The 72,089-nt window shown below is 39.6% G+C and overlaps 2 protein-coding genes across 2 annotated transcripts in view; both read left to right on the forward strand.

The window, feature by feature from the left end:
* The first annotated feature begins 16,023 nt into the window (after positions 1-16,023).
* Positions 16,024-48,578, forward strand: LOC148011374 (uncharacterized). Its single transcript, XM_087670651.1, has 6 exons — positions 16,024-17,090; positions 17,194-17,249; positions 32,109-32,240; positions 32,404-32,548; positions 32,769-32,867; positions 48,356-48,578. Exons 1-6 carry the CDS (start codon positions 16,029-16,031, stop codon positions 48,485-48,487), a joined length of 1,626 nt encoding a protein of 541 aa, XP_087526777.1. The 5' UTR covers positions 16,024-16,028; the 3' UTR covers positions 48,488-48,578.
* Positions 48,579-55,665: 7,087 nt separating this feature from the next.
* The window catches only part of LOC148011375 (uncharacterized), a 37,104-nt gene continuing 20,680 nt past the window's right edge, over positions 55,666-72,089 (forward strand). The window contains exons 1-4 of the mRNA XM_087670349.1: positions 55,666-56,727; positions 56,831-56,886; positions 71,694-71,825; positions 71,989-72,089. The exon at positions 71,989-72,089 is cut by the window's right edge and continues 44 nt beyond it. Of these exons, the coding sequence (XP_087526475.1) occupies positions 55,666-56,727; positions 56,831-56,886; positions 71,694-71,825; positions 71,989-72,089 (1,351 nt within the window). The remainder of the gene's footprint in view (positions 56,728-56,830; positions 56,887-71,693; positions 71,826-71,988) is intronic.

Genomic DNA, 72,089 nt, shown 5'->3' on the forward strand with positions numbered 1-72,089 from the left:
AGGCACCAAGCCCAGCATTAGCCCTTACACATAGTAAGGCTTCAACTCTACCCTTTTAAACTCTACCCTTTGCAAGTCTACTAAAAGGGATCTAGAATCATTCTTTACTATACTGACAATTTTATACGGCCCATCCCATTTGGATTCTAGTTTATTAGAAAATAGCTCACGACGAGCATCATAGTTTAGTACCAACTGACCCTTCACAAATTTATATTTCTTAGTCTAAAGGTCGTGAAGCGCTTTCATTCTCTTCTTCCCTACCTCTTGGTGTAATAGAGCTTGCAATCGAATTTCATCAAGATGCACAAGAGAAATAAATCTTTATTGCAATGTTTTTGCCTCACCCAATGAATGATTTAGAGCAAATTGCACAGTGGGCAGCTCTATTTCTAATGGTAAGACACACTCTTCCCCATATACCATCTTGAACGGGGTGTGGCATGTAGCTCTCTTAAATGTCATATTGTAAGTCCAAACCACCACATACAATTTCTTATCCCAATCTCGCTTACTTGCAAACACTATCTTGGATAAGATCCCTACAAGATGTTTATTTGTACTCTCAACTTGACATTTGCTTGCGGATAATATGGGGTGGTTTTATTGTGTTTAATCTTCAAATCTTCTGTTAAGGCTACTATAAAGTATGTCCCTCAATTAGACACTAACTCCTTAAGTGAACCAAAATGGCAAACAATTTGCGCCATAATAAAACTTACTGTCTCCTTAGCATTATCATTCATCATTGCTCGAGCTTTATACAACTTTGAAAAGTAGTCCATCGCTACAATAATATAGCGCTTTCACATAGTTGATGAAGGGTATATTGGTCTAACAAAATTGATACGCCATTTTTTGAAGGGTAACGTAATTACAAATAGGATCCATCAATCGCTTATGATTTTTCCTAGCATCGTGTCTTTGATAGACATAACAATGCTTAACATAAATGAAAGCATCCTGGAAAATTGATGGCCACCAATATCTAGCACATAGAGCTTTCTAGGCAATACGTCATCCATCAAAATGTCCCCCACATGTTGAAACATGGCATTCCTCAAGAATAAATGGTACCTCATCAAGTACTACACATCGACGATAAATCTCATCCACACCTTTCCGATACAAGACACCCACTATAATCGAAAAGTGTAGTGCTTTGCTACTTAATCTTTTCTCTTCTTAGACTTTGATAAAGCAGCCCCAACCTCTCCTATAGATAGATAATGCATTATAGTTGCATACCAAGAAGGGATAGAAGCTATATCAATTTTGAATAAACCTTCAATGTCACTTCCTTCAACCAAAATTTCCTTTGGCTCTTTGAAATCCTCTAAGACATTCCACAATGCCATGCAACTTCGGTGGCTTACTCCTAATCTCATTATCAAACTCCTGCAAAGTGATTAACTACTTTGCTAAACCGTCAGGTAGCTACAACTTGCTCATTAATAGTCTAAGTCCTTTTGCCTTCATAAAAAATATTAACTTCTCATAGAGAATATAGTGCCTAAATTTCTTTGTTGCAAAAACCATTCCAAGGTACAATTTATCCATATAAGTATTATTAATTTTAGATATCCCTAATTTATGGCTAGCAAAGCCAATTGGATGATATCATTTCTCTTCCCAAATTTGGGCTAAATAGTAGCTAATACTATGCATTGTTGCTACTAAAAATATATAGAAGACCTCACCTTTTTTGGGTGCTTTTATTGGGATTGGTTCTTTTGCTAGTTCCTACTTCACATCCTTAAAAGATACCTGACATGCTTCACTACAATTAAACATTAAGCTAAAAGATAACATGTTTATCAATACTAGCGTTCTTTCTACTAATGCATTGATAAATCTCCGATAATTTTCCACTAACAACAAAAAGCTATGTATCTCTTTCGAAGTTCATGGCGGCCTCATAGCGGCTATGACCTTTATCTTTTCAAGGTCAATCACAATCCTACCTAAGCTAATCACATGGCCCAAGATGCACTTTCGTGGAATAAGAGCAATGCAAAACTGCCTGCAACGCTCAAAACATTTCCTTAAAATGATAAACTATCTATCCCTTATGGTGGCTACCCCCAGACCATCGATGAAAACTTTTAACTCCTCTGGGGAGATGTCACCAAAAGTCTTATCAGCTATTCATTGCCAAGAACCTGGCACATTGCATAACCCAAAGGCCATCATGTGATACACAAAGGTACTGAAGACAATGATAAATGTGGTTTTCAACTTATCTTACTCTATAATAGCCATTTGGTTGTATCCAACAAAGCAATCCATAAATGAATAGATTTCCCTACCTACTAATTGATCTAAAATATGATCAATGTGAATGGTAACGAATAGTAATCCTTAATCATTTTCTTATTAAGATCTTTGAAATCTATGCAAAGACGAATTTGATTATTCTTCTTTTTCTTTCTGATGATAACAAAACTAGTGAACACCACTCGGTGTGTTGTATTGGAAATATCAAGCCAAATTTTCATAATTTTTTCAATTTCTTAAATAGCTTGTCCCTTAGTTCTAAAGGCATACGCCTTAGTTTTTAGCCAGGCTGGGAGGAATACCTCTCAACTCATCATAACTCCAAGCAAAGATGTCACGGAATTCCTGAATCAAGGACACATAGTCTTCCTTTCTTCCAAATTGAGCATGGACCCTAATTTAATTGGCCATGAATCATTCATTGTCCAAAGCTCCAACTCAATTATTTATGCGTCTCTTATCCTATCCTGAGCCTCTATCGGTTCATTCAAAGTTATGCAATAGATATCATTTGTAGCGGACCCCTCTTTAGATTCGTCACTTGTCTTAAACTGTCATCAGCCATTCAAAGAATCATGGAGGTATATTATTGTATTTCTAACCTCTCTATCAATTCTGAACTCATGGAGGTATATTATTGTATTTCTAACCCTAACCTCTCTATCAATTCCGAACTCATAATGTTGATAGATGATCTCGTGTCCACAATAGCATGTTCTACTAATATGCCATCAACATATGATGCTACTCTTGGACAATGCTTTTCAACATACTCAAACCAATCATCTCCTACCCGTGATATGCCCAAGGGATCTACAATAGACGATTTGTAGTATGGTATCACAGCCTAGAGGTTGGGACCATAACTACGATTGATCTATTTTTTGCGGCCTTCCGAAGAGAGTTTGCCCTTGAAAGGGGAGGTCAATATTGGCTATGTGTTCTCAATGTAACACGTCAAGAACCTCACAAGAATGTTCGAGGCTATGCCAAGAATCTGAAGGAAGTATTTCGTAAATTACAAACTTATATTCCCATTCCAGTTGCCACTCAACTCCAATACTTTTTGCATGGGTTGGACTTTAATATCCATGTGCAATTGAGAAGTGTTGCTCTTGCCAACATTGACACGGCTTTATTACACGAGCACAGGAGATAGAGTCGCGATTACAAGTAGCCTATACTTCTAGAGAAAATTGGAATCCGAGTCTAGGTACTGGAAACACTTTGGCATTGACAAATGGAGGTCAAGGGATGTCCAATGAGTACTTCCAATGGGAGAGGAAGCATGATTCAAAATGTGCCCATGTTGCCAGCTTCTCCCAATGTGACCATGCTTATGGTCAATTAGATGGCTCTACCAAATGTTGGAAGCCAAACGAAAAATTCTAATGTTTTTTTAGGGAATCAACACAACATCCAATTTTCAATCAAGTGGTTAGGCCAATGGAATGACAGGTAGATGATCACGACTATGAGTCAAGTGTCTCGAATGTTCTAAGTGAAGTTAATGATATGATCAAGCACTATACTGACATGATCATTGAGCAACATAGGAAAATAACTATTGACATCAATTTCCTTAAGAAGTAGCATAATTTGATAGGGAGTCAGTGCCCTCAAAAGGGCCCCCCTCAAGGTTCAACTGTAAGTGGTGTGGCGGCCAACATTTCCCTATGAATTGTCCAAATGTTAAATATGACATATGTGGAAAGTTTGGCCACTGAACTAGTACCTATTGAAGCAAGATTAGCTCTCTCCAGTAAGGATATAAACAACTGAATCCAATAAACATAGAGTACAAGGGAATAATCTCCAGCAAGATGAGGGACTAAAACAAATATGGCAAAGAGAAGAAAAGCTACTGTAGAGGAGTTGCCTAGTGGCAGTGGAGTTAGCCTTATTGAAGCTGTGCATGTTAATGGCACTGAAGAGTCTAAACTACGGGTCATTACAAGAGGTCAAAAGGGTAAAGATGATAACAAAGACAAGGTAAAACCTATTGAGGGAAATCCTAAGCAAGATGATAAGGGAACGCAAGTTCTCTTTGTGAGGTTAAGTGGGATGTAAATCTCCTACAGTTGATCAAGTTATCCCCATTCCTAATGAACTATTCGTGGAACTAGGGTTGCTAAAACCCCTCCCTTGTTGTAGGGATATCAGACCAATCCATTGAGGAGAATGTCTTATAATAATCTCGGCCCACCATTGAGCCCTTTCAACTCTTTCTCGCTTCTAGAGCTTGTCTCGATGGTCTTTTGGATCTATTTCACTACCTTTTGGCATACACTCATAAATTAGTTCCTATCGACCAAGATTCGGACATTGCCACTTATTAGCAACTCTCAAAAAATGCACCACCTGTTGGGACCTGAAACGGGCCTGAATCTGACTCTAAGGCTCTAGCCAATCCTCTATGCTCAATCAAAACACCCCATGGCCTTACAGTCAGGAGCATTTAGAGGTTACACACTGATTGAACTAAATAAGCATTTGTATGGCTCGTAGTCTAATAGATAACCCTTCCACAACTCCTCACAGCGATCCCCTACACATATTGGCATTATACACCACACAAAACAAACACAAGGGGCACTTCTTGACTAATTGTTTCCATGGCTCACTTTAACTCTTCTACACCTCAAGGATTGGCCTCGAGATGCACCGTGAACACATGTAACACATACAACACATAGTTCTATCTTATACTCAACCATTCCAAGAGATAGAATATGATCCTCACTGCACAATCCCCAAAGAAATCGATCTCTAGCCCTACGGCTTGGGATACCTCAAATGTAATGCAATTGTGAATGATTCATAGTGCTCAACCATTTTTATTCATTTAAAATAGCATTGTGACAGTGCGAAACCATTTCTTTTCATGCTTTCATTCCAAGCGTAATTGTTGCATTGCATAGGGTTAGCACGAGTATGCTCGTGCTACTAAACCCTTTAATTCTCAAAAAACACATGTATCATATATGCAAAGTGCATCAGAACAAATCAAATTTAGCATGTAATCATAACTTATTAACCCCTCCCCTCCCTACTGCTTAAGGTTGCGCATTCGGTAGGTTTAGAGAGCATTTTGTTGTATTTTTTTTCATAAAGAGTAATAAATGATCACTTTCACATAAAGGCAGGGCTAAACTCATGCTAAACCTCATGCTTCAGCTCTACCATACGTCCATGAACACATATATATTTTTTTTTATTTTTTAAGTATGAAAAATCTATTTTTATCTATTTTTCTATTTATTTATCAATAAATATTGGTATTTTCTATATTTTTTTAAAATTTATTTAATTAAAATTTTTGAGATTTATTTTCATTCCTTGTTTCATCCCATGAGAACACCATTGACACATCAAAAACCCCCAAATCCATAATTTGCCTTAAAACCACAATTTTACAAGTTTTGCGTGTTTATGGCAAAATCAATAGACAATTGATTCTTGTTGATTTTCTTAATTTTTCTCATTAAAAATATCATTGACAATCAAGAGCAATCATTTTTAACCATTTGCAATCGAGATCTATCATAAAACGATGAAATTTATCATTTGCTCATAAAACCACACTTTATCTCACACGTATCTGGTGTTTGGAAGGCCATTGATGCTTAGTAATAGCCATTAATGCTCCTCCAAACGTGGATCTATGCTCCATCATATCTCAACATCATCTCCCAATCAAAATCTCTCAAATTAGCTCACCCCCTTCTCTCATAAATTGAACCATAGAAACATGCATCAAGAGGAGAGAGGAGAGAGAAAGACTGATTTTTGAAGTCACCATCCAAGTAGTCATTTTATGCAAGACATTAGGTGATGAAGAGCGAAAAATTCAAGAATGCCATGGCAATGATCAAAGAGATGACTTCATTGTTGCCTCTCACCATCCCTCTCCCACAAATCGTCACCATGGGGAGGGGCGTCATTTTTTTAAAGGCTACGGTTTTGAAATGCCTCCCCCCTCAATTGATAAAAATTTTTAAATTTTTCCCTTTTGCCCCCCTAAAGGCTCTTGGCCATGCCTTTCGATATCTTGGTCATTATTTGACCCATCCAATGTCCGCCGGCTCCTTGCTTCATTGTCCAACACTCAATTCGGGATTCGAAAAATCCTGCGTGTCTAGCTTGAGGTCATGAATGGACAATAAGTCATATTACTTTGGTTCAACACTCAAAAAATTTATGAAAAATCCACAACCACTGCAACAATTGAAATTTGCATTCCCATCTTTCACGGTCACTTAAATCATCGGATCTGTGTCTTCCACTTCTGTCGAGCTTTAAATTTCGCTTAAAATTTGCATCATTCTGATATTTTCCGGCATGTCTTGGACATTTAAATCCTGCTCTTAGACAACATCATCTTCTTGAACACAAAACTAATCTTTTTTATCACCAAATTGATCAACTTTCTTAATTATAACTTCATTACTTCTTCCTTCTTCAATAAAACTAATTGGAGATAAATTATGGTACTTGCAAGAGATGAAAATATGGAAGATATCTTCAAGTTACCAATTCAAGGTGTATGATGCTCCACTCTCCCATTGGTAAGATCCTTTGTTGGGTTTGAGGCACTCGAGGATCCTTGGCTACTTTGGCTCTTGTGCTCTCTCGCTCCCTTAGCCTCAATCTTTGGCAAAACCATAGGTAAAGGGTAGCAATCATCATCATCATCAATTGAACTTAAATCCAAATTTGAAACCAAAACATCTTCGTATTTCTCCTTGATCTTCTCCACTGCTCTAAGCAATCTCTCAACATGCTTCAAATTGGAGTAAGATTTAACTTTATAGCCTTCATGGTCATTATGCCACTCATAAGTATCATCAAGTACATTCTCAAAAGAACCCAAATTTTTCCATTCTCTATCTATTCTTGAACCTACAACTTTCTTTATTGCTGAAGAAAGCTTCGTGCGGCATTGAACTGCATACATAAATCAACCATGCAGAAATACTTGTAGGATTTCCCTCTTTCACAAGACTCATAAATATATATACAACATCTTGAGATATATCCATGCTCAAAGCAGATTGAGCATCTCTTTTGCTTCTTCTTAGATATACCCATGATTAAACATCCTTGCAATTTGCAATGGATCTACTTTTCTTTCACCCAACCTCCTAACTTTTGCAAAATTAATTGGTAGTAGGGTTTTAGCCTATGATATTCAAGTTATTTATGTAATTTCTATAGTTCAAGCTACTTGAAAGACTATTTCGGAAGTATTGCCTAAAAATTCCTATATTGTTCAGATTTCTCTGTGTTATATGGCTGGTCTCTAATAGATTTTTGACGATTCAAGTTACTCTTGCCATCTCTACAACTTCTAACACTTTTGCACTTCAGATCTTACCAATCAATTTCTCATTATGGCATTTTCTTGAAGTTGCTTTTGATCTCCTTCTTTGCTATTTCGTAGCACATTTCTTGTGAGTCTTCTTCATATATTTTTCCACCATCTCTTGAACATCTAAATTACATGAATCTGCCTAAATTACATGAATTTACCTAAAATGTAGGAACATGCATGAGTTGCAGGACACTGTCTAAATTGCAAGAATACACTTGAATGCATGTCTATCTTGAATTTGTTTGAATCTCTATTTGCTCTAAAATAGCCCAAATGCAAGACATTTTAAAGAAGAGATAATGTGATACCCTCCAATTATAGAAACGAATCATAATGTCTTCTTAGAAAAAAGATCACCTTTCTCTCATCATCTCCAATTTCCTTTAAAAGGCAGCACCCTCTTTTGCTACTCCTGTATCTTCCTCTACTACTACTGACATTTCAATTTGAAGAAGAAACATGGAGACTTGAAATTAGGGCTATGTCTTGAAACTTCCAAAAATGAACACTTGAAACTACTAGTTGTTACCTTAGGGAGGTCAGTCATAAATATATGCATGTATCACGTGGGTTCAACATAGGGGATTTTAAAAATACAATTTTTACACTTTTTTTACATACAAAAGGATCCCATATAAAGGGGTTACTTACAAACTGAATAGAAAAGGGTTATTTTTTATTAATGGCAAATTCACAGATAATGATATTTATAATAGTCCTTGAATGCGTGTGATATAGAGGCTATACATATAGTGAATTACCTGAGGTTGTTATAGATTAGAAATTTCAACTGGAGCCAAACTGCTTTGAACCCATGGCATTGAGAACTCTTGAATAGATTGGGATCTTCAAGCTATTAACTGAAGCATTGCAATACTATATTGTTTACATTGTATGAATCTTGAAATTAAAGCATTCGAATGGAACTTACAACAAGAACTTCAAGAAGGGAAGATGAAAGTAGAATGATCTGCCTTATAGACATTACTAAAATCTTCTTTGAATAAATTTGAATCCTTTGTTGCACCCAATCTTCAAATATTATAGTCCTCTACTTTCAGCACACGCTGCTCTTGCAAATTTCTTATTTCCATGCTTGATGCCTAAATCATGAGAATTATGCCCATGAAACCAGTAGGATCACGAAAGTGTTATGGTCTCTCAAGACCATAAGAGAAACACAAAAAATAGTAGACTACCTGAAATTACCCTATTGTTGCAGATAACTTTCTAAATCAATTTGCTGTCATTTTAAGCATTTAATATTTAGAAATGATATGTAGACATGAAATACATATTATATTCATTAATGCAAAACTATTGTCTTGAAAAATATCACATAGTTTATTATCATCACGACCATTCATGAATGAATAACTCAAAATAGACAACATTAGTTTTTCGAAAACCAACACAAATATATAGAAACACACATCATCAATGTGACCATATTGAGGCACTATCCTAAATATTTTTCTCATTCATGATCACAAAAAAATCTGAAAGGTTACAATTCCTGATACCTAGGACATGCATCTTCACTTCACGTAAAGTCACATGACATTTCCACGTCACTTTACATATGCTAATTACCAACACCTACATGCATATAAGTACAATCTTAAAATTAATAAATAGATTATGTAATTCAAGCCCTAACAATGTCCAATGCTCATATGTAGTCTAATTTTTAGTTACAACATTGTAGTGAACCTGCTTAGAGAGTGATAAAATAATCATGGACTTGCATAACTCATCTAGTTCATCCCAATCCTCCATTGCCATGTTTTTGGGTTTGGCACTCCTATTTTTGAGTGGTTTAACCTACATTTTGTGCACTACGATCTACCATATATGGGTCTTTCAATAGCTGTAATTAGTTCCATCTAGTTTCTCAATATTGAAGATAGCACCATCACGAGAACCACTAGCCATAATGAGACCAAGCAAGTGCACATAAGAGAAAAACGGGATGCTATAATATCTTGCTAATTAGCCACAAAACCACTACTAAATCAAGTCAAAAAAAAGAGGCAATGACAAAATAATGAGCTCTCTATAAACTATAGTCAAGAAACTGTTAAGTAGAGGTGACTGCCCTCAAATAGAAAGCATAAAATTGAAATGATAGGTTGCTACAATAAATTATTGCAATATGCCAACAACCAACTGTGAGCAACCAAGAGAGAAGAATCCAAGATCAATCGACACTAAAGACTGTCACAAGGGAAATGTGTCAAAAATCATACATGCAATAGGTATAGATGTCATGCACATGGTAGCTCTCAAGGGTAAATGAAGAGAAATGCGAGATGCATAATCCACTAAGTAAAAGCTCAATACATAACCCAAAAACATATAAATACTATTGGCAACATCCTGACACACATAACTATCAGGTCCAAGCCAAGAGATCAAATCAACCCATGACAAGATAATTGCATCCAATAAATATCAAGAGAGCATGTACATGTCATGATGAGTTCCATTGTCTCATTGTGATAAGCTCAAGCTCACCACGATAAACCAAATTCTTTGTAGTATATCCAAGTGTCAATGTGGCTCAATACATAAAGCCGAGTAGCTCCCACTAAAGCAAAAGTTGAATGCCAAATGAGCGAGTAAGGCTCAAAACATCATCTGAATGATATTCTAGTATCCAAGATGCATGAAGCATATGCTAAGAGCATAGAACCCAATAGATTCTTCAAGCCCATAATTGCATAATTCATTGAGTAACCAAGGCATCTAACCATAGCCAATATTAATGCAAAAGAGCTCAAATCTCGACTCAAAAGCATGCCATAGCATATTGGTAAGTATACATAACAATAGAGGTAGCGGCACATCCATTGAGTATCCTGTAAAGCATCAATGAGCATTAGGCATAAGCTTTTCATTGATAAATGCTTGTTGACCTATTATTATAGTACTAAAATGACAGTGAAATTTGATCTATTTTAAGCTTAAATCAGTCTAAAATCATAAACATACCATCCAAGCACCAAAATAGCAGCCCCGAAAGCATCAAACATGCATTATGGAAGTTATTGTTTGTTGTCCAAAACTAGAACATTTATGTTCCATGTGAAATAGAGAGAAAAAAAAGCATAGAATCAACTTTAAAAGTACCTAGATTTGTAAATCTCGTCACACTCTTTGTTTCTAGCTATAGAATGCCTAAATCGAATACCGTATGCAACAGATATGGCAAAAATATGACAATGCTGTCAAGTTGCAATAGTTATCCACAATTTCTACAACATGCTCTATATCCACTCAAAAATGGATAAAATGGTTGCTCCTTAGCTCAATAAGCACTCAATAGGGCTCAATTAAGCCTTAGAAAGCTCCTTGACAAGCGTAGAGCAAGCTAGAATAAGTCGGAAGAAGGAAAGACTCAATGCATACCTTGAGGGAAAGAAACAATGGCTACTGTGAAACCTTGAGTTGAAGCTTCAAATTTGAGCTGAAGCAAAGGATGAAGAAGCTGCTCAAATGGTTGGCTTTGATACCAATTGAAGGGAGTGAGCACGTTGTGGAAGCAGGTGAGCGAAAGCAAGAGCTATTGTGGAAGAAGCAAGAGAGAGAGAGAGAGAGAGAGAGAGAAGATGTGGGAACTCCAATAGTCACAATGTGTAACCGGCCTTCCCTTTATTCAAATGTCATTGAAAGAATAAAGAATGAAGTGACAGTGATGGGCATCCACCACCTGCAATGTTTATATAAGTTGTACAAGTTCTCTCACGGCCATATATAACACTCTCAGTACTTTCAAAGATTGGAACTCACTCTTTTGGGTTAGCAAATAATTTGCTAAGATCCCAATATTCTTAAAAACTATCTACATTGTTATTTTTCATGTTATGACTAGTGGAGTCTTTGTTTATCCTATGTTTTACAATCTCCATAGAAATATTATTAGAACCAATAGAACCATCACTGCTTTGACTCTTTGCCTTTATATCCCCCTCTATCTCTTGACTTGTAGTTGACTCCTTCTTCGAGCTACCCTTATTGGTCCCATTCATTCCCTCAAAGCTCATTGTTTGTCTCTCCTAATTGTAATTTGAAATCATCCTCTACTATAGAAGCCCCTATTTATACAAACTCAACTTCATAAGAATATCAGGTAGCTCATTATCTTCTAATCCATATGGTAAATCATCACCCAACTTTTCTACTAAGCTTAATATTTTAGCTACTTTCCTCACTCCCTTTGTGTCAAATGTTAATCACTCTAGATATTGCCACCCACGAAGATACATAGGCCCAATCTATTCTCCTAAAAGACTTGTATACTTCCTTATAAAACCAATCAAAGTGGTTTTGCATGCTAATAGTGTTAGGTTGAATTTCATCTACCAATTTAAAGTGTAATGCTAATAGAACAATCCTCCGTGGAACATCCAATTCCAAGTGTATAGTTGTTTGAAATCAATCCACAATTGGGGGCCAAAATGCTTATCCCTATCCACTAATTTGGTATTCCTAGTCTTGTTTGTGATAATGTGTTGAATATCTTGTGGCAATTTAGGAAAGCTATGTCATAATAGCTCATCAAAATCTCACTTCTTTAAACTTTGCAAGTATTATATTTAGAAACTCTTTCACCAAGTTTGGAAGTAACTAAAGTTCGATAAGTAGGTCAAATAGATGTAGGATTCTAACCATAGGCTCTATAGCTTCTTCTTATCTCTCTCAAGAGAGACTCCTCATATGTTACTCCTACCATTCTTATGGTGGTTTATTATTTGTTTCCTTTCAGGGATATTAAGCTTTGAAAGAGTTTTTGTTTAAATAATCGAAATATCTTATAGATCTCTCCTCCATTTCTATTCCTTTTTAGTGTGGCCTCTTCATCCTTAATATTTTTTTAAATTGTATTTAAGTTATTAAAATAGCATAGACCACCCCCTCTTCTCCTTAATTAACATGCTTGCCTCTCTTGGGCAAACACACAAAAAATGATGGCCCCCTAAGAGCCTCCTTGATAAACAAGCAAAATGGCTATATATAAAGCCATTATGTTAATTAAGAACTAAATGTGATCTAATGAGGTATTACTAACTCCAAATCAACTAACTAGATAAAGGATATGTTGACTCCCCACATGTAGTCCAACATTTATCTAATCCAATACTTTCATTTAGGTCACTTTAAATCCATTAAGTTTCACTATCGAGACCTCATTTTGAACTAAGACTACTACCATATTAAACCCAATTCCTTCAATATCTACATCAGAGAAAGTATTTGAATTAAAACCATTAACGCACCTTTAACTCCCATGAACACTATGACATAACCTCTAATATTTACTAATTATTATTTTAGCTCTAAACTTATTTTACAAATAAAGTACCCTTAAAGAAACTCCATTATCTATGAAATTTTATCAACACATTATGACTAGAAAATAAACTATAGTCTCTTTTTATACTTTCAACAAAATTCCTCTCTATCTTTACTTATTAATTTTATTTTAATTTGTGCAATAAAATCAAAATATCCATAACAACTACTTTGAGCCATTGAAAAATGCTCTAAACCAAAGTTTTTCCGTAACCAATATATCTCGCATGCAAAGAATCATCCATGAATGTTATCGTTTCTACGTAATATTCACTAATCACTCCCTAAAAATACTTAAAATTTTCTCATTTTTATTACTAAAAATTATGTATCTTTATAGTCAAAGCTCTATAATGGTTGAAAAATCATAAGTACGTCCCTCTAACCATGATTAAACTATTTTTTAATATATTGCCCTTAATCTTCTTATTTATCCCTAATTATGGAAAAATTAACATTCTGATTACTAAAATGCTCATATCTCTCATTATATTCATCATATCAAAGTGATTTTTTTCCCCTCAATGTGTTTTAACGATTTTTTAATTTACTTCTTATTAGTAATGCTTAGATTTTCTAATATTTTCTAGTTTGGGCCTAAAAGTATAGTTTTCAGGCTATTTTCCACCATTTTCTCATCATTTTGATCCATAGAATATAGTAATTCAACTCCATTCTACTACTTTGATACCCAAAAATCAAAAGAGCAATCCTTTCAACACCATTTTCCATTCAAACTTATCATTCCACTTTAATTTTAACTACAAAAGAAAGTGCCCATTTAATTGAAGGAATTCAAACTGTCTACTATATTTGACAATGTTGATAGTTGCTTCTCCTCTCTAGTTGTGCCCCATAATCTTGATATATTCTAATATCCTTTGCTCCATACCAATATCTTTGAATATTCCCTTAATCTTGCTATAATTTTATTCCTCTATGTGATAAAATGGTCTTCATGAATGGAATGATGAGAAAGGAGATGGAAGAGGGATAGTTTGCAACCAATATATGCTAAAAAAGATTGAGAATGGTGTACCAAATGATTAGCAATCCTCCTCCATGTTGACACCCACAATCTTGCTCTCTTTCTCTCTCTTGAACAACAACTCTTCACAAGACAACGCCTCTTCTACTTCTTAATTGCCCACTTGTTCAAAATTTTAGCTTTCATACTTGAATCGATTATCTCTTGCACCCTTCCACATCTCTCACCTATTTTTGACCCTACCCATAGTTCTTTAGCCTAAATTCTATGCATACATACTAAATTATATTCGCATTTTCTTCCATCTCAAAATGTCTACCACTTCCATAAATCTAAACATGCATTCATCTTTTACTACTTACTAATTATAATCTCTAAAAATTCTCATCTAAAATATCCTAAACTCCTCCACTTCTACTCTATAATTGCATCATCAAATATCGCTTTGTGACTTAATTTTATTAAATTTTGTAAGAAATATTGTGTAATACATAATTGGAACCATCTAGTTTGCATGAATAATCTTATAAAAATAGCTCTAAATTAGCATCTATCAACACTTTACTGATGATCATAATTTGGCAACAGGTTGTTTACCTTCCTTCACTTCTAAGCATTGGTATCGTCTAGTTTGACGTCATCCAATATGCACCACCTAGTCAGTCAATTTGCATGTCCTCCTCCTCCTCCTAAGCATTGGCATCATCTAGTTTGACACCATCTAATCCACGACACCTTGTTAGTCAAATTGAATGTTTGGTTTGATGTCATCTAATCATCGATGCTTGATTAGTCAATTTGGTCTCGTGTAGCTTCACAACATGGTTTTTTGTTATGCATTTGGATTAAAGATGCTTGCTTTCTGTACATGCGAGAGAGTATAGATATATGTGAAGTTAGACTCCTACCCTGGCCCACTCGATAATTTTGCTTCCATTGAGTCTACAACATGGGTAAGTTCTAGAAGATGTTATCGAAGCCAAGGTCTATGACTTTGAAATTACATAAATGGCTAGAAAGCACAAAGGCAGTTGGAGTTGAGTGGTGAGATAGCTACCTTTGCTTGCAAGCATACCTAATGCCACCACAGGCCATGAGCCTTGATGGCCCACATCACCTACCCCATGAACATTGGAAACCGATCATTGCCGTAACACCTTTTCTTGACAAAGCAACACCTTTTCTTTTACCTCTATCAGATATCTTGCTTTCCTCTCTCTCTCTCTCTCTCTCTCTCTCTCTCCTTTTTTCGTGAAGATAATTGAATTAGATAGTGAATATTTACATCAGACCATCAAGTCAACATTCTCTTTGTATCTCTTACTTTCTATTACATCAGACCATCAGGTCAGCATACTCTCTCTCTCAGCATGTCAATGAAGGTGAATTTTGCAATGATGCAATGCCACCCACCTCTACACTTGTGCATGTTTACCTCCTAGCCACCCACTGCTATTGGTGCAATGCTTGCTAGCCTTTTGAGAGAGGGACCTCTCTTGAGAGTGGCTTACACACACACACACACACACAAAGTTTGCTGAGAGAGAGTGCAGTCTCTCTATCTTTCCTTTTTCTTGAATTTTCTTGAATATAAACACTCTTCCTTTTCTTGAAAACCATTTACGTAAAATATAATAGATATGCACAAAGAATTGTAAGTAGGTGAAAACTCGAGCTCCAACACTTTGGTTGGGGGTTACCAAACCAAACCTTCAAATAATACATAGAATAGATTAAAGGTTAAATTTCTACAAACCTTGAATGGGCAGGCCAGCGGGGTTGTAGGTTGAGTTTATGGGGTGCTCAAACCCTCGGCTATGCGTCTCCTTTGGTATATCAAAGTATCTACTCGTGTCTAAGCCTCGAACGGGCAGGCGCCCATGATTTTTGAGTTGGACGCCCGGAAGTGCCATTCTTATATTAAAGTATCTACTCGTGTCTAGGCCATGAACGGGCGGGCGCCCATGATTTTTTGAGTCGGGCGCCCAGAAGTGCCATTCTTATTCCAACTCCCTAACAACCTGTCCATCTGTTATGAATGGAGGGGGCCACATGGAACAGCCTTCGCCTTCTTCAACGACTCGGGAAGCTTTTCCCGCTTCTTCTCCACCAAACCCCAGCCATGGCGCAACCAGCGATGGTGTTCTGGAAGTCACAGGTGAATCTGTCGCTGCCGTTCCGAAGACGAGGTTTAAGAAAACCACCTTCGCCAGATTTCGTGACAGAATTCTTAACCGTAGCAGGAAACGCAGCCAAGAAGAGGATGCATTCATCCCCATGGAAGAATCATCAGTCGAAGAAGAAATTACCACCGATGACAGGAACGAGTCTCCTTTTATTGTCATTGCTGATCCTGTTCAGGAAGATAAGAGTCAGCCGCACGATGAGGGTTATAATGAACCTTCTGAAATAGAAGAAGATGAGGAAAAAGAGGATTGGGATGCTTCTTTGTTTCACGAAACCCTGCAAGATACGGATTCACATGTGGAAATTGCAGGAGACTTGGAGGAAGTCTTTGTGGAACATCAGATAGAAGACAGGCCTCGTAACTCGTCTTGTTCAAATGACGTGTTTCCTTCTCCTACAATTCCCACTGTCGCTGAATCTGAGGTGTTAGACAATTCTCTTATGGCAGATTTACATGGCAAAGATCATGATTTAGGGATGGAAATAGAGGAACCTGCAAAAGAAACTTCACCACTTGAAGCTGGGTTAGTACATCTGCAAGAGGTCAACACCTCAAGCAATGCTCAATGGAATGTAGACATAGAGCATGCAATTATAGAGGATGACGGTTCTGTAAAGGAACAGAACCATAAGATTGTTCTCTCAGCAACATACGAGGGATTACAAGGAACGTTAAATCAAAACCATGAAGAGACATGTGAAAAAAATGGCATAAATGGAGTTGCTACTGACCTGGAGACTGTAGGATGGAAACTCTTGACTCAAGAGCCACATTCCACCTCTACTGATGCCCCTGGTTCTGACAAGACCTTGTTGGCTACTTCAAAGAGTCTAGTTGCAACAGAACCTGATATCTTTCTTTGCAGTATGAAACAGAAAAGTGAATCTAGACTTCAGAATCTAGAATTGGTAAAAGTAACACATGATGGGTTGATCTTTGCAATTCTTTTTCTCAGGTTTGCACATTGAATGTTATCTCTGCAGCATACTAAACACTTCCAACTTCTTTCAGGGTGACCTCTATTTAACTTCCAACTTCAAAGATGAAACAAAGCACTTGGCAACAGAGTATGATCTCTCTCTTTTTTTTTCTTTGATATTTACAGTTCTATTCTACTGCAAAACTTTAAAAAGCTTGGTAGAGGAGAGTTTGTTCACAAATATGAGAAGGCTGGTACCTATTGTTTCTTCTATTTGAGGGGTTGATCATGCAATTGAGCTGAACCTTGGCACTCAGCTATTCTCTTTTTTGTTTTTCGGTCAAAGAACTACACACGCACCATCCTCTTGATCTGCAAGCCAAAGCCATGTTGGAGTAGGTGTGCTTATCCTATCCAGAACCTCATGGTTAAAGATAGGAATGATTGATTAAAGACAAGAAAGACCTGACTGTAATCAACTATGCAGCTGTTACTAAATCTAGTTGAGTGCAGTTAATGCATTTTATTGCTTTTTCTGCAGCCATTTACTGATACCTTTTGCCTTTATTTCCAAGCTTTAGAAGACCCAAAGCACACACGTAAAATGGAAATACTCTCAACCCTCTGTAAAACCGTAAAAGCAAGTTGAATCAAACTCTCAACCCAAGGCTCGCATACCAATAGCATCAGCATTACAGTCCTCTACAACTCCAAAGCTAGTGCATAAGTAGAAGTTATTGGGCAATCCTTCAGGGAGACTAAGATTGAAATCTTGCAACCCACAAGGACAACTTCCATCCATGAGCCGTCTCCACACCTCTACAAACACGCTTGACATTGCTGGGCCTTTGACAGCAGCACACATGTTGCCTCTTCACCACCACCTTGTCAAACACAAATGCTACTTCCTCTTTCACTAACACCACTTCAGCCTTAGCTTCCCGAGCTCCACCAACTCAGCCTCGCCACCTCCATATTTGCAAAAGAACAGTCCTTGCACACCTTGGCTAGTTCATATGTCATTGTCCCATCCTTAGACATGTTTACACCCTTAGGAAAAAGCCTCACAGCATGAGTCTCCATTCATTGTCCTCTAAGACTTGAGCCTACATGAGGGAACTCCAAAGCCCAGCCAAAGTACTTAACATGGTGAATTTGTTATGTGTTGAACAAGAGCAAACATTGAACCTTCTTAATGTCTCACACAATGAGATCTTCCAAACCTTGATTGACATGCAGTGGGTTTAAAATGTGCCTGCTAGGGATTGTCAACCCATAACCGGAGGGAACAATTATTCTCAGAGATAAAAATGCCAAAAGCACAACTTCTTTCCATTTTGCTTCATGTCCCATATCATCATATTGCATGTTACTCGTTCTACATCCTTGTTTTGTGGTCCGTGTGGGCCCAAAGCACAATGCAGGAGCCACCCTCTGTGATGAATGCCCTAAAGCTCCTGAAGTGTTGCACCTGAAGCTTCCGTAAGGACAATGAATGATCTTCTAGGCTTCTTTCTAAACTAACAATGTTTCATCAAGTACAAACGACTGTGCTTTGGTTCTCCTAGCACTAGTTGGGACATCTTTGACATGAAGAGCTGGGCCATTTTGAATGATCGTAAGAGGTTAGGAAATAGATGATGATGATGAAGCATTGTCCTTCAAGCAAACAGGGCCTCCATTGAAGGAGTGGCTTCATAAAGCATTAGAGGATCCCAAGATGGAGTGGTATGAGCCATCATAAGTCAATATGTGATGTATAGTGTGGTCAAGAACAAAACTAAGCACTCCAAGGTACTCTTCTGAAGTGCACCGGCTATGATACCATGTGGAAATATGGTAGGTTTTCCAAAAGAAAATGCAAAGTGTATGACCATGATTGAAACACAGTGAACACAAACACTAATGCAAAACTAAAAAATGAAGATAAATTGAATCAATGGAAACTGCTGAATAATGAATGAATGTGTATACAATGCTCAAGGGCAGAGTTGTCCAACAGCCGATGACTCACACGGAAGCAAGCTGAGGGCGATGTCAGAGTCTGTCATCCACCTAAGAGAAATCCTAAGTCTAGAAAGCACCAATCAAGGGATATAAGTGACCTAGCACACTTGCTATTTGTAGAGATGGAACCAACCAAAAGTGGGGGAGTTTGCTTATGGGACACTAAAGTGTACTAAGTGCATTTGAGTTTTGGGGCTGTTTATGACCTAATGAAGGTTTAATGTGTAATGCACCTTTTTTAGCTTAAGCAGCTCCACACAGCCACCAACAGTAACAAGGCATTCCCGAAGGACTACATAGGTAGGGAGCAGCTGATCGGAACACATCTGTTGCACATGGTAGCAACAACTAGGGTAGAGGCAACAAGGCGGTAGCTCATGATGAAGGACAACACCTTGTAGTTTGTGGAAAATAACTTGAAGAAGGAGACATGTTGGAGGGAACTTGGCACTAATGAGGGTAAAGATGAAAGAGGAGGAATGAAAGGGAGAAAGCGTTAGTGCAATTGAGTGACCCTTTTTATAGAACATTTTGAGCTAGTTGGCCTATTAAAAGGTATTTCATGTCATCTAAATTGAATAATTGTGCCTTGGGGCTGATTTAAGAGCCAGAAAAATGCCAACAAAACATGCCAATTTAAGTGAAAAGTAAAAAACCAAAAGACAAAACAAAGATTCTACTAATAAATCCCCTTGGAACAAAGTATTTAAAGGTAAAATCCAAAATAGCCTTACAAGAGTGAGAATGAGAGATGCAACGGAAGCAATAGAGATTAAGTGTTGAACATTGAATAGAATGAACAAGAGTAGCAAGTTGTCGGGAATAAAGGCCCGGTAACATCCTTGTATAGTACACACACATTGTACATGTGAATGCACCTTTTGCATGCCCTAAGTATAAATACATTTTATTCTTTGTGTACCAACACATTGTTGGTACACTCTAATGGGCTCGTACTTTCACTCTGCTCACACTCTCTTCAACTGTCACACTCTCACGCTCACTCCAGCTCGACCTCCCTCTCTCTCTCTCTCTTTGCTGTGCCCCCTCTTGGTCCAACAACTGGTATCAGAGCTGTAGGTTCTGTGCACGCTTCTCAACGTCTTACCAGTCGAACATGACCAGCAGGAGAGCGACTGAGTATTCGTGTCGTGAACCAACAGGTACGTGACTGAGCATTCGTGTCGTGGACCGGCAGGTGACTTTCTGTAAGCGGGTGATAGGCAGGCAACCTTCAATAAGCAGGCGACAAGCAACGACCTCTGTGGGTAGCAGGCGACGTGCAGTGCGGGGACCTAGCAAGAGTCGCGAGGACTTGCAAGGCACATGCAGGCACGACGGCAAGGACAAAGTGGGCTGAAGCGTGCAGAGCAACGACGGGCGACTGGCAGGCACGTGCGCGACAAGCGAATGACGACGTCACGCAAGAGGCAAGCGCCGCCACGCGACCCGCCTGACGGGTCAACAGACCCCTTTCCCCCTTTTTTTAAAACCTAAAATTCATTTTTCCTTAAATCCCTTTATCCTCTTCCTTGACGGAGTTCACGCGTGGAAGCACAGTTTCAAAATCTATGCAAATCGAGGTAGAGAATTTGGGGCTTTTCTCAGATTTGATCCCATCTAGGCCTGACAGTATATTCCGAGTCAAAAATTGTAGACATTGTGAGAAGTGACCCAAATTAATTTGGGGATTTTACCAAATTTGTCGGATTTCCACTCTTCTCGGCAAAATTTCCTGACATTGGATCCCAGAAATTTGAGGCTTTTTATGTATTGGCAAAGTTTTGCTCAGTTGGGTCAGATTGACTGACATTTATGCAATTTTGGACTTGAAATTTTGGGGATTTGCACATAATTTGGTAAATTTCTGCATATTTTGCCCGTTTGTTGGCTGGTTCATGTACAAGCAACAAAAATTTACTTCTAGTTGAGAAAAAATAGCAGTGCATCTTGCTGGTACAGCTTGTGCTTTTGCAGATTAGTGCATTTACTTTTGTGTTCGTAATAAAATGGCTGCAACTTCTTCCAGTTCACACATCAAGAGTTTGATGGAGATCAAACGGTTTGATGATCATGGCTTTGACCTTTGGAAAGACCATGTGCAAGGCATTTTGTTACTAAAGGATTGTGAGGATGCTTTGCAGGAAGATAAACCCGCACTAATGTCTGATGCAGATTGGGCCATAGTGAATAAAAAGATTGTGGCTTACATAAAGATGGGTGTCACTGATGACACTCTGATAGACATTAAGGGTTTAGATACAGGTTATGCAATATGGGAGAAGCTGAAAAATACTTATGAGATCACCACATCTATTAATCAGGTGCTTTTAATGCACAAGTTGGTGAATATGCGACTAGATGAGTCAAAGCCTGCAACTGAGCACTTGAGTGCATTTACAGGGATTCTAAATTAGCTCAAAGATGCAAATTTGGACTTTGATGATAAGTTGAGGGCAATCTTTTTTATCATGGCACTGCCTAACTCTTGGGAAACCTTGGTGGTTTCACTCAGCAATAACCCCAATCTCTTATATGATGGGGTGAGGGGTTCTATCTTGAATGAAGAAATTAGATGCATGTCTAGTGGAGAAGGTGGCAACTCAGCGTATAATGTAAGAGGCAGGGCTGAAAAGAAAAATGCAAATGCAGAGCAGAGAAACAGGAGCAAGAGCAAAGGAAAGGAAAAAAGTGACATTACTTGTTATCACTGTGGTCGGAAGGGCCACAAGAAACCTGATTGCAGGTATTATAAGAAGGAACAAGAGAGAAAGAAGAATGCAGGAGATAAAAAAAACAAGGAAGAGAAGGCAGATGCATTGGAGACAACCAAAAGCAAAGGAAAGGCCAATGTGGCCTCTAGCGTGGTCATAGAAGAGCTTTCAAATACAAAGGCTGATGTATTATGTGCAGTTGATTATGATACCCTTGTATGTCGCATACAAGATATGCAGATTACCAAGTCTGATGTGATTGATGCACTCTTGTCACTTAATGATGGTGTCACTCAGACTTGAATTGTAGACTCTAGTGCCTCTTTCCATGTAACTACTTGCTTGGAGTGTTTTGCTATGTTCAACGCAGGCAGTTATGGAAAGGTGTATCTTGAAAATAACCATGCTTGTAGCATTGATGGAATTGACACAGTACACTTGTCTTTAGACAATGGTCAAGAGCTTGTGTTGAAAGATGTCTAATATATGCCTGGCATTAAAAAGAGTTTACTATCTGTTAGTCAGCTTGACTTGCATGGCTACACCACAATGTTTGGTAGTGGTTTGTGGAAAGTGAAAAAGAGTTTCATACTGATCGCAAAAGGAACCAAGAAGGACACTTTGTATTGTTTGCACTGTAAAGCCTTGAATGGCAAGTTTCTTGCAATTGCTAAAATTTGCAGCCACTTGGAGTTATGGCATAAGAGATTAGGCCATATGAGCCAAAAAGGACTTGATGTCCTTACCTCTCTGAAGAGGGTTGATGGAAAAGGCTCTAAACTTGATTTTTGTAATGAGTGTCAGTTTGAAAAGCAAATAAAAATTTCATTTTACTCTGGTGTCTCTCGTAAGTCCAATGTCTTGGACTTAGTGCATTCTGATGTATTTAGTATGCCCTTGAAATCATTGGGTGGTGTTGCATATTTTGTCTCCTTTATTGATGTCTGTTCCAAGAAGATTTGGGTGTACTTGCTAAAAAAGAAAAGTGAAGTGTTTACTGTTTTTAAAACTTTTCATGCATTTGTGACCACTCAAACAGGTAGAAAGCTAAAATGCTTGAGAACTGATAATGGGGGTGAGTTCACATCGACTGAATTCAAGTCCTTTTGTGACTTGCATGGTATTAAGAGGGAGCTTACAGCCCCTTACAGCCCTTCTTCAAATGGGGTGGCTGAAAGATATAACAGGACTTTATGTGAAAGAGTGCAATGCATGCTGTTCACTGCTAATCTCCCTCATGCATTTTGGGGAGAGGCACTCAAAACCGCGGTTCACATTTGCAACCGCTCTCTAAATAGGTCCTTAAATAATGGCATCCCTGAGGAGGTTTGGTCTGGCAAATCGGCCTCATATAACCATTTATGTATATTTGGCTGTGATGCTTTTGTACATGTTAGGGATGAGCTGAGGAACAAACTTGACCCAAAATCCACCAAAGGCATTTTCACGGGCTAGTGATGAGGGTGAATTTGGCTACAGAGTGTGGTTACCTCAATCCAAGAAAACTATTCACAGCTGTAATGTTGTGTTTAATGAGGTAAAATTGCTGAAAGGCACTTTAGCCTCTAATGAAGATTTGAAAAATGTGAAATTTCAGAGTTTGCAGCCACCCATTACTTCAGAAAATGAGCCTCAAGGTGTTGTACCACAGGCTGAAATTGATGATCAACTTGTTATTTTTGGGCCAGATGATGATGGACAGCAAATAGGAGCACAAGGAGGTCATGGACAGCAAGATAGGCTTGCTGATTATGAAAATGCAGGTGCTGGAAATGAAAATGAAGGTGCTGTACAGCATGAACAGCATGCTGCAAATGGTTTACATCAACCAATAAATGCTGAAAATAATATACCTCTAGATGTAAACCCAATTCCTGAAAATGTTGATCATTGGGTATGCAGGTCTACACGCGTAAGAAGGCAACCACATAGGTTTGCCCCCTCCTTGCATTATGTAATGCTTACAAATGAGGGTGAGTCTCTTGCATACAAAGAGGCCACGTCATGAGTTCAGCAATAAGTGGGAGCTAGCTATACAGGAAGAGATTAAATCTCTATATGCAAATGATACTTGGGATCTTGTATCATTCCCCAAAGAAAGGAAGCCACTTCCAAACAAATGGGTGTACAAAGTCAAGACAATTGATGGAAAACCTAAGTACAAGGCAAGGCTAGTTGCCAAAGGATATGCACAAAAGGAAGGGATTGACTTCCAAGAGGTCTTCTTACCTGTTGTGAAGATGACCACTTTACGTGTGCTTTTGGCTCTTACTTCTATTTTCGATTTAGAGCTGTATCAAATGGATGTAAAAACAGCTTTCTTGCATGGTGACATTGGTGAGGAAATCTACATGAAACAGCCCGAGGGGTTTGTAGTTCCTGGAAAAGAGCAGATGGTGTGTAAGCTAAAACGCAACCTGTATGGGCTGAAGCAAGCACCACGACAGTGATACAAAAAGTTTGACACTTTTATGCTATCTCATGAGTTTACACGCAGCCATGCAGATCATTGCTTGTACATGAAAAAGGATATAGATGGCAGCCCCATCATACTTGTTTTGTATGTGGATGATATGCTACTAGTTGGGAAAAGAAAAGACTAGCTTGGATGTACTAGACAGATTTAACATGGCTGAAGCTAAGCCTTTTGGGGTACCCTTACCTCCTTATCTCAAGCTTAGCAAAGCCAACAGCCCAAAAGATGACATGGAAGCAAATGCTATGAAGGAAGTTTCTTATGCATCAGCTTGTGGCTCTCTTATGTATGCTATGGTTGCTACTCGTCCAGACATTGCTCATGCAGTGGGAGTTGTTAGCAGGTTTATGTCAAATCCTAGCAAAGCACATTGGGAGTTTGTCAAGTATATTCTTCGATACCTTAAGGGTACACAAAGAAAAAGTATTTGCTATGGGCAGGGTGCACTTAATTTGCAAGGTTATTGTGATACAGACACGACAGGTGACTTGAACACTCTAAGGTCCACCAATGGGTATGTCTTTACAGTTGTTAGTGGGGCTGTTTCTTGGTGTTCCAAGTTGCAGAACATTGTTGCACTGAGTACCACTGAAGCTGAATACATATCAACTACTGAAGCTTCTAAGGAAGCTATATGGTTGAGTAGACTTGCAGATGATCTCGGCATGTCGATGGGTACTGCAATTTTGGGATGTGATAGCCAGAGTGTTGTGTATCTAGCTAAGAATACCATGTATCATTCACGCACAAAGCATATAGATATGCGATATCACTTCATCAAACAAATTTTGGAAGATGGTCAAATTACATTGACCAAATTAAAACACAAGATAACCCTGCAGATGTTCTCACTAAAAGTCTAAGCAAAGCTCAGCACGAGCATTGCATTCGACTAGTGGGAGTTGGTTAGCTAGAGGTTCATATCGAACCTTTAAGTGGGAGGTTGTTGGGATAAAGGCCCGATAACCTCCATGTATAGTACACGCACATTGTACATGTGAACGCACCTTTTGCGTGCCCTAAGTATAAATACATTTTATTCTTTGTGTACCAACACATTGTTGTTACACTCTAATCGACTCGTACTTTCACTCTACTCACACTCTCTTCAGTTATCACACTCTCACGCTCACTCCAGCTCGACCTCTCTCTCTCTCTCTCTCTCTCTCTCTCTCTCTCTCTCTCTCTCTCTCTCTCTCTCTCTCTCTCTCTCTGTGTGTTGTGGCCCCTCTTGGTCCAACACAAGAACACATGCACTCAATTGAATGGAGAAATGGGCCATGGGATCCATATTGCACAACATGAGAAGATGAGTAGTACAAACCACATGGGAAATGGCTGATCAAATGAGTGCCTCCAATCTTCTTCCCACCAGAGGATGCAAGTATTCAAGATGATGTGCTGGAGAGTAGAGAGGAGGCCCATATATAGGCTGAGGAACAAGGCCTGAGACAACCAAGTCAGCTAGAAACAAGCCACTCAGGTGCCCTTCAAGCACCCTTTCAAATGCCCAATAAAAACCCAAATAATCCATGAAATGTACAAAACTAACATTGAACCTCAAATCAAGGTAACAAGTACAATGAAATATGATACAACAATGGAAAATAGTCCCCTAGGAACTATCACCATAACCCATACTACAACAAAGTTTTGCCAAAAACTTATAACATCATAGTATACACAACAATGAGAATTAGATGGAACCATGGATACCCAAGCGTGGGCATAATCAAGCCACCACCAACATACCTTGGAAAGACACTAATGTTGATGTCGATCATACCAATCCCTGAATGCAAAAGTAGAAATAGCTGAATCTTAATGCTTGTGAACCATCTCTATAGAAAGCACATCATGACCATAGATTTCATGCCTTCAACCAAACTGCCAAAGGGGTTCCCTAATGTGAAAATGAATTAGGAGCAAACACCATTGTCTAACCTCCCATCATGAGGTTGAAAGGCAAACTGCCAAAGGGGTTCCCTAATGTGAAAACAAATTAGGATCAAACACCATTGTCTAACCTCCCATCATGAGCTTGAAAGGCAAACTAGCTCTAGGATTTGAGCCTACTACACTGCAGTTGATGCATCAGCATGTCAAAAGCATGCTCAAGATCCACCACTTGAATAGACATGTATGTCCCATCTCCACCACTACCCTTTCACACTCTCTCTAGCTCGGAGAGTTGTGAGGTATGACATCACCACTAGGGCTAGGAAGCATCATCCTACGTAATGTATATATGATCCAATTGAGACCATGTGGTTGTATGTTGTGCTGAACGAAAAGTGAATCCCGAGGCTGATGGAAAAAGCCAAGACTAAAGGTCTTGCTTAAGAACAGCCAAAGAAAAATCATCCCTAGCATGACTCTCTGGTGCATTCATCATCGGGTGTTTAGAAATAAACTGTGAGGGATCAATACACACATTAAAATCCCCCATCAACAAACCTGGTCTACCAAGCGATAAACATTACATTTAGTCTGTCCCATAGATCATGTCTAGAAAGGGATCACTCAGGGCATAGAGCCCAATCAACCATAGAACTTCCCCTTCAAACAAAATTTCGATCACCAAAAAGTGGCCATGTACATCATTCTTAACAAGGACCAGCTGAAATTTCTCATGAACAACCACGAGCATATTGGAGTAATGCATTGCAAAATCCTCGGTATAAAACAAGCAAAACCCATGGTGGTCCACAATTTTCCCTGCTTCGCCATGACTCTTATGCTCAAGAGCACATAATACATCCCATTTATTTTCGTGCCATGTCATGTTGCTTGCTATGAGAGAAAATTCCACACATTTCAAGTGGCAATCTTCGAATGTATCAATAGAAGAATGATCAAGGTCAAGGCTGATTTCGCCTCAAATTATGTTTTTTCTGCTAAAATCTTAAGGGTTCCCTCATCAAGGAAATAAGCCAGCACTACAAATGAATTTAGAACCTGATGCTCAAATGTGGAGGTGGAAGGATGATCCCCCATCTTTGGAGCAAACCAAGAATAACAATGATCCCAAGGGGTAATCACCTTACCTCTTGTATCAAAAGAAGTCAAGCAGGTGGATCCCTTGAACGATCAGTAGATACTTTCACAGTGGCAGGTTTTTGAGGGATAGAAGAAACCATTTCATTAGTAGTATGCATGGAAGATAGCTTATCTTTCCACCATACATACGTAAATTTAGAGTCGTGAAAAGTGCTAGGCATAGTAGCTACCATGTCAACATTAGCATTTTTGCCTCTTTTAGAACCAGCCATGTTCAAGTTGGTCTGCAGGTTGCATGGGTTGTTTCCCTTTATTCACATTTGTCTGCATAGATGCCTCATCATCCTAAGGGCCTCAACCATGAGACCTCATCATCCTGAGGGCCTTCAATCATCCTGGTTGAAGGCCCTCATGATCCTGAGGGCCTTCAACCACGACAACTGAGGCATCTGGAGCTGCATTTTTTCCTACTCGTCCATAAATGCCCCAACTTTCCTCAGGAGAAAGAATGTGTGGCAAAAGTGCTCCATTTCAAGTGAAAATGCAGTGCAGGCATTCAAGGATGATTCAAAGGCAATTAGTTAGGCCTTTTGCAAGAAGTATCCCACAACACATATGGTTACAATTTGTAGCCCTCAAACTGGGTGGAACCAAGACAGTGCCAATAGCTGCCATAGCATCCTTCAGCAGAGGTTAACACACAGGGGCAATCTTGCCAGGAGATTATCATGATACCTTGCTGATTTTAACATCACAACATAAAAACCCTGTGGTCCCCCAAAAATTTCATCCACCCAATCCCCCTGCAACATTGACTGCAACCACTGACAGATCCAAGAAAGTAGCCGGATCCTACCTGTGAAGAAGAGGATAACTCGCCATAGAATGCTGAAAAAGAATGCAACACAGTCTTCATATTCACAGTAGCATCCAAGACATTATCCTTATCCTGATCAGAAAATGTTTCACGATTGTGTTGGACACAGTCACTCAGCAATGTGGTGGCGAACTCCAATAGGTGTTCCCAGTCCAAATCCTGAGATTCTTCAAGAGTAGAAGTAACCTATGCATAAGAGTGCACGTGATGTTCTGACTGCAAGGGGTCTTCAAAATCTGTAATCGAGGTGTCAGAAGTGTGTTTGCTAGGTTTAAATGGCAGCTAAACATCAGAACATGGCCAAACGTCAGAGAATGGTACCATCGTCTCAGTACAGGGAACCATTTCTTCCCCCTCATCAGCCTCAGAGTCAGGTTCCAAAGCCTCCACTACCTGATCAATAAAAACACTATTTAAGTCTGTCATAGCTAATACCTTACTGTCTACAGTCACTAACCCTAGCTAAGGAGTCAACAGTTTGCAGAAGATTGCACTTCACTGCAGGGCTGTACAGCAGTCATCCCAGAACCACACGTCTGCCTGTCTCTCTTTGTCCTGCAGGGCTGCACAGCAGTCAGCCCAGGATCATGCACCTGCAGGATAGATGACGACTGCAGCACAGGACAGGTCACAACTGCAGGGCAACTATCTCTCCCTGAAATTTGCACAGATTGGGGCTGGAATCTGGAGTACCCCCACAACAGTGCACGAACTCCTCTCTTTTTTTTTTCCGTAATATGTACGAAAAAAGTACAAGATTACCGAACTTCTCTCTCTCTCTCTCTCTCTCTCTCTCCAAATCACTCCTTTTTGGGTCTTTTCTCTCCCCTACTGTTGGTGGCCCCAAGAGGAGCTGCCACCCTCATTCTGGAGGTGCCGCCCTTCTAGACTACTGCCCTGCCTCGGAGGAGCCATCGTCAGCCTGCTCAGCCTATTGCCCTGCTGCCAGCCACATCATCGTGGCTTGGAGCTGTTGCAGCGTGCATTTTCAGGCCTGCACCCTGCACTTTGCTGCACACAGTGGGAGGCTGCTAACAACATTATCATCGTCATCAGCTGATTCATGAAGCTGCTTGCAGCCAGCTGACATTGGGTTTCTACTGCCCAAACAACTTCGTTTCTCCCCCTGCGCTGCTGCCCATGTCATTCCTTCTACTGCCCAAAGTCTACACCAATATCCTGCTACTCGGAGAACTGCATTTCTCTCCCTGTACTGCTGCCATAATGTACTGCCCTTCATCTGAAGGCTGTTGCGTTCTCCTTGGAGGATCGTGTAGAGATGCTACCACCCTTCATCAAACATGATAGTGTCATCATCTTCGTCTCTTCTCCTTCCATCGGTGTTGCTACCCATCTCCATACTTCGCCAGCTCTAGGACAATGTAGTTAGCTTGAGCCACTCCGGTGTCGTTGACTCCTTGGCTTTTCTCACCGTAGTCCTAGAGACATGAAGGATTGAGGTCATTGCATTTCATCTATCATCATATTCTTTCATCATTGTATCGTCATTGGATTTCATCCATCATCATATTCTTGCATTCCCTATTTTTTTGAGTTCATTTACTACCAGTTTATCAAAGACACATTGTTGTCTCCATTGTAAACCTTGCCATTTCTTCACATAGGCCTCTTCTATGGGTGCATGGACAAGATCGGAGAGACATTAGATAGAAATGTTCACTTCTCTTTAGACAGGTAGGTTGCTTGTACAAACTACATAGGTCACTTAAATCTCTAGCTATTTTATGTATAAAAGAAAGCTATTTTAGACATATGGGAATTTTTACAATTGCTATAGGTTGCAAGAGATTTGTGTAGTATGGAAAAGGAGTTGATTGGTTTCACAAATCAATCCATGGTGCTACACATTGTCTACATCCCTTTGTGGCATAGTGAAGAGCAAGTCTCAAGTAAAGAGCTTGAAAAGGAGTTGCAGGAATACTTCAACAAGTGGATTGATGGAGATGTTCCTATCATTATATTTTTGAGTAGGATCTCATAAAGATTCGTTGCCAGTCTTTTAGTTGGACGTCCCACTCTTGAGTTGTGAGAGACTTAGCTTTAGCTAATCTGTTGGTGGGAAAAGTATAGAAATTGTGCCTTAACATTGATCAGTAGCCAATGAATATACAGAAGTGTTGAAAATTTTGTCATGCACATGGTTTTAGCTTATGCTTGATTTTAGTTTATATTTACTAATTTTGTATACCGAAAATTCGTGCCTATTCATATGTCATCTCACAATTGTGTGTGGGTCCTATTGAGAGGAATTAGATTCATAGTTGTTGAAATGACGCTTTGGACCCCTGAAACAGAAATGTGGAAGTGGAATTTTTTTGGGAACTCTGAAAATGTGCTTTGGGATTGCCCTGTTTTCTTTTGGGAGGTTTTTTTTTATAAAAGTTTTGTTGTTTGGGGGTAGGCCTTGAATTTTATCCGTCCATGTTTCCATTTTTGGTTGACATGCAACATATATTTATTTTCAACTTTCATTTCTAGCCTTCCAATTCTACTTTTGTTGCATGTTTCTCTTCATTGTGGCCATCTATAGTGAGAGAATGCATGAAGTTGCACAAAGACTTGTTTGTGTAACTATGAAGCTAGTTCTAACTCTTTACTCTTTTTTGCAACCAATGGCTACTACATAGTGAGTTAATGTTTATGTTTGGCAATGTAAGTGTCTAACTATGTAAAGGCTAAAGTAGTAGCTTGTATAGTGTACTACACACACACACACACACACACATTTATATTATATTTATATTTTTCAAGTTGCCATTTTGCCATTTTGGGCTGAGGCTGAAACTCTGTTTCATGACTCTGAAATGGGTTCCCATTTCTCTGTTTCCAAAACTCGTGGCAACTATGATTCGAGTACATGGGGCCATTGTCTCATACAAAGGAAAGAAACAAATTGAAGACAACCCAGTTGAGATATCATTGCAGCATTTGTGTGATTGAGAGATCCTCCTACACTATAGAGCCAAAGTAGGTGAATGTGAACAAGATTGAGATGGAGAAGGTGAAGCACATTCCTACTATTCTAGTAGAGGAGAAAGATGTTTGCAATATGATTTACGAGGGGATGTACTCACCTACAAATTAGACGTGCAATTCTGTTTGGCAACAATAAATTCAATATACCAATTAGTGCCTTGTTGAATTCATATTGATATTGCTATATTCTATTGCATTAATATCAAGTTTGTCACTAGCAGCAAGGTGACAAGCTGTGAATTGATGGAATCCAATCTCAGTAGGCTCATAAACGTTCAATCTAGTAACTAGTTTAGTGGATGTGCTATGCATTCCCTAACTTTGCACATGACTACACTCAAGTCATTATTTTAGGCAATCAAGCAGTTTTAAAATATCAAATTTGTCTTTGTCTCTTAAGTTATAGGACTGTTAAGACATTTTGGACGCGTATTACAATAGTTATTGAAGAATTAGTGTGTGCACTTGAAATTAGCGTTTCTCATTCGATGGACTATTGAAGAATTCTAAGGATTACTGAAAAATTGGAAGACATGTAGAGGTCTATCATCCTTATTGCTCAACCTTGCACCTTGTGTCATCTTGGCAAGTTTGAGGCTTTGGGAACCACATGAAGGATGATAAGCAAATGATTCTTTACCCTTAGTGTGCCAAATTTTCATAAAAAGGCTTGTTTCATAGAAAGGGGGCAAGACACGGGAGGAGTAAGGCCATATCACGAAGAAACACAACCAAAAGTCTCTTGTATCGTGCACTGTGTTAAGGGAGTTTTGGTTGCCATTGGGTGTTTTAGTACTTATGCAAGTAACTGAGAAGTTGTTTGATAAGTGGTCCTAAGTTGCTAGGAATGGCTTCTTTTTGTACAAAATATTCATTCTTCCTGTTGTATGCTGAACTCTGCTGCGGCCTGATGAGGTGGAATGCCTTGATGAACAGATTCGAAGTCATGCAGAAACTCGATATGAAACTCCAGCAACTGGAACAGAACCAGGGACCTTCAACATGCTCTTCTAGATATGCATTATCAGGAGGGAGTAAAGGGGTTCCATTAGCTGTGATATGTCTGAGGTGAAGGAGAGACATTCACATTGATGCTTTACAGTCTTGTAGCATTTATTCTGCTTTCAGTATAGAACTCAATGTCGAGTTTACTTAAAACTTCTATAAAGACGATTTCCTTTTGTGGATACAATTGCCTTATCATGTACAACCTTACCTGCAAATTACACAGAGATGAAAGAAAGAAATGGAAAAGGCAACAGCTTTTGAAGAAAACACTTGACAAGCTAGATCCTATGCAAACTTCTCAAAATCATGAAAAACACATGCTTCGCAATATAAGGCTTGGACCAAATGCACGCTACTTTACACTCACGGTATGCATATAATTACATGGTTGGAAGGATGTCTTGGCTTTATAAGCCCTATTCATAAGATTGAATGATGACTTATGGGTCTGCCCTTTGATTGTATTTGTTCTAACGATGAATTGTAATCTCTGAAAAAGCTCCAGGAGCTAATGGTGCAGAAAGTACTATAGACATTTGATCTCTTGTATGGAAGAATAGGTGGTACTAATATGAAACATGTAACCAGGAAGAAGAGGAGCTGCTTGTTGAGGATCTATTGATGAGACCAGATGCTATGGAGGAAGACACAACTGAAGGCAATAGCACATCATCTGGCATCTCAACGGTTTGTTGTTTACCTTCTGCAGAATTATATGGCTTGTTTTCTCTTCTGAAAATCATATGGCAACACATTTCTCTTTATTGTATGCATTTTTCTTGGTGGGCAGATCCAACCATCGCTGCTTTATTGGCATACCTGATTTGTGTTTTCCCTACGTTAGTTGAGTAAGTCTCTCTAGTCTTCAGTTCTTGGTCTTTAGCTTTGTACCACTTTCATCCTTCATAGACTCGTTTAGCATGTACCCACTTGAGCCCCTCTGTAGATTTGTAGTCCTTGCCAGGTGTTAGACCACCAGACCTCTTCCCGCTTTCCATTTTTGGCATTCCTGTGCATGCGGTCACCCTGCTCCTCCAACACCAAGGGCAAACCCAAATTACAGCAGATACATGTGGCAGGCTGCGAGGAAATAACACACTGATTTTTGTGAGGGTAAGCTATACAAGCTCTGATATCATGTAAGGTGTAATTAGCCACCCTCCTTAATCCACCTAGATACCATTTTGGGGAGTAGGGCGTCATTGACTTCTAGAGACCCTCGGCCAAGGATGACTTTAGATGCTTAGAACCTAGCACAAGAGAGGCCTTTGACATTAAAATAGAGCCTCCATCCATCAAGATTAAACACATCAAAGGATCTAATCGGACTAACTAGATAGGGTTGTTTATGCTTTCTCTTTGAAGTTATTTTAAATCATCAGCACACTATAACTTAGGGCCCACCTTCTTTCCTTCACAAAGAACAAAGCCTTCTCAAAGGAGTCACTTGTTGAGCAAACTTGCATATGATGATAGTTTCATTAACATCGTTACATACAATGCAGGTAGATGATTCCTTTTCATCTTATACTACATTCCTTCATTATAGAAACCAGCATGCATAGTAAATTATAATGCATGCACAAATCCCAATCAAAATCCCTCACCACAAGGGATTTTGTTCTAGGATGTCCCTACTTGATACACTGGCCCTTGATCCAATTCCGTGGTAGATGGATCATGCACAGCACCCATGGAAGTCTTCACCCTATTGGGTTTAACCTCCAAAACCACTACTAGATGGGGGCAATCTAGTGGCCTAGAACATAGACCCTTCGCAGTTCCGGTTGTTCTTAATTTTGCTTCCTCCGTTGTGAAGTAGAATACCACCATTAATTGCCATCACTAGAAATGCATACATGGCGTGCCCTGTGGATCTCAGGGGATTTCTTAATTATTTTGTAAAATTGTTCCTTTTAAGTAATGGGATTTCTTATAAAGATATGCTAGGGTTTGCATTGAGGAAACATAGCATATACACCCAAGACTGGAACACAAAGACTTAGACGGTGACAAGCAAAACTCAAACCTTAAATGCAAACACAAAACTCAAGACTCAAATAGAGACAAACACAAAGAGAAGAAACTCTGAAGTGAATGAATGTTGTAAATGAATGTAAGAGTGTATAGAATGTCCAAGGGTAGAGCAATGGAGTGTCAGGGAGTGGCATCCACCAAAGATGGATCCCAAGTGCAGTGTGACCACCAGTCAGTCGGAGTGCGAAAGACAAGAAAAACACCAAAACGTTGTTCATTAAAGGGTAAGAAGAGTGAGGTGACAACAGTGGATCATGCTTGATGTAGTGGGTGGCAACAAAAAACTACAAATGCAGCAATGCTGCAAATGTCACCGGCTATCGCCAGGTGAAGGGAGGGGCCAATACTAATAGTAACAAAAGGACGCCTAGAGCTGGGAAGGGCTACCATCAACTGTTGCTTAGTTGTTGGAGTATCAAACGTAGATAGAAGGAGGTAGTCTGTGAGTTGGTGATGGCAGATGGACCAAATGCTTCAGAGGAGCGAGAACTTACACAAATGGGATTAGACTAAATGGTGAGAAGTCTTTCTATTTATAGATGTTGAAGGCTGCCCCAAAAGTTAGAATTTGGGAGACCACTGAAACTCTCTCGAACCACACATCAATTTTGTGTTTTTCATTAATTAAGCATATTTTGGGGCTATTTAAATATGCTAATCAGCTCTGTGAAGTGTGTTTAGCCCAAGATCCCCTCTTGGGCCTAAAACTGAGCCAAATATTTTTACCCCAAGGCGTCTCACCATAAAGCACCCAAGGCATTGGATAAAGGGCGCATGACAGTTACCCAATGGCCTACCAAGACTACAGAGGCAATGGTTATCTTACCAAGGGAGTCCAAATAGTCACCCTAGAAAGGATAGAGCATTGGACAAAGGATGCTCGTCGGATGTCCAGTGGTGTACCAAGTCCTACAAAGGCAGATGGAACCACATTGAACTTTTTGTTTTGGGTGGTTGTCATGGAAAAGTTAATTTTATGGGTGGCAGTCGATTAAGTAATAGTGACCTCAAAGATGGGATTAGGGATGGTACACCCAACACATTACAAAACAGTACAAGCTTACCCATCCACTTGAGCATGTCAATGATGAGGCAAAAGGTGATGAAGTATCATGTGAAGAAGGATGGTGGTATAATCCACTAGTGGAAATAGCTTAGGATTGTCCAGGGATGCTGTGCACAATGGGATGCATAGTATACTACATGCAGAAGAATGCTTATGCAGCAGTGCCACTTGGACAGTGTCCCTCATGGAAAAATTGTTCACTTGTCCAAGTGCCTAGTGTCAGAAGTGGTGAAGCAATGGAAGCATAGACTAGTGCTAAAAAAATTGCTAAACATAAGATAGAAGAGAAAGGTATCAAAAGAAGAGATCTCAGAGATGTGCTCTGGAAATGAAATCCATATACCAAACACGAGAATGGCATATACAATAGTGAGTCACTGGCTATGTGGGCACTGGCAATAGTTCCTCTCTTCAATAAGAAGACCATGTGAAGAATGATGATGACCGAATGAGGAGCCCTTGAATAAATAGGCCCAAAATATGCCTAATATGGCAGCTGATCCGCCAACATTTAATTCTGCTTGATTGGCATAAAATGCCACAAATGCCATACAAAAATCACTAAAATAATTCATAAAATATAGACTAAAATGCCCATTCCATCTAGCATGCATAGACTCACACATGAGCTGACAATCTTGCTAACACTTAGTACAAAGATGAGGAAATCATGTGATGCATAAGGGAAGGTACAACAAGGGGGGAGAAGGCCAATGTTCAAGACAACTGCCAAAACTTGTAGAAAAGGGTAGGAACCCACTCCTAACCTGAATGTTGATGCCGAAGAAGGAAGAAGAGCTTGAAGATATCAATCTTCGTATGGTGCTGAGTGTTGAGCTAGAACATGCTTTATAGTTGATTAGCATTTTTAAGCAGCCCCAAAACATGCTTAATTAATGAAAATCACAAATTTGGTGTGGTCTCCTAAAATCCTAATTTTTTGGGGCACCCTTTAACATCTATAAATAGACAATCTACCCACCATTCAACCTTATCCTTTTGTATAGGTTTCTCACTCTATCATGTAGATTTTAGCCATTAGCCACCTACCATCTACTGCCCAACGATCAATGATTGTAGCCCATCATTATCAAGCCCTAGGCAACTGTTTGTTTTTAGTCATTGCCCTAGTGTTTGGAGGTCTCCATCTATTGCGTCATCATAGCATTTGATCAACCTATGTTTTCAACATCTGGTGCCAAGTAACATGTTGTTGCCATCTCTCCCACCAGGCGACTGCCGTAGTACCTACGTTTTGGTTATCTAGCAAGTGGTCTACATCAGCAAACATCTCTTCTGTTGTCACCTCAGTTCCTTGACACTTTGTTGATCAATATTTCGTATTTCCTACACTCCGACTAGTGGTCATAGCACTTGGGATCCATCTTCGGTGGACGTCACTCTCCAATACTGCATTGCTTTGCCCTTGGGTATTTTGTACACTCTTACATTCATTTACATCATTCATTCACTTCAGAGTTTCTTCTCTTTGTGTTTGAGTTTTGAGTTTTTGCGTTTTGCATTTAGGGTTTGAGTTTTGTGTGTCTCTGTTTGAGTCTTTGTGTTTTAGTCTTGGCATACATGTTGTGTTTCCTCAATGCAAACCCTAGCATATCTTCATATGGTATTAGAGCCGGTGCTCTTCTAAAGAGTATTTTGTGGTGATTGTGGAGGCTAGTCTTTGTGTAAGACTCACACCTGGCTTGATTCTGACTCATAATGTCTCTGGCAACTTCTTCTTCAAATCCTATGATGCCCTATCAAGCTTCTCCATCATTGAAGGCTTTGAGAAGGCATTATGGTCTCGAGGAGGAGGTAGACACACCTTCATCTTCACCATCTTTTTCTTCTCATTTTGGTCATCTTATAGATGAAGAGTTTGGGGAGTACTTGCACATCACATATAGTTCGGTTTACACTCCTCCAACGAGTGCTACTACTTTGTCTGGACCGATTGGTGAGATTGGCCATCTCTCTGATCTTGGAGGGACCATGACATTTGGCACATTTGGCGATTCATCTTCTTTATCTCAACTAGACCTTATATCAAGTTCGTGTAACCCTTTTGAGTCATATGAGCCAAAACCCTCTCTTGTTTAGCCATATGGTTTTCAATATGTTAACTTCAACAGAGGAGGCTCTCGAAGCAGATATCCTTCATCAGGTATATCTCTATCATTTGTTTTGTTTGACCAACTAACACACTTCTCAACTCCCTTCCATCCCACTACTATCTTCTCCACATTCTGATCTACTCACATCTTCATTCCAATATCTTGGATTACATTCTACTTCTGCTCAAAGCACACTAGGGGGGGTTGGATCTTTCATCTTTGCTCCTAACACCTTCTCATTCTCCCACCCACCATTCTCATTCTCTCACCCACCATCTATCTACCCTTCATTCACTCCACCTCTTGGTGCATCGTTAGGGGGAATGCCACCCTTTAAGATTGTACCTTCCACATACCCCCACTTTACCATATCCTTTTACTCTGGGATGGTTGTGATGGGAATTCCCCTCACTACCCTTGGGCACTCACAAACTCCCCACAAGACCTTTCAGACATAGGGATATCCATCCTTTGCTTATGGACTATTGTCACACACCCCTTGGGTCACTCCTAAGCAGGGATTTTCATTCTTTGCTCCTCGTGTCCCTATCCCTTCACCATGGGCTCCTTAGGTAGTTACCATGCCCCTACCTAGTTCCCCCCTTGCTCGCATTTGGATCCACTATGCACACTTCTCATATGCATGGTCACCCTACGTTTTTTATATGCCTCCATCTCCTAGCACTGTCGCTCTTGTTGCAACAACTAAGAATGCCTTCACAGATAAAACATGTTTTAACGGGTCGAATTTTACCACTTGGTCGAATTTTAAGCAATAAATGCTTGAATCTCAAGGACTTTGGGATCTTGTCGATTAGCCCTCGATTAGCTCACCCTTATCACATCCATCAATGGAGAGCCTGCAATGCCACAGCCAATGTTGAGTTAATGCAAGGGTTGCCTCCTAAGTTCCACTCTCAATTACAACAATTTTCCCTCGCATTTGAGCATTGGAGTCATCTCATTGACCGCTATGTAGCTCGATATTGCACTTGATGTATGACTCTCGATTTTAAGCTTTAGGAAATTTTCATTAAGGAGATGATTTGAAAGTCAAGTTAGCCAAATATTGGTGATTACTCGTCGCCGAGTTTGCTACTACTGGCTCCTTGAAGTTAGATGACGATCAGGTCACGTTCTTTTTGAACAAGTTGCTCAACAAATACTTCCATTTTATCCAGCACATTATCTCACTACCTAGATTGCTGACCTTCTACAAGTTCAAGTGTCAATTCTTGTGTTATGCGAGGCTACATGATCAAGTCCACAAGAGTCCTCCATCCACATCCATTCAGAGGGGGAGGGTTGGTTGCCTCTTCTTTAAGAGGAAAAACCAACATTGGCAAGAACTCGCAAGATGTGAAGGCAAGCCAAAACAAGGGTGACACCACTTCCTCTAATAGAAACAAAGAAACATGACCCCTCTAGCAACACATTCCTAAGAAAAATAGATTTTGCACACATTGCCAGAGGTCGGGGGCCATGTGGACGAGGAGTATCGTACTCAAGCCGAAGGTCTTCCTCCTAGAAAACCATAGCAGATTGCTGCAACTGCCTTCACTCCGACTGGCCAGTCCAGTAGGGCTACACCTCATGTTGTTGTGCTATCTATTTCATCTACCCCAGCAGCTACTGTATATGTTGCACGCGGACAGCCTCAACAACCTACCTCCTTCACTACTCCTAAAGGATTGGCTGATCGGTTTGCTAATGACTCACCTATTGCACTTTACACATCCATTCCTAAGACATCCACTGCACCTTCTAGGACTTTTCCACCTTGCCATATGCGACGGTGACCACACACTTAGCCTTCTCTTTTTAGACTTCTAATGCATACTTACATACTCATTGCACTGCACTTAGCTTTGCATTCTTTTATTTTGTTTTCAATTTTGTTTTTTGGAGCATCTCACTACTCACATCTGTGCTTGCAAATTTTGATCTCTTTTGCAGGGTTTTGTATTTCAATGTAGGGCTAACATGTAAGCTTACCAGTCCTTTCTAAGTTGGAGGTAGGAGATACACGCCATTCCTTTCATGGTTCCATCTACTTGGAGTTATGCTCTTCTACCAGCATGGAGGCTTCTCCTCTTGTGGGATCGTGTAGCATCTTTCTTGATGCTATCATGGCGGTGACTTCTATCCTTGCCCTTTGAGTAGGGATGCTTCATCATCTTTCTCCACATGGTTCTCGGTACCACATGAAGACCAACATCCTCAAGCTCCTCTTGGTTCTTTGACATCTAATTTGAGAGAGGGTTGCTACCCTTCTTAGTATTCTACAGGTTTTAGCACTCATCTTCCCAATCGGCCTTTTCCCTCTTGTTGCACCTTTCCCTATGCATTGCATGATTTCATCATCTTTGTACTAGGATGCTTGGGCTAGTGAATAATTTTTCCATGAGAAATACTATCCAAGTGGCACTTGCTATATGAGCATTCTTCAATATGTAGCATATTATACTACCATTCTTCTTCACATGATACTTCATCACCTTTATCTCATCATCAACATCCTTGAGTGGTTGGGTAAGCTTGTACCATTTTGTGATGTGTTGGGTGTACTATCCCTACACCCATCTTTTGGGTCACTATTACTTAATCAGCATCCACTCCTAAAATTCTCTTTTCACCCAAAAAAAAAACATTCAATGTGGTTCCATCTGCCTTTATAGGGCTTGGTAGACCACTGGACAACCAACGAGCATCCTTGTCTGATGCCCTATTCTCTCTAGGGTGACTACTTGGACTCCCTTGGTAAGGTAACCATTGCTTTTGTAGTCCTACTAGGCCACTAGGCAGCCGATGTGCATCCTTTGTCTGATGCCCTGGTTGCTTTGGGATGAAACGCCTTGGGGTAAACATTGCAAGCCTTCCCTTTTAGGCTTAGTTTTGGGTACGAGAGGGGATGTTGAGCTAAAATACGCTTTACAAGTGATTAGCATTTTTAAATAGTCCCAACACATGCTTAATTAATGAAAAACACAAATTTTGTACATGGTTCAAGAGAGTTTCAGTGATTTCCAAAACCCTTATTTTTTGGGGTACCCTTTAACATCTATAAAAATGCACGATGCCCACCATTCAATCTTATTCTTTTGTGCAGGTTTCTCATTCTATCGTGTAAATTTTAGCCATCAACCACCCACCATTTGTTGCCCAGCCATCACCAACTACAACCAATCAATATATTTAGCCCTAGGAGGAGCCCTAGGCAGCCTATTTTTAGCTATCTCCCTATTGGTTTGAGGTCTCCATTTTTTGTGTCATCATAGCACCTAATTAGCTTGCATTTTTAGCATTTGGTGCCAGGTGACAGGTTGTTACTATCTCTCTCACCAGGTGATTGCTACAGTGCCTACGTTTTTGTTGTCCAGCAAGTGGTCTACATCAACAAACACCTCTCCTGTTCTCACCTTAGTTCCCTGACACTCTAGTGATCGGTATTTGGTGTTTCTTGCAAGTTGCACTTCAATACTCTGACTGGTGGTCATAGCACTTGGGATCCATCTTCGATGGACATCACTCTCTGATACTACATTGCTCTTTCCTTAGGCATTCTGTACACTCTTACATTCATTTACATTGTTCATTCACTTCAGAGTTTCTTCTCTCTGTGTTTGTCTCTGTGTTGGAGTTTTGAGTTTTTGTGTTTTGTGTTTTGCATTTTACCTTTAGGGTTTGAGTTTTTCTTGTCTCTATCTTACTCTTTGTGTTTTAGTATTGGTCATACATGATGTATTTCCTCAGTGCAAACTGTAGCATATCTTTACATCGGGAACCATGTCAATGAAGATGATGAAGCATTCCTACTAGAATAACAAGGATAGAAGCCATTGCCATATTAGCATCAAGAGAGTTGCTGCACGATCTGCTGCTGCGGGAGGGGAGACCTCCATGTTGATAGAAGAGCAAAAATCCTAGTAGATGGAACCATGAAAGGAACGGTGCACAACTCTTGTCTCCAACTCAGGAAGGACTGATACAAACCTGCATGTTAGCCCTACATTGAGATACAAAACTCTGTGAAAGATATTGTAATTTGCAAGCACAGAGGTGAATATTGAGACAAAAAGTAAAACTGAAAAATAAAGGAAAGCAAAGCTAAGTGCAATGTAATGAATATGTAAGTATGTAGCAGAAATCTAAAAAGGGAAACGCTGTGTGTGTGGCCACCATCATATATAGTGAGGCAAGGAAGTGATCCTAGAAGATGCACGTCCTAGGAATGGATATGTAAAGTACAATAGGTGAGCCACTAGCAGACCAATCAGCTAATCCTTCAAGAGTAGTGAAGAGATAGGTTGCTGAGGCTGTCTGCATGCCACATGTCTAATAGCCTCTCAAGTAGATGGAGGAGATGGTGTAATAGTGGGAGGCATAGCCCCACTGGATTGGCTGGTCGGAGTAGAGATAGTCACATTAATTTGGTATGGTTTTCTATGTAGGAGACCTTGAGTCTTGGTATGACACTTCTTGTCCACATGGCTCGACCTCTTGTAGTGTATGCAAAACGTACTTTTCTTAGGAAATTTTTGCCAAAGAGGTTGTGTTTCTTTGGTTTCATTGGAGAAAGGGGGGTCATGCTTGTTTTGGCTTGCCTTCACATCTTGCAAGTTTTTGCCACCATTGGTTTTCCCTCCGAAGAAGAGGCAACCAACCCTCGCCCCTTTGAGTAAGGCTATGTGGAGGCTTTTTTGTGGACTTGATCATATACCCTCGTATAATGCAAGAACTAACACTCAAACTCGTAGAAAGTTAGTAATCTAGGTAGTGAGATGATGTGTTGGATTAAATGGAAATATTTACTCTGCAATTTAATAAGGATGTGACCTAATTGTTGTTTAACTTTAGGGAGCCAGTAGTGGCAAACTTGGCGAGTAACCACTAATATTCGACCAACTTGACTTTCAGATCATCCCCTTCCTTAATGGAAAAATCTTGAAGCTTAAAATAGAGATTGATATGTCGAATACGATCTTTGTCGCATAGCGGTTAATGAGATGACTCCAACACTTATGTACAAGGGGAAAATGTTGTAACTGAGAGTGGAACTCAGAAAGCAACTCCTACATTAACTCAATATTGGCTATAGCATTGCAAGATTTCCATTGATTGATGTCATTAGGGTGAGCTAACCAACATAGAGTCGGTACCAACAACGAGATCCCAAAGTCCTTGAGCACTTCTTGCATGAAGTTTGACCAACTGGTGAAATTTGACCCATTAAAATGAGTCTTATTCGTGAAGGCATTCTTGGCCGTTGCAACAAGAGTAGTAGTGCTACAAGATAGAGAAGGTGTGTGATGGGGGTAGGATGGATAGGGAGGATAGAGTGGGGAAGGGGGGTACACTTGGAAAGGAATCCCAGAGTGCCCACCATGCATATGAGAAGTGTGCATAGTGGTTTCAAATGTGGGCATGGGTGGATTGGATGGGCATGCTATGGTGCACAAATCGGATGTTGTATGCGTACGTATGCGTACGTAGTGAGTGCTGAAAGGTCCCCAAGAACAAAGAACTCTACTTTTTGCTCAAAAACCAAGAGAGAAAATTTGCACGACATGAAGCAAAAAGACTAATTGGGTACAATCTCCCCCTATGCCTTGGGTGAGCGCTCCACAAAGCATGTATTTAATATATTATTCATCTCCAAGCTAAAAAATAGCCCAAATTTACAATTAGCACGCTTTAGATTTTGTGTTTGCTTTTGTCCAAATAAAGAATAAAGCAGTTGGGCGCCCAAAGAGTCGGGTTGTGCCCAAATACAATGTTCAATAACAAATATTTAAATCGTGCGCCCATGCGCATACAAAATAATAAATATATGTCAAGCGCTTTAATAAATAAGCGTTTCAAAATAAATATTGGCTCCACGCCTAAGGTGCGTCCCCATCAAAAATGATAATTTCTTCTAAATAACTTGAATACACGCTATCACCCAGTGCTTCCCAGTGCCACCGCCACCTGCTCTACACATCAACTAAAGCATTCACAATTGTTAGAAAATAATAAAATTAAACCGACAAAAGTGAATACCTAGCAATCTTCAGCTACCAAATAAATAAATATGTTAGAACTTAGTCCTAACCTTAATTTATTACGAGTGCGCACTCTAAACTCATAAACATCCATTAATTTAAATATGTATTTTGCGGAATCACCTGCTATGGAATCACCCACTTGCACATTAAATTAACGAAATGCCCGAAAAGGGTAGGCGTCCCCATCGACTTTTCGCATAAGGAATCCACATTGTGTACGAGCCCCGGCAATAAATATAATTTTACGGAATCCATTGCAAAACCTCACGGAATCCACTGTGGAAAATGCATCTTGGCAATCATACGGACAAGCGTCCCCATCAACTTTTCGCACAAGAAATCCACCTTGTATACGAGCCCCGGTAATAAATAGAATTTTATGGAATCCGTCGCAAAACCTGACAAAATCCACCATGGAATATGCCTCCTGGCATCATGATAACCATATGAGGAGCCTAGGGTAGAGGGATAGTGACACATGGAGTAGAGGATGGAAATCCATGCATAGAAGTGACCCAAGAGATGTGTAACGATAGTCTATAAGCAAAGGATGGATATCCTTACATCTAAAAGGTCGCGTGGGGAGGTTGTAAGTGTCCAGGGGTAGTGAGGGGTATGCCCATCACAATTGTCCCAAAGTGTATAGATGTGGAAAAGTGGGGGTATGTGGAAGGTACAATGTTAAGGGTGGCATTTGTCCTAACGATGCACCAAGAGGTGTACTGAATGGGGGTAGGTAGATTGTGGGATGGACAAAGAGAAAGTGCTAGGAGCAGAGATGGAAGATTCAATCCCAAGTGTACTTGTGCTTTCGGTTGAAGTGGAGTGTAATCCAAGGTTTTGGAATGAAGATGTAAATAGATCAGAATGTGAAGAAAATAGTGGTGGGATGGGAGGAAGCTGAGAAGTGTAGTTTACTTGCTGCAATGAAATAGATGGTAGAGATTTACCTGATGAAGAGTATCTGCTTCGAGAGTCTCCTCTATTAAAGTTAACATACTAAAAACCATCTAGATCCTGCACACCAAAAGAAAAAACAGGAGATGGTTTTTGCTCATATGACTCAAAAGGGTTATACAAACCTGACATAAGACCTAGTTGAGATGAAGAAGATGGATCACTAGATGTGCCGAATGTCATGGTCTCTCCAAGATCCAGAGAGATGGCCAATCTCACCAATCAGTCTAGATGGAGTAGTAGCACTCGTTGGATTGTAAACCAAATCGTATATAATGTGCAAGTACTCCTCAAACTATTTATGTATAAGATTACCGAAACGTAAAGAAGAAGATGGTAAAGGTGAAGGTGTCTCTACCTCCTCTTCCCAACCATAATGCTTTGTCAGAGCCTCCAATGATGGAGAAGCCTAATAGGGCATCATAGGATCCCTAGAAGAAGGTGGGTGAGACATTATGAGTTAGAATTGAGTTGCATGTGAGTCTTGCACAAAGACTAGCCTCCACAATCACCATAGGATACTCTTTAGAAGAGCATTGGCTTTGATACCATGTGAAGATGTACTAGGGTTTGCAGTGAGGAAACACAACATGTATGGCCAAGACTGAAACACAAAGACTTAGACAGTGACAAGCAAAACTCAAACACTAAATGTAAAACACATAACTCAAAACTCAAACATAGAGAGAATAAACTTTGAAGTGAATGAATGTTGTAAATGAATGTAGGAGTGTACAGAATGCCCAAGGGCAGAGCAATGGAGTGTTGGAGAGTAATATCCACTAGAGATGGATCCCAAGTACAATGACTATGAGCCGGAGTGCAGAGACAAGGAAAACATCAAAATCTGATCATCGATGGGTAACAAGACTAAGGCGATAGTAGTAGATGATCTTGATGTAGTGGGTGGTAGTAGAAAGCTACAAATGCATCAATGTTGCAAGTGCCAGGAGGATGGAGATCGTTGTCAACTACCGCCAAGTGAAGGGAGGGGCCAATACTGATTGCAGAAGGACGCTTGGAGAGCTGGAATGGGCTATCCCACCAATTGTCGTTTGGCTATTGGAGTGTCAAATGCAGAGTGGAGAAGGCAGTCTGTGAGTTGGCGATGGCAGATGGACAAAATACAGTAGAGGTGTGAGAACCTACACAAACTGGATTAGGTAGAACGGTGGGCAACTTGTCTATTTATAGATGTTGAAGGGTGTCCCAAAAATTAGGGTTTTAGGGGACCATTGAAACTATCTTGAACCGTGCACCAATTTTATGTTTTTCATTAATTAAGTGCATAGGTGCAATGTTGTGATTGAGTGTATATTTACCTTTTTTTTCTTTAAAAAATAATAAATAATAAGTGCCATATAATGAGGTATATAACCTTACAAAAGAGATTAGAAAGATTTAGGGTTTGAAAGACTGATCATGGTAAAGATTTGGCTTGTGTATACATTGGACAAACATTGTTGTAGAAATGATTACTACATGAGCCTAAGTGCTTGAGAGTTTATTGGGGATGAAGAATCATAGTTTGAGAGAGGATTGAAATTTGTAAAAAGCCAGTGCACTTCTTAGTAAAGTAGTAGAGGACTTGAGGTAACAATCAAAATGGATTGTGCTTGATAAAGTTAGCTCCATGATATCAACTTTCTTCTTGTATGTCCTTGAGGTAAATTAAGCATCCTACACATCCTTGTCTTCAACCTTCTTGTGTTCATGAGTTTCTTAAAAGTTGTTGGCTTGTTGTTTCCTTGATGTCCACTTTAGGCTCAAGTGTATCACTTGTCACTTGTTTTGTCTACATCCACTTGATAAAAATTGAGAGAACATGCAGTATTCAAGAGAATTAAGATTCTAAAAATGTCAAAATTTTGACTTGAAGTTTTACCGCTTATTAGTTCTAGACTTGTTAGCAGCTCTCTTGTTAATTGCTTCCCTTCCTCCCATTCACAAAAAAATATTGCACTGGTTTTGAGCAATGTAGGGGTATTGTTTGTGTGATGGGTATGGATTTTTTAAATATAAGTAATTTTGTTATGTACAACAATTCTAATGAATGAATATGATGATGTTACTCCACCTAAGAATAAATCGATTGTAGAAGTTAGATTGTGTTGGAGTGTAATGTTGTGGACCTTTTTTAAGACCATTATATAAGCAATGACATGGAGTACTACATTTCCTTGGCCTACTCGACTAGTAATGTGTAGTTCCTCCTTTATGAGAAGGTTATCCAATAGAGAAACATGTGTGTACCACCTCCTAATTTGTGATGCAAAGCATGTAAGTAACTTCATGGCCGTAGTATCCTATGTCTCGGCAATGGAACCAAATTGTTGTGCTTCATGAGCTCAATGTCGAGACCATTAGATGCAATCCTTATCATTTCAAGCACAAGTTGCATGTAGTCAACGACTACCTCTCACCTTGCCTACTCACATGTGGGATCTTATTATGAGCATAAATCTACCACTTTTGCAACAGATTGACTCAAAGCTTCGGGTGTAGAGAGTGTACTTACCTACTTCCCTTGTAGTTGTGTGCCTTGATAAGCAATACTCCATGATCCACATGATGCCCCTTTGTTCCATCCACGTCCTCATGTCCATCTTTGCATGCAATATGAAGAGGAGAAGGAGAGAAGTGGAGTGAGATGAGCTTCTGAATGCATCCCTCTCACTCAGGCTCACACACACATACTCGATCCTACCTCTCACCATGAAAGGATGGATTAGGAGATAGTAGAATGGCAAGAGCTCCTCTCTACCAAGTCTCTCACTCTCACACTCACTCTCTCCCTCTCCTTCGCACTCACACAAACACAAAAAGAAAAGAAAGTACAAAGAGTCCCAAAGTTTGCACACATGAATAGCTTTCTCTATTCTTTTTCATTCTTTTTATATATGGATTTTAGGGTTTCCACCCATTTTGGGCATCTAGTCTATTTTGTGGCCACATGATTGCCTTTCCTTATTTGCATGTCTTCCCTAAGGTCTATGACTCTTCCCAGTTTGAAATTAGATAGAGCATATTTCTCTATCTTTGGGAGTCCGATTTGTAATACAAATTGCATAGAAGCTAGCCTAGCTCTTGGATTTTACTTACAAAATAATAGTGCAAGTGCTTTGTGATTTACATTTAAATTTGATCATGCAACCACTTTATGCACATTGTAGATGATGGTTCCTACATTATTGTGGAGCAATCTAAAGGATGTAAATGAATATTGATAAATTGCACTCTTTTTTGCTTTTAACGGTTAACAAGTATTATTTCACACCCTTGAGATTGAGGCAAATAGAGCAACACATGGCTAACAGAACATGCTAAGTATGCATTATTTCTAGAGATTGAATCAAAAGAGCACTATAATAAACACCCATTACACAATGAGATAGGGAAGATATCATTGATTATTTAGAGAGGGTTTAGCATAGTGTTGGCCTACTTAGTAATAGACTATCCTGATTGAAGATGCATTGGCCTCTTTTTCATGGAGTTATTGATGCATTGAAGGGGACCTCAAACATAGAACCGGAGATCCTAGGCATGTATCACCAATTTCTTGAAGCTCCTCCTATATGATTCACTATATAGCAGGGCCTCACAGTAGAGAGGTTGTAGAAAATCAAGGCTGATAGGAACCCCGAACTATCTAGATATAGAGCATCAACATTTATTTGAAGCACAAATTGCTTAGATCTAGATACAGTATCATAGAGCTTTGGAGGAGAGATTGTGGCCTTTAAGTAGATGTTACACACACACACACACTCACTCACTCACTCACTCACTCACTCACTCACTCACTCACTCACTCACTCACTCACACGCATGCACGCACGCACGCACACACGTGCATTTACCTCTACCTATGTACATGTGTTTAGAAACACATAATGAAAATATCATTTTGTCCTTATTCTTATTCATACTTTTGATATCTTTGCATGCTAGGGCTTTGATGTAGATGGAGAAGATGCTTTAAGAATGGTTGAAATTGATGAAAAATTAGAGCAATTCATAGAGATACATAGTGCTTGTGGAACACCTTCTCTAGCTTCAGGTTGGTCTAATCAAATCATGTGAAAGTAAAAAGAATCTTTCATAATATGCTTGTGAAGCCAATCATCTAATTTCTAAAAGTAAAGGGGAATATTAATATATTATGGAGCTTCTTTAGCTTCAAGTCAATCGCGTGGAATAAAGAAGTGATAAAAACAATACTAGCATGCATATATAATTTGACCATAAAATATCAAATTCATATTCATTAATGAGCATCCCAAGTGGCATTGAATCTATAGCTTATTCAATATGTTATATATATGATGAATTGTAATGACTTAGATTCCATTTGGAGTACCAAAAACTTTTCCGAATGCCTTTTAAAAAGGAGTTCAACAAAGAGGCATATAAAACTTGCAAGTATTTAGATTAAGAACACCTTGAGCTCCAAAGCCCCCTACTATTTGGGTTGATTCAATGCATTCTTAGACTCAGCTCATGATACCTTAACCAAAGCAACCATGTATCTTCATAACCGTCTAGATAGCCTTGCCACTTGGGATTAGTACTTAATAGAGAAATGCATATAGAGAATGTTAAGGTATTCAAGATTTATAATAATCCAATTTGCATCTTGTATGTTTCCTCATTGGCACAAACCCTCACCTTGGCTAGATCTTAGCTCTCAACCTTGTCTCTTTTTATCTATCTACATTTGAAAAATCATCTAAAAGACTTTTAATTCTATTATCCATGTAAATTTCATGCACCTCTACCTCCTGACATCAAGATCCATGCATTGCAAGTTCTTTTCTTTCTCATTTGGATCTTGATATTATCCATGTGAAGGCCATGTTAGCTACCTCCACCTATACAAGTTCTAGTGGCAAGGCCACATCCATTTCAAATCTAGCAGTTTTGATTAGTGCCCTTCATGGACCAATCCCTAATGCACTTAGAGAACATCCCAAAATCACACATCTCTTGGAGATCACTCTTAACCCTTACCATACCTAGTCCTTTGAGGACTTCAATAGTCTAAACCTTTTGGTAAAGCCACCACAACATTCCAACTTCACATTAATGGCAAGACAACCATCCCAATGTAACTTTATAGGAAACAATAATCCCAAGATAAATTCATAGATTGTTTCTTGATTGTCATTAGTATTCAATGTGAATTTGATCAAGTTAGTCTACATCTACTTTAGAAGATCCACCTACCTTTCTTCACATGTTTGCCAATACCACCATACAATGGTGCCCTCTCTCTCTCTCTCTCTCTCTCTCTCTCTCTCTCTCTCTCTCTCTCTCTCTCTCTCTCTCTCTCTTATTTGCAATCATTTCCTCCAAAGATAGATATGCTTGCTAAAGTCGTGTTGCTTAGGTACAACTTACGTAGGGTAGAATGGGGAATAATAATAATACAAGGCTAGTAAAGCACACATGAAGAGCGCTGGCTGCCCAATGTAACGACTCCCACCTAGTAAGACTTGATACAAGCTTGTTAGGGTTTCAAATGTACAAAGATGGTTGGTTAAAGAAGGAAAATTTTTCCTTGTGCTCATATTGGCCATTTCATTGTCACTTTATGGCGAGTAATACATTTATATAGAAGTGTTTTATGTATAGACTTCATTAACCAAGAGAAAATTTATTTGCAACTAGCACTTCATATGCTTTCTTCTCCTCCAAAATCTTTTGTTGAGACTCTCCTCCAATTCACAAATTGTAACACTGCACAAACAACATAACTGTAACACTATTAGTCTCTACGAACATTCTTTTTATGGTTGATTTGTATGTGTCCCACTATTCCCTCTCCTAATATTTTGAGAAGTAAAAATCTCTCTTTGGGAAAGCATGTTTTAGTTGTGAATTTGCAAAAATATAAAGAAAAAGCCACAAACTTTCAAAATCTTCATGAGGAAAAGTTATCTTCACATTCAATATTTACAAACCCTAGCAAGGAGGATGTTTTCTTTCACAAGGTAGGACTAATCTCATGACAACTCCAAACACTTGACTTCTAGAAATGAAAACTTGGTTGCCTTGGCCAATCTTCTTAGAGCCATGTCCCACAAGGCTTAAAGGGGTTAGAGGGATTTTCATGTAGAACTTATTCTCTCTTTTTAGGGAACATTATAGTGTTTCTTTTGTAGTGTTTGTTGAATTTGAAGCGTAAAAAGTAATTCTTTTTTTATGTAAGGGGAAGATGGTCAAATAAGATGTGGTTGGTCATGCCCTTGGTTACGCTTTAAGATCCCCTTTCCCCTTGCTAATAGTGCAATGAGTCAGAAATATTTACCTAAAACTAGCCATGTGGCTTGCCTAGTTTGGGCTTTCAAGCAACTATTTGAGAAACTAAGCTCTAAGGCCTTGCTTTGATTTAATAACATTAGTTGGAGCATGATATGCATCAAAATACACCTTTAATAGTTTGTAAAGTCTTAACACCAAGTTGAGAGAGAGAGAGAGAGAGAGAGAGAGAGAAGATGTGGGAACTCCAATAGTCACAATGTGTAACCGGCCTTCCCTTTATTCAAATGTCATTGAAAGAATAAAGAATGAAGTGACAGTGATGGGCATCCACCACCTGCAATGTTTATATAAGTTGTACAAGTTCTCTCACGGCCATATATAACACTCTCAGTACTTTCAAAGATTGGAACTCACTCTTTTGGGTTAGCAAATAATTTGCTAAGATCCCAATATTCTTAAAAACTATCTACATTGTTATTTTTCATGTTATGACTAGTGGAGTCTTTGTTTATCCTATGTTTTACAATCTCCATAGAAATATTATTAGAACCAATAGAACCATCACTGCTTTGACTCTTTGCCTTTATATCCCCCTCTATCTCTTGACTTGTAGTTGACTCCTTCTTCGAGCTACCCTTATTGGTCCCATTCATTCCCTCAAAGCTCATTGTTTGTCTCTCCTAATTGTAATTTGAAATCATCCTCTACTATAGAAGCCCCTATTTATACAAACTCAACTTCATAAGAATATCAGGTACCTCATTATCTTCTAATCCATATGGTAAATCATCACCCAACTTTTCTACTAAGCTTAATATTTTAGCTACTTTCCTCACTCCCTTTGTGTCAAATGTTAATCACTCTAGATATTGCCACCCACGAAGATACATAGGCCCAATCTATTCTCCTAAAAGACTTGTATACTTCCTTATAAAACCAATCAAAGTGGTTTTGCATGCTAATAGTGTTAGGTTGAATTTCATCTACCAATTTAAAGTGTAATGCTAATAGAACAATCCTCCGTGGAACATCCAATTCCAAGTGTACAGTTGTTTGAAATCAATCCACAATTGGGGGCCAAAATGCTTATCCCTATCCACTAATTTGGTATTCCTAGTCTTGTTTGTGATAATGTGTTGAATATCTTGTGGCAATTTAGGAAAGCTATGTCATAATAGCTCATCAAAATCTCACTTCTTTAAACTTTGCAAGTATTATATTTAGAAACTCTTTCACCAAGTTTGGAAGTAACTAAAGTTCGATAAGTAGGTCAAATAGATGTAGGATTCTAACCATAGGCTCTATAGCTTCTTCTTATCTCTCTCAAGAGAGACTCCTCATATGTTACTCCTACCATTCTTATGGTGGTTTATTATTTGTTTCCTTTCAGGGATATTAAGCTTTGAAAGAGTTTTTGTTTAAATAATCGAAATATCTTATAGATCTCTCCTCCATTTCTATTCCTTTTTAGTGTGGCCTCTTCATCCTTAATATTTTTTTAAATTGTATTTAAGTTATTAAAATAGCATAGACCACCCCCTCTTCTCCTTAATTAACATGCTTGCCTCTCTTGGGCAAACACACAAAAAATGATGGCCCCCTAAGAGCCTCCTTGATAAACAAGCAAAATGGCTATATATAAAGCCATTATGTTAATTAAGAACTAAATGTGATCTAATGAGGTATTACTAACTCCAAATCAACTAACTAGATAAAGGATATGTTGACTCCCCACATGTAGTCCAACATTTATCTAATCCAATACTTTCATTTAGGTCACTTTAAATCCATTAAGTTTCACTATCGAGACCTCATTTTGAACTAAGACTACTACCATATTAAACCCAATTCCTTCAATATCTACATCAGAGAAAGTATTTGAATTAAAACCATTAACGCACCTTTAACTCCCATGAACACTATGACATAACCTCTAATATTTACTAATTATTATTTTAGCTCTAAACTTATTTTACAAATAAAGTACCCTTAAAGAAACTCCATTATCTATGAAATTTTATCAACACATTATGACTAGAAAATAAACTATAGTCTCTTTTTATACTTTCAACAAAATTCCTCTCTATCTTTACTTATTAATTTTATTTTAATTTGTGCAATAAAATCAAAATATCCATAACAACTACTTTGAGCCATTGAAAAATGCTCTAAACCAAAGTTTTTCCGTAACCAATATATCTCGCATGCAAAGAATCATCCATGAATGTTATCGTTTCTACTTAATATTCACTAATCACTCCCTAAAAATACTTAAAATTTTCTCATTTTTATTACTAAAAATTATGTATCTTTATAGTCAAAGCTCTATAATGGTTGAAAAATCATAAGTACGTCCCTCTAACCATGATTAAACTATTTTTTAATATATTGCCCTTAATCTTCTTATTTATCCCTAATTATGGAAAAATTAACATTCTGATTACTAAAATGCTCATATCTCTCATTATATTCATCATATCAAAGTGATTTTTTTCCCCTCAATGTGTTTTAACGATTTTTTAATTTACTTCTTATTAGTAATGCTTAGATTTTCTAATATTTTCTAGTTTGGGCCTAAAAGTATAGTTTTCGGGCTATTTTCCACCATTTTCTCATCATTTTGATCCATAGAATATAGTAATTCAACTCCATTCTACTACTTTGATACCCAAAAATCAAAAGAGCAATCCTTTCAACACCATTTTCCATTCAAACTTATCATTCCACTTTAATTTTAACTACAAAAGAAAGTGCCCATTTAATTGAAGGAATTCAAACTGTCTACTATATTTGACAATGTTGATAGCTGCTTCTCCTCTCTAGTTGTGCCCCATAATCTTGATATATTCTAATATCCTTTGCTCCATACCAATATCTTTGAATATTCCCTTAATCTTGCTATAATTTTATTCCTCTATGTGATAAAATGGTCTTCATGAATGGAATGATGAGAAAGGAGATGGAAGAGGGATAGTTTGCAACCAATATATGCTAAAAAAGATTGAGAATGGTGTACCAAATGATTAGCAATCCTCCTCCATGTTGACACCCACAATCTTGCTCTCTTTCTCTCTCTTGAACAACAACTCTTCACAAGACAACGCCTCTTCTACTTCTTAATTGCCCACTTGTTCAAAATTTTAGCTTTCATACTTGAATCGATTATCTCTTGCACCCTTCCACATCTCTCACCTATTTTTGACCCTACCCATAGTTCTTTAGCCTAAATTCTATGCATACATACTAAATTATATTCGCATTTTCTTCCATCTCAAAATGTCTACCACTTCCATAAATCTAAACATGCATTCATCTTTTACTACTTACTAATTATAATCTCTAAAAATTCTCATCTAAAATATCCTAAACTCCTCCACTTCTACTCTATAATTGCATCATCAAATATCGCTTTGTGACTTAATTTTATTAAATTTTGTAAGAAATATTGTGTAATACATAATTGGAACCATCTAGTTTGCATGAATAATCTTATAAAAATAGCTCTAAATTAGCATCTATCAACACTTTACTGATGATCATAATTTGGCAACAGGTTGTTTACCTTCCTTCACTTCTAAGCATTGGTATCGTCTAGTTTGACGTCATCCAATATGCACCACCTAGTCAGTCAATTTGCATGTCCTCCTCCTCCTCCTAAGCATTGGCATCATCTAGTTTGACACCATCTAATCCACGACACCTTGTTAGTCAAATTGAATGTTTGGTTTGATGTCATCTAATCATCGATGCTTGATTAGTCAATTTGGTCTCGTGTAGCTTCACAACATGGTTTTTTGTTATGCATTTGGATTAAAGATGCTTGCTTTCTGTACATGCGAGAGAGTATAGATATATGTGAAGTTAGACTCCTACCCTGGCCCACTCGATAATTTTGCTTCCATTGAGTCTACAACATGGGTAAGTTCTAGAAGATGTTATCGAAGCCAAGGTCTATGACTTTGAAATTACATAAATGGCTAGAAAGCACAAAGGCAGTTGGAGTTGAGTGGTGAGATAGCTACCTTTGCTTGCAAGCATACCTAATGCCACCACAGGCCATGAGCCTTGATGGCCCACATCACCTACCCCATGAACATTGGAAACCGATCATTGCCGTAACACCTTTTCTTGACAAAGCAACACCTTTTCTTTTACCTCTATCAGATGTCTTGCTTTCCTCTCTCTCTCTCTCTCTCTCTCTCTCTCTCCTTTTTTCGTGAAGATAATTGAATTAGATAGTGAATATTTACATCAGACCATCAAGTCAACATTCTCTTTGTATCTCTTACTTTCTATTACATCAGACCATCAGGTCAGCATACTCTCTCTCTCAGCATGTCAATGAAGGTGAATTTTGCAATGATGCAATGCCACCCACCTCTACACTTGTGCATGTTTACCTCCTAGCCACCCACTGCTATTGGTGCAATGCTTGCTAGCCTTTTGAGAGAGGGACCTCTCTTGAGAGTGGCTTACACACACACACACACACAAAGTTTGCTGAGAGAGAGTGCAGTCTCTCTATCTTTCCTTTTTCTTGAATTTTCTTGAATATAAACACTCTTCCTTTTCTTGAAAACCATTTACGTAAAATATAATAGATATGCACAAAGAATTGTAAGTAGGTGAAAACTCGAGCTCCAACACTTTGGTTGGGGGTTACCAAACCAAACCTTCAAATAATACATAGAATAGATTAAAGGTTAAATTTCTACAAACCTTGAATGGGCAGGCCAGCGGGGTTGTAGGTTGAGTTTATGGGGTGCTCAAACCCTCGGCTATGCGTCTCCTTTGGTATATCAAAGTATCTACTCGTGTCTAAGCCTCGAACGGGCAGGCGCCCATGATTTTTGAGTTGGACGCCCGGAAGTGCCATTCTTATATTAAAGTATCTACTCGTGTCTAGGCCATGAACGGGCGGGCGCCCATGATTTTTTGAGTCGGGCGCCCAGAAGTGCCATTCTTATTCCAACTCCCTAACAACCTGTCCATCTGTTATGAATGGAGGGGGCCACATGGAACAGCCTTCGCCTTCTTCAACGACTCGGGAAGCTTTTCCCGCTTCTTCTCCACCAAACCCCAGCCATGGCGCAACCAGCGATGGTGTTCTGGAAGTCACAGGTGAATCTGTTGCTGCCGTTCCGAAGACGAGGTTTAAGAAAACCACCTTCGCCAGATTTCGTGACAGAATTCTTAACCGTAGCAGGAAACGCAGCCAAGAAGAGGATGCATTCATCCCCATGGAAGAATCATCAGTCGAAGAAGAAATTACCACCGATGACAGGAACGAGTCTCCTTTTATTGTCATTGCTGATCCTGTTCAGGAAGATAAGAGTCAGCCGCACGATGAGGGTTATAATGAACCTTCTGAAATAGAAGAAGATGAGGAAAAAGAGGATTGGGATGCTTCTTTGTTTCACGAAACCCTGCAAGATACGGATTCACATGTGGAAATTGCAGGAGACTTGGAGGAAGTCTTTGTGGAACATCAGATAGAAGACAGGCCTCGTAACTCGTCTTGTTCAAATGACGTGTTTCCTTCTCCTACAATTCCCACTGTCGCTGAATCTGAGGTGTTAGACAATTCTCTTATGGCAGATTTACATGGCAAAGATCATGATTTAGGGATGGAAATAGAGGAACCTGCAAAAGAAACTTCACCACTTGAAGCTGGGTTAGTACATCTGCAAGAGGTCAACACCTCAAGCAATGCTCAATGGAATGTAGACATAGAGCATGCAATTATAGAGGATGACGGTTCTGTAAAGGAACAGAACCATAAGATTGTTCTCTCAGCAACATACGAGGGATTACAAGGAACGTTAAATCAAAACCATGAAGAGACATGTGAAAAAAATGGCATAAATGGAGTTGCTACTGACCTGGAGACTGTAGGATGGAAACTCTTGACTCAAGAGCCACATTCCACCTCTACTGATGCCCCTGGTTCTGACAAGACCTTGTTGGCTACTTCAAAGAGTCTAGTTGCAACAGAACCTGATATCTTTCTTTGCAGTATGAAACAGAAAAGTGAATCTAGACTTCAGAATCTAGAATTGGTAAAAGTAACACATGATGGGTTGATCTTTGCAATTCTTTTTCTCAGGTTTGCACATTGAATGTTATCTCTGCAGCATACTAAACACTTCCAACTTCTTTCAGGGTGACCTCTATTTAACTTCCAACTTCAAAGATGAAACAAAGCACTTGGCAACAGAGTATGATCTCTCTCTTTTTTTTTCTTTGATATTTACAGTTCTATTCTACTGCAAAACTTTAAAAAGCTTGGTAGAGGAGAGTTTGTTCACAAATATGAGAAGGCTGGTACCTATTGTTTCTTCTATTTGAGGGGTTGATCATGCAATTGAGCTGAACCTTGGCACTCAGCTATTCTCTTTTTTGTTTTTCGGTCAAAGAACTACACACGCACCATCCTCTTGATCTGCAAGCCAAAGCCATGTTGGAGTAGGTGTGCTTATCCTATCCAGAACCTCATGGTTAAAGATAGGAATGATTGATTAAAGACAAGAAAGACCTGACTGTAATCAACTATGCAGCTGTTACTAAATCTAGTTGAGTGCAGTTAATGCATTTTATTGCTTTTTCTGCAGCCATTTACTGATACCTTTTGCCTTTATTTCCAAGCTTTAGAAGACCCAAAGCACACACGTAAAATGGAAATACTCTCAACCCTCTGTAAAACCGTAAAAGCAAGTTGAATCAAACTCTCAACCCAAGGCTCGCATACCAATAGCATCAGCATTACAGTCCTCTACAACTCCAAAGCTAGTGCATAAGTAGAAGTTATTGGGCAATCCTTCAGGGAGACTAAGATTGAAATCTTGCAACCCACAAGGACAACTTCCATCCATGAGCCGTCTCCACACCTCTACAAACACGCTTGACATTGCTGGGCCTTTGACAGCAGCACACATGTTGCCTCTTCACCACCACCTTGTCAAACACAAATGCTACTTCCTCTTTCACTAACACCACTTCAGCCTTAGCTTCCCGAGCTCCACCAACTCAGCCTCGCCACCTCCATATTTGCAAAAGAACAGTCCTTGCACACCTTGGCTAGTTCATATGTCATTGTCCCATCCTTAGACATGTTTACACCCTTAGGAAAAAGCCTCACAGCATGAGTCTCCATTCATTGTCCTCTAAGACTTGAGCCTACATGAGGGAACTCCAAAGCCCAGCCAAAGTACTTAACATGGTGAATTTGTTATGTGTTGAACAAGAGCAAACATTGAACCTTCTTAATGTCTCACACAATGAGATCTTCCAAACCTTGATTGACATGCAGTGGGTTTAAAATGTGCCTGCTAGGGATTGTCAACCCATAACCGGAGGGAACAATTATTCTCAGAGATAAAAATGCCAAAAGCACAACTTCTTTCCATTTTGCTTCATGTCCCATATCATCATATTGCATGTTACTCGTTCTACATCCTTGTTTTGTGGTCCGTGTGGGCCCAAAGCACAGTGCAGGAGCCACCCTCTGTGATGAATGCCCTAAAGCTCCTGAAGTGTTGCACCTGAAGCTTCGGTAAGGACAATGAATGATCTTCTAGGCTTCTTTCTAAACTAACAATGTTTCATCAAGTACAAACGACTGTGCTTTGGTTCTCCTAGCACTAGTTGGGACATCTTTGACATGAAGAGCTGGGCCATTTTGAATGATCGTAAGAGGTTAGGAAATAGATGATGATGATGAAGCATTGTCCTTCAAGCAAACAGGGCCTCCATTGAAGGAGTGGCTTCATAAAGCATTAGAGGATCCCAAGATGGAGTGGTATGAGCCATCATAAGTCAATATGTGATGTATAGTGTGGTCAAGAACAAAACTAAGCACTCCAAGGTACTCTTCTGAAGTGCACCGGCTATGATACCATGTGGAAATATGGTAGGTTTTCCAAAAGAAAATGCAAAGTGTATGACCATGATTGAAACACAGTGAACACAAACACTAATGCAAAACTAAAAAATGAAGATAAATTGAATCAATGGAAACTGCTGAATAATGAATGAATGTGTATACAATGCTCAAGGGCAGAGTTGTCCAACAGCCGATGACTCACACGGAAGCAAGCTGAGGGCGATGTCAGAGTCTGTCATCCACCTAAGAGAAATCCTAAGTCTAGAAAGCACCAATCAAGGGATATAAGTGACCTAGCACACTTGCTATTTGTAGAGATGGAACCAACCAAAAGTGGGGGAGTTTGCTTATGGGACACTAAAGTGTACTAAGTGCATTTGAGTTTTGGGGCTGTTTATGACCTAATGAAGGTTTAATGTGTAATGCACCTTTTTTAGCTTAAGCAGCTGCACACAGCCACCAACAGTAACAAGGCATTCCCGAAGGACTACATAGGTAGGGAGCAGCTGATCGGAACACATCTGTTGCACATGGTAGCAACAACTAGGGTAGAGGCAACAAGGCGGTAGCTCATGATGAAGGACAACACCTTGTAGTTTGTGGAAAATAACTTGAAGAAGGAGACATGTTGGAGGGAACTTGGCACTAATGAGGGTAAAGATGAAAGAGGAGGAATGAAAGGGAGAAAGCGTTAGTGCAATTGAGTGACCCTTTTTATAGAACATTTTGAGCTAGTTGGCCTATTAAAAGGTATTTCATGTCATCTAAATTGAATAATTGTGCCTTGGGGCTGATTTAAGAGCCAGAGTGAGAATGAGAGATGCAACGGAACCAATAGAGATTAAGTGTTGAACATTGAATAGAATGAACAAGAGTAGCAAGTTGTCGGGAATAAAGGCCCGGTAACATCCTTGTATAGTACACACACATTGTACATGTGAATGCACCTTTTGCATGCCCTAAGTATAAATACATTTTATTCTTTGTGTACCAACACATTGTTGGTACACTCTAATGGGCTCGTACTTTCACTCTGCTCACACTCTCTTCAACTGTCACACTCTCACGCTCACTCCAGCTCGACCTCCCTCTCTCTCTCTCTCTTTGCTGTGCCCCCTCTTGGTCCAACAACTGGTATCAAAGCTGTAGGTTCTGTGCACGCTTCTCAACGTCTTACCAGTCGAACATGACCAGCAGGAGAGCGACTGAGTATTCGTGTCGTGAACCAACAGGTACGTGACTGAGCATTCGTGTCGTGGACCGGCAGGTGACTTTCTGTAAGCGGGTGATAGGCAGGCAACCTTCAATAAGCAGGCGACAAGCAACGACCTCTGTGGGTAGCAGGCGACGTGCAGCGCGGGGACCTAGCAAGAGTCGCGAGGACTTGCAAGGCACATGCAGGCACGACGGCAAGGACAAAGTGGGCTGAAGCGTGCAGAGCAACGACAGGCGACTGGCAGGCACGTGCGCGACAAGCGAATGACGACGTCACGCAAGAGGCAAGCGCCGCCACGCGACCCGCCTGACGGGTCAACAGACCCCTTTCCCCCTTTTTTTAAAACCTAAAATTCATTTATCCTTAAATCCCTTTATCCTCTTCCTTGACGGAGTTCACGCGTGGAAGCACAGTTTCAAAATCTATGCAAATCGAGGTAGAGAATTTGGGGCTTTTCTCAGATTTGATCCCATCTAGGCCTGACAGTATATTCCGAGTCAAAAATTGTAGACATTGTGAGAAGTGACCCAAATTAATTTGGGGATTTTACCAAATTTGTCGGATTTCCACTCTTCTCGGCAAAATTTCCTGACATTGGATCCCAGAAATTTGAGGCTTTTTATGTATTGGCAAAGTTTTGCTCAGTTGGGTCAGATTGACTGACATTTATGCAATTTTGGACTTGAAATTTTGGGGATTTGCACATAATTTGGTAAATTTCTGCATATTTTGCCCGTTTGTTGGCTGGTTCATGTACAAGCAACAAAAATTTACTTCTAGTTGAGAAAAAATAGCAGTGCATCTTGCTGGTACAGCTTGTGCTTTTGCAGATTAGTGCATTTACTTTTGTGTTCGTAATAAAATGGCTGCAACTTCTTCCAGTTCACACATCAAGAGTTTGATGGAGATCAAACGGTTTGATGATCATGGCTTTGACCTTTGGAAAGACCATGTGCAAGGCATTTTGTTACTAAAGGATTGTGAGGATGCTTTGCAGGAAGATAAACCCGCACTAATGTCTGATGCAGATTGGGCCATAGTGAATAAAAAGATTGTGGCTTACATAAAGATGGGTGTCACTGATGACACTCTGATAGACATTAAGGGTTTAGATACAGGTTATGCAATATGGGAGAAGCTGAAAAATACTTATGAGATCACCACATCTATTAATCAGGTGCTTTTAATGCACAAGTTGGTGAATATGCGACTAGATGAGTCAAAGCCTGCAACTGAGCACTTGAGTGCATTTACAGGGATTCTAAATTAGCTCAAAGATGCAAATTTGGACTTTGATGATAAGTTGAGGGCAATCTTTTTTATCATGGCACTGCCTAACTCTTGGGAAACCTTGGTGGTTTCACTCAGCAATAACCCCAATCTCTTATATGATGGGGTGAGGGGTTCTATCTTGAATGAAGAAATTAGATGCATGTCTAGTGGAGAAGGTGGCAACTCAGCGTATAATGTAAGAGGCAGGGCTGAAAAGAAAAATGCAAATGCAGAGCAGAGAAACAGGAGCAAGAGCAAAGGAAAGGAAAAAAGTGACATTACTTGTTATCACTGTGGTCGGAAGGGCCACAAGAAACCTGATTGCAGGTATTATAAGAAGGAACAAGAGAGAAAGAAGAATGCAGGAGATAAAAAAAACAAGGAAGAGAAGGCAGATGCATTGGAGACAACCAAAAGCAAAGGAAAGGCCAATGTGGCCTCTAGCGTGGTCATAGAAGAGCTTTCAAATACAAAGGCTGATGTATTATGTGCAGTTGATTATGATACCCTTGTATGTCGCATACAAGATATGCAGATTACCAAGTTTGATGTGATTGATGCACTCTTGTCACTTAATGATGGTGTCACTCAGACTTGAATTGTAGACTCTAGTGCCTCTTTCCATGTAACTACTTGCTTGGAGTGTTTTGCTATGTTCAACGCAGGCAGTTATGGAAAGGTGTATCTTGAAAATAACCATGCTTGTAGCATTGATGGAATTGACACAGTACACTTGTCTTTAGACAATGGTCAAGAGCTTGTGTTGAAAGATGTCTAATATATGCCTGGCATTAAAAAGAGTTTACTATCTGTTAGTCAGCTTGACTTGCATGGCTACACCACAATGTTTGGTAGTGGTTTGTGGAAAGTGAAAAAGAGTTTCATACTGATCGCAAAAGGAACCAAGAAGGACACTTTGTATTGTTTGCACTGTAAAGCCTTGAATGGCAAGTTTCTTGCAATTGCTAAAATTTGCAGCCACTTGGAGTTATGGCATAAGAGATTAGGCCATATGAGCCAAAAAGGACTTGATGTCCTTACCTCTCTGAAGAGGGTTGATGGAAAAGGCTCTAAACTTGATTTTTGTAATGAGTGTCAGTTTGAAAAGCAAATAAAAATTTCATTTTACTCTGGTGTCTCTCGTAAGTCCAATGTCTTGGACTTAGTGCATTCTGATGTATTTAGTATGCCCTTGAAATCATTGGGTGGTGTTGCATATTTTGTCTCCTTTATTGATGTCTGTTCCAAGAAGATTTGGGTGTACTTGCTAAAAAAGAAAAGTGAAGTGTTTACTGTTTTTAAAACTTTTCATGCATTTGTGACCACTCAAACAGGTAGAAAGCTAAAATGCTTGAGAACTGATAATGGGGGTGAGTTCACATCGACTGAATTCAAGTCCTTTTGTGACTTGCATGGTATTAAGAGGGAGCTTACAGCCCCTTACAGCCCTTCTTCAAATGGGGTGGCTGAAAGATATAATAGGACTTTATGTGAAAGAGTGCAATGCATGCTGTTCACTGCTAATCTCCCTCATGCATTTTGGGGAGAGGCACTCAAAACCGCGGTTCACATTTGCAACCGCTCTCTAAATAGGTCCTTAAATAATGGCATCCCTGAGGAGGTTTGGTCTGGCAAATCGGCCTCATATAACCATTTATGTATATCTGGCTGTGATGCTTTTGTATATGTTAGGGATGAGCTGAGGAACAAACTTGACCCAAAATCCACCAAAGGCATTTTCACGGGCTAGTGATGAGGGTGAATTTGGCTACAGAGTGTGGTTACCTCAATCCAAGAAAACTATTCACAGCTATAATGTTGTGTTTAATGAGGTAAAATTGCTGAAAGGCACTTTAGCCTCTAATGAAGATTTGAAAAATGTGAAATTTCAGAGTTTGCAGCCACCCATTACTTCAGAAAATGAGCCTCAAGGTGTTGTACCACAGGCTGAAATTGATGATCAACTTGTTATTTTTGGGCCAGATGATGATGGACAGCAAATAGGAGCACAAGGAGGTCATGGACAGCAAGATAGGCTTGCTGATTATGAAAATGCAGGTGCTGGAAATGAAAATGAAGGTGCTGTACAGCATGAACAGCATGCTGCAAATGGTTTACATCAACCAATAAATGCTGAAAATAATATACCTCTAGATGTAAACCCAATTCCTGAAAATGTTGATCATTGGGTATGCAGGTCTACATGCGTAAGAAGGCAACCACATAGGTTTGCCCCCTCCTTGCATTATGTAATGCTTACAAATGAGGGTGAGTCTCTTGCATACAAAGAGGCCACGTCATGAGTTCAGCAATAAGTGGGAGCTAGCTATACAGGAAGAGATTAAATCTCTATATGCAAATGATACTTGGGATCTTGTATCATTCCCCAAAGAAAGGAAGCCACTTCCAAACAAATGGGTGTACAAAGTCAAGACAATTGATGGAAAACCTAAGTACAAGGCAAGGCTAGTTGCCAAAGGATATGCACAAAAGGAAGGGATTGACTTCCAAGAGGTCTTCTTACCTGTTGTGAAGATGACCACTTTACGTGTGCTTTTGGCTCTTACTTCTATTTTCGATTTAGAGCTGTATCAAATGGATGTAAAAACAGCTTTCTTGCATGGTGACATTGGTGAGGAAATCTACATGAAACAGCCCGAGGGGCTTGTAGTTCCTGGAAAAGAGCAGATGGTGTGTAAGCTAAAACGCAACCTGTATGGGCTGAAGCAAGCACCACGACAGTGATACAAAAAGTTTGACACTTTTATGCTATCTCATGAGTTTACACGCAGCCATGCAGATCATTGCTTGTACATGAAAAAGGATATAGATGGCAACCCCATCATACTTGTTTTGTATGTGGATGATATGCTACTAGTTGGGAAAAGAAAAGACTAGCTTGGATGTACTAGACAGATTTAACATGGCTGAAGCTAAGCCTTTTGGGGTACCCTTACCTCCTTATCTCAAGCTTAGCAAAGCCAACAGCCCAAAAGATGACATGGAAGCAAATGCTATGAAGGAAGTTTCTTATGCATCAGCTTGTGGCTCTCTTATGTATGCTATGGTTGCTACTCGTCCAGACATTGCTCATGCAGTGGGAGTTGTTAGCAGGTTTATGTCAAATCCTAGCAAAGCACATTGGGAGTTTGTCAAGTATATTCTTCGATACCTTAAGGGTACACAAAGAAAAAGTATTTGCTATGGGCAGGGTGCACTTAATTTGCAAGGTTATTGTGATACAGACACGACAGGTGACTTGAACACTCTAAGGTCCACCAATGGGTATGTCTTTACAGTTGTTAGTGGGGCTGTTTCTTGGTGTTCCAAGTTGCAGAACATTGTTGCACTGAGTACCACTGAAGCTGAATACATATCAACTACTGAAGCTTCTAAGGAAGCTATATGGTTGAGTAGACTTGCAGATGATCTCGGCATGTCGATGGGTACTGCAATTTTGGGATGTGATAGCCAGAGTGTTGTGTATCTAGCTAAGAATACCATGTATCATTCACGCACAAAGCATATAGATATGCGATATCACTTCATCAAACAAATTTTGGAAGATGGTCAAATTACATTGACCAAATTAAAACACAAGATAACCCTGCAGATGTTCTCACTAAAAGTCTAAGCAAAGCTCAGCACGAGCATTGCATTCGACTAGTGGGAGTTGGTTAGCTAGAGGTTCATATCGAACCTTTAAGTGGGAGGTTGTTGGGATAAAGGCCCGATAACCTCCATGTATAGTACACGCACATTGTACATGTGAACGCACCTTTTGCGTGCCCTAAGTATAAATACATTTTATTCTTTGTGTACCAACACATTGTTGTTACACTCTAATCGACTCGTACTTTCACTCTACTCACACTCTCTTCAGTTATCACACTCTCACGCTCACTCCAGCTCGACCTCTCTCTCTCTCTCTCTCTCTCTCTCTCTCTCTCTCTCTCTCTCTCTCTCTCTCTCTCTCTCTCTCTCTCTCTCTCTCTCTCTCTCTCTCTCTCTCTCTCTCTCTCTCTCTCTCTCTTTGTTGTGGCCCCTCTTGGTCCAACACAAGAACACATGCACTCAATTGAATGGAGAAATGGGCCATGGGATCCATATTGCACAACATGAGAAGATGAGTAGTACAAACCACATGGGAAATGGCTGATCAAATGAGTGCCTCCAATCTTCTTCCCACCAGAGGATGCAAGTATTCAAGATGATGTGCTGGAGAGTAGAGAGGAGGCCCATATATAGGCTGAGGAACAAGGCCTGAGACAACCAAGTTAGCTAGAAACAAGCCACTCAGGTGCCCTTCAAGCACCCTTTCAAATGCCCAATAAAAACCCAAATAATCCATGAAATGTACAAAACTAACATTGAACCTCAAATCAAGGTAACAAGTACAATGAAATATGATACAACAATGGAAAATAGTCCCCTAGGAACTATCACCATAACCCATACTACAACAAAGTTTTGCCAAAAACTTATAACATCATAGTATACACAACAATGAGAATTAGATGGAACCATGGATACCCAAGCGTGGGCATAATCAAGCCACCACCAACATACCTTGGAAAGACACTAATGTTGATGTCGATCATACCAATCCCTGAATGCAAAAGTAGAAATAGCTGAATCTTAATGCTTGTCGTGAACCATCTCTATAGAAAGCACATCATGACCATAGATTTCATGCCTTCAACCAAACTGCCAAAGGGGTTCCCTAATGTGAAAATGAATTAGGAGCAAACACCATTGTCTAACCTCCCATCATGAGGTTGAAAGGCAAACTGCCAAAGGGGTTCCCTAATGTGAAAACAAATTAGGATCAAACACCATTGTCTAACCTCCCATCATGAGCTTGAAAGGCAAACTAGCTCTAGGATTTGAGCCTACTACACTGCAGTTGATGCATCAGCATGTCAAAAGCATGCTCAAGATCCACCACTTGAATAGACATGTATGTCCCATCTCCACCACTACCCTTTCACACTCTCTCTAGCTCGGAGAGTTGTGAGGTATGACATCACCACTAGGGCTAGGAAGCATCATCCTACGTAATGTATATATGATCCAATTGAGACCATGTGGTTGTATGTTGTGCTGAACGAAAAGTGAATCCCGAGGCTGATGGAAAAAGCCAAGACTAAAGGTCTTGCTTAAGAACAGCCAAAGAAAAATCATCCCTAGCATGACACTCTGGTGCATTCATCATCGGGTGTTTAGAAATAAACTGTGAGGGATCAATACACACATTAAAATCCCCCATCAACAAACCTAGTCTACCAAGCGATAAACATTACATTTAGTCTGTCCCATAGATCATGTCTAGAAAGGGATCACTCAGGGCATAGAGCCCAATCAGCCATAGAACTTCCCCTTCAAACAAAATTTCGATCACCAAAAAGTGGCCATGTACATCATTCTTAACAAGGACCAGCTGAAATTTCTCATGAACAACCACGAGCATATTGGAGTAATGCATTGCAAAATCCTCGGTATAAAACAAGCAAAACCCATGGTGGTCCACAATTTTCCCTGCTTCGCCATGACTCTTATGCTCAAGAGCACATAATACATCCCATTTATTTTCGTGCCATGTCATGTTGCTTGCTATGAGAGAAAATTCCACACATTTCAAGTGGCAATCTTCGAATGTATCAATAGAAGAATGATCAAGGTCAAGGCTGATTTCGCCTCAAATTATGTTTTTTCTGCTAAAATCTTAAGGGTTCCCTCATCAAGGAAATAAGCTAGCACTACAAATGAATTTAGAACCTGATGCTCAAATGTGGAGGTGGAAGGATGATCCCCCATCTTTGGAGCAAACCAAGAATAACAATGATCCCAAGGGGTAATCACCTTACCTCTTGTATCAAAAGAAGTCAAGCAGGTGGATCCCTTGAACGATCAGTAGATACTTTCACAGTGGCAGGTTTTTGAGGGATAGAAGAAACCATTTCATTAGTAGTATGCATGGAAGATAGCTTATCTTTCCACCATACATATGTAAATTTAGAGTCGTGAAAAGTGCTAGGCATAGTAGCTACAATGTCAACATTAGCATTTTTGCCTCTTTTAGAACCAGCCATGTTCAAGTTGGTCTGCAGGTTGCATGGGTTGTTTCCCTTTATTCACATTTGTCTGCATAGATGCCTCATCATCCTAAGGGCCTCAACCATGAGACCTCATCATCCTGAGGGCCTTCAATCATCCTGGTTGAAGGCCCTCATGATCCTGAGGGCCTTCAACCACGAGACCTTCATTGACAACTGAGGCATCTGGAGCTGCATTTTTTCCTACTCGTCCATAAATGCCCCAACTTTCCTCAGGAGAAACAATGTGCGGCAAAAGTGCTCCATTTCAAGTGAAAATGCAGTGCAGGCATTCAAGGATGATTCAAAGGCAATTAGTTAGGCCTTTTGCAAGAAGTATCCCACAACACATATGGTTACAATTTGTAGCCCTCAAACTGGGTGGAACCAAGACAGTGCCAATAGCTGCCATAGCATCCTTCAGCAGAGGTTAACACACAGGGGCAATCTTGCCAGGAGATTATCATGATACCTTGCTGATTTTAACATCACAACATAAAAACCCTGTGGTCCCCCAAAAATTTCATCCACCCAATCCCCCTGCAACATTGACTGCAACCACTGACAGATCCAAGAAAGTAGCCGGATCCTACCTGTGAAGAAGAGGATAACTCCTTTGCCATAGAATGCTGAAAAAGAATGCAACACAGTCTTCATATTCACAGTAGCATCCAAGACATTATCCTTATCCTGATCAGAAAATGTTTCACGATTGTGTTGGACACAGTCACTCAGCAATGTGGTGGCGAACTCCAATAGGTGTTCCCAGTCCAAATCCTGAGATTCTTCAAGAGTAGAAGTAACCTATGCATAAGAGTGCACGTGATGTTCTGACTGCAAGGGGTCTTCAAAATCTGTAATCGAGGTGTCAGAAGTGTGTTTGCTAGGTTTAAATGGCAGCTAAACATCAGAACATGGCCAAACGTCAGAGAATGGTACCATCGTCTCAGTACAGGGAACCATTTCTTCCCCCTCATCAGCCTCAGAGTCAGGTTCCAAAGCCTCCACTACCTGATCAATAAAAACACTATTTAAGTCTGTCATAGCTAATACCTTACTGTCTACAGTCACTAACCCTAGCTAAGGAGTCAACAGTTTGCAGAAGATTGCACTTCACTGCAGGGCTGTACAGCAGTCATCCCAGAACCACACGTCTGCCTGTCTCTCTTTGTCCTGCAGGGCTGCACAGCAGTCAGCCCAGGATCATGCACCTGCAGGATAGATGACGACTGCAGCACAGGACAGGTCACAACTGCAGGGCAACTATCTCTCCCTGAAATTTGCACAGATTGGGGCTGGAATCTGGAGTACCCCCACAACAGTGCACGAACTCCTCTCTTTTTTTTTTCCGTAATATGTACGAAAAAAGTACAAGATTACCGAACTTCTCTCTCTCTCTCTCTCTCTCTCTCTCTCTCTCTCCAAATCACTCCTTTTTGGGTCTTTTCTCTCCCCTACTGTTGGTGGCCCCAAGAGGAGCTGCCACCCTCATTCTGGAGGTCCCGCCCTTCTAGACTACTGCCCTGCCTCGGAGGAGCCATCGTCAGCCTGCTCAGCCTATTGCCCTGCTGCCAGCCACATCATCGTGGCCTGGAGCTGTTGCAGCGTGCATTTTCAGGCCTGCACCCTGCACTTTGCTGCACACAGTGGGAGGCTGCTAACAACATTATCATCGTCATCAGCTGATTCATGAAGCTGCTTGCAGCCAGCTGACATTGGGTTTCTACTGCCCAAACAACTTCGTTTCTCCCCCTGCGCTGCTGCCCATGTCATTCCTTCTACTGCCCAAAGTCTACACCAATATCCTGCTACTCGGAGAACTGCATTTCTCTCCCTGTACTGCTGCCATAATGTACTGCCCTTCATCTGAAGGCTGTTGCGTTCTCCTTGGAGGATCGTGTAGAGATGCTACCACCCTTCATCAAACATGATAGTGTCATCATCTTCGTCTCTTCTCCTTCCATCGGTGTTGCTACCCATCTCCATACTTCGCCAGCTCTAGGACAATGTAGTTAGCTTGAGCCACTCCGGTGTCGTTGACTCCTTGGCTTTTCTCACCGTAGTCCTAGAGACATGAAGGATTGAGGTCATTGCATTTCATCTATCATCATATTCTTTCATCATTGTATCGTCATTGGATTTCATCCATCATCATATTCTTGCATTCCCTATTTTTTTGAGTTCATTTACTACCAGTTTATCAAAGACACATTGTTGTCTCCATTGTAAACCTTGCCATTTCTTCACATAGGCCTCTTCTATGGGTGCATGGACAAGATCGGAGAGACATTAGATAGAAATGTTCACTTCTCTTTAGACAGGTAGGTTGCTTGTACAAACTACATAGGTCACTTAAATCTCTAGCTATTTTATGTATAAAAGAAAGCTATTTTAGACATATGGGAATTTTTACAATTGCTATAGGTTGCAAGAGATTTGTGTAGTATGGAAAAGGAGTTGATTGGTTTCACAAATCAATCCATGGTGCTACACATTGTCTACATCCCTTTGTGGCATAGTGAAGAGCAAGTCTCAAGTAAAGAGCTTGAAAAGGAGTTGCAGGAATACTTCAACAAGTGGATTGATGGAGATGTTCCTATCATTATATTTTTGAGTAGGATCTCATAAAGATTCGTTGCCAGTCTTTTAGTTGGACGTCCCACTCTTGAGTTGTGAGAGACTTAGCTTTAGCTAGTCTGTTGGTGGGAAAAGTATAGAAATTGTGCCTTAACATTGATCAGTAGCCAATGAATATACAGAAGTGTTGAAAATTTTGTCATGCACATGGTTTTAGCTTATGCTTGATTTTAGTTTATATTTACTAATTTTGTATACCGAAAATTCGTGCCTATTCATATGTCATCTCACAATTGTGTGTGGGTCCTATTGAGAGGAATTAGATTCATAGTTGTTGAAATGACGCTTTGGACCCCTGAAACAGAAATGTGGAAGTGGAATTTTTTTGGGAACTCTGAAAATGTGCTTTGGGATTGCCCTGTTTTCTTTTGGGAGGTTTTTTTTTATAAAAGTTTTGTTGTTTGGGGGTAGGCCTTGAATTTTATCCGTCCATGTTTCCATTTTTGGTTGACATGCAACATATATTTATTTTCAACTTTCATTTCTAGCCTTCCAATTCTACTTTTGTTGCATGTTTCTCTTCATTGTGGCCATCTATAGTGAGAGAATGCATGAAGTTGCACAAAGACTTGTTTGTGTAACTATGAAGCTAGTTCTAACTCTTTACTCTTTTTTGCAACCAATGGCTACTACATAGTGAGTTAATGTTTATGTTTGGCAATGTAAGTGTCTAACTATGTAAAGGCTAAAGTAGTAGCTTGTATAGTGTACTACACACACACACACACACACACACATTTATATTATATTTATATTTTTCAAGTTGCCATTTTGCCATTTTGGGCTGAGGCTGAAACTCTGTTTCATGACTCTGAAATGGGTTCCCATTTCTCTGTTTCCAAAACTCGTGGCAACTATGATTCGAGTACATGGGGCCATTGTCTCATACAAAGGAAAGAAACAAATTGAAGACAACCCAGTTGAGATATCATTGCAGCATTTGTGTGATTGAGAGATCCTCCTACACTATAGAGCCAAAGTAGGTGAATGTGAACAAGATTGAGATGGAGAAGGTGAAGCACATTCCTACTATTCTAGTAGAGGAGAAAGATGTTTGCAATATGATTTACGAGGGGATGTACTCACCTACAAATTAGACGTGCAATTCTGTTTGGCAACAATAAATTCAATATACCAATTAGTGCCTTGTTGAATTCATATTGATATTGCTATATTCTATTGCATTAATATCAAGTTTGTCACTAGCAGCAAGGTGACAAGCTGTGAATTGATGGAATCCAATCTCAGTAGGCTCATAAACGTTCAATCTAGTAACTAGTTTAGTGGATGTGCTATGCATTCCCTAACTTTGCACATGACTACACCAGGTCATTATTTTAGGCAATCAAGCAGTTTTAAAATATCAAATTTGTCTTTGTCTCTTAAGTTATAGCACTGTTAAGACATTTTGGACGCGTATTACAATAGTTATTGAAGAATTAGTGTGTGCACTTGAAATTAGCGTTTCTCATTCGATGGACTATTGAAGAATTCTAAGGATTACTGAAAAATTGGAAGACATGTAGAGGTCTATCATCCTTATTGCTCAACCTTGCACCTTGTGTCATCTTGGCAAGTTTGAGGCTTTGGGAACCACATGAAGGATGATAAGCAAATGATTATTTACCCTTAGTGTGCCAAATTTTCATAAAAAGGCTTGTTTCATAGAAAGGGGGCAAGACACGGGAGGAGTAAGGCCATATCACGAAGAAACACAACCAAAAGTCTCTTGTATCGTGCACTGTGTTAAGGGAGTTTTGGTTGCCATTGGGTGTTTTAGTACTTATGCAAGTAACTGAGAAGTTGTTTGATAAGTGGTCCTAAGTTGCTAGGAACGGCTTCTTTTTGTACAGAATATTCATTCTTCCTGTTGTATGCTGAACTCTGCTGCGGCCTGATGAGGTGGAATGCCTTGATGAACAGATTCGAAGTCATGCAGAAACTCGATATGAAACTCCAGCAACTGGAACAGAACCAGGGACCTTCAACATGCTCTTCTAGATATGCATTATCAGGAGGGAGTAAAGGGGTTCCATTAGCTGTGATATGTCTGAGGTGAAGGAGAGACATTCACATTGATGCTTTACAGTCTTGTAGCATTTATTCTGCTTTCAGTATAGAACTCAATGTCGAGTTTACTTAAAACTTCTATAAAGACGATTTCCTTTTGTGGATACAATTGCCTTATCATGTACAACCTTACCTGCAAATTACACAGAGATGAAAGAAAGAAATGGAAAAGGCAACAGCTTTTGAAGAAAACACTTGACAAGCTAGATCCTATGCAAACTTCTCAAAATCATGAAAAACACATGCTTC

The sequence above is a fragment of the Lygodium microphyllum genome, chromosome 28, assembly GCF_053477565.2.
Source record: "Lygodium microphyllum isolate KBCC chromosome 28, Lygodium_microphyllum_v1.1.10, whole genome shotgun sequence".
Lineage (NCBI taxonomy): Eukaryota > Viridiplantae > Streptophyta > Polypodiopsida > Schizaeales > Lygodiaceae > Lygodium > Lygodium microphyllum.

What these genes read in the sequence shown, in the direction of transcription:
- LOC148011374 (XM_087670651.1), top strand. Translation starts at nt 16,029, where the DNA reads ATGAATGGAGGGGGCCACATGGAACAGCCTTCGCCTTCTTCAACGACT. An exon ending in TTAGCTGTGATATGTCTGAG is followed by an intron (nt 32,241 to 32,403) that starts GTGAAGGAGAGA and finishes CAAATTACACAG; the next exon opens with AGATGAAAGAAAGAAATGGA. An exon ending in CATCATCTGGCATCTCAACG is followed by an intron (nt 32,868 to 48,355) that starts GTTTGTTGTTTA and finishes TTTGCATGCTAG; the next exon opens with GGCTTTGATGTAGATGGAGA.